We start from the raw sequence: 72,089 nt of genomic DNA on the forward strand, positions 1-72,089 counted from the left end.
TATGAATAATCATCAATTGGAAGGCCTCTTGCATCATTTACTGGGAGATACAATCTGCGGCGTATGGGCCTCCGATGAATTACCATTACTGCAGAGGACGTTTAGGCCTCCAGCCTATTTCACAGTAAACACGGACCCCCGTCATCGACCCGGACAGCACTGGCTCGCCCTGACTCTGGAGGAAGACGGAAAGGCTACTTTTTTTGACTCTTTTGGATTTCCCCCTGATTATTCCTATTACCCTAAAAGCATCTTACAATTTTTGGATTTCAATTCCATAAATTCAATTTTCTACCACGAGAGAAAGCTTCAACACCCGCTATCAGTTTTTGATTTGATTTTAGATTTGTGTGTCACAATTACATAATACGTAGTCATTGTGTTTTACTAAAAATGTAGTCGTACTTTACTAAAAATAAAATGTTCTTTATCCTTAAAAATATGTAGTCATTGTGGTGTTTTACTAAAAAATTAAATGTTCCTTAAAAATATGTAATTGAAAAATGGAAAAATGAAAACGCTGACATTTGTCTTTAAATAAAAACATGCTCTTTATTGAAGAAAAAAACAAAACAAAACTATTTGTTGAAACTTATTTATGAAATTTATTAAAGTTCAATATCCCTCTTTTCCTTCTTTTTCAGTCCGACGACGGATTCAGAACCGTCTAGGTCCGATTCTTCCGAGAGGTCTTTGAGCTTTAGAATATAGAGACGCGCTTGAGTATTAGTCACGGTTGAAAGAGGTATTTTCAGATCAGACAACGCCTTCAAAAACACATCCCAACCTATCGGCTTGGTTTTACGGGCGGACGTTTTATGGGTGGATGTTAAATGTTTCATTAAATCCAACATGTGCGATCCTCTGATGGGGATATCTCTGTAGATAAATTCACCGTCCTTGTTCCATCCGGTCGCTCCTTTTGACTCGAATATTTTACGCATAATATAGTCCGTATTCTTCTGAAAACGAGGATTAACGTTCCCCAGTACTTCGTTAAAGATGTCTTTGTGGGATTCAGTTTCAGTCAGATTTGATTCAGTCTCTTTAGGAAGGCTAAGAGTAATTTCTCTAGTTTCACCTTCCTTTTGTTTTTGGAGATTAAGATATCTTTGTAGGAGCATGTTGTATTTTTTAATTTTCTCATCGGGTAATAATCCTTTTTGATTAAGAATCTCTCTCATTTTCTCATCCAGCTCATTTTCGACCTTTTGTCTGATATTTTCAGAACTCTTTTGCGTTTCCTGTAGACGGTTTAGATGCTCGGGAGAGATCATATACATTTTCTGCATTTTCCTTTTAGGATCTAGGAATGAGCCCGCTGACGAGTTGACCCACAAACGGTAAAACAGAAGTGAGCAGAGGCATCAAAAATCCCCCTTTTTGAGTCAATAATCGTCGTTTCTTGCTTAGGCCGGTGTTTTTATTAGCCATCAGTCTGATGTGTTTCTTGTGTCGTTTTAGTTTTTTGTATTGACAGCCGGTGAGGGGGATGTTTCCTTTCAAAAGATTATGGCTGATTTCGCATAATGCCTGTATGACGTCGGTCGGGCATCCTTCTATAGCGGATTTGCGTCGGTTCGGAGAGCTGTTTGCCAGCATCGTCCAAAATAACCAGGTGTGATTTTACAGAAGGAAAAAGTTGTTCATCTTCAATCAGGTAGTCCGTGAACAAACGTTATCTTTTTATTCAGTTTTTGTAATTCAGCATACATGGGTTGAAACGATGTATAAATCCATACAATGTTTTCAGGTACTGAATCCATCACATCATCACAGTTTTCCAGTATCACAGTTTTTAAAAAAATCATCAGTTTTTTTTACAAAATAAGTTTTTCCATTACCGCTGGGTCCCACTATCAGATAGGAAAAAGGTAACCGCAGCCTATGATCATAATCAGTTTCTTGTATTACACCAAGGTGTGACATCTTTATTTACAGAATTGACCGGGGGTTAATAACCAAAAGTTAATAACCAAAGGGTACAGTTCGACCGTGGGATAAGAGTCGCCTCTTGTCATACACCACTCTGAACTTTTTGTGAACTGAGGAGTTTTTTAGATGAAACCCCTTTTTATTGTGCACAATGTTATGTTGCGGGGCCGTTATCACATCCTGTCTGGAGTGTTCAATGTAACCTTCTACCAACTCTTTAATGCTGTCAAAATTGACCCGTTCCCTACATTCGTGAGTCTGAGTGATGCCCTTTGCTCGCAGCACTACTTTGTTGTTTCTGGTTTGATAAGCGTAACTTTTGGGTCCTGCCGCCACAAATTCCTGTATGCTGTCACCTTCTAACTCGTCCGTCAGCTCCCCCAGATAATGACCCAGTTCAAGCTGCGTCTGCCCCTGTTTTGTGACATAGACCAGACCATCTGTATCGTAGTACAGAACCCTGTCTTGGAGCGGCTCCATAAAACTGTACAGCTTGAGACGCCCGTAAGTGGTGGTGAAAGCCGCAATTAATACGTTATTGGCCTTGTTCGGGGGCGCTACACTGCGTTCACTGTGACACCACTGAAGCAGAGCGGTTTTGTCGTTGAGGAAAGTGAAGTACTTGACCGTGTATGTTTCTGAAAACATAATCTGGAAAAACTCATGAGGCTCTTTGACTAGTTGGGTTTGGGGCAGATTACTTCTCTGTGCAAACTTTCCCCAAAAGCTGTTGAGACAGAGTTTAGACACTTGTCTTTTGGCAGGGTTTGATGCTATTTTAGAAGCGGCTAACCAAATGCCCTGATTTGTGTGATAGTCCCTTATGTATTTTTCTCTGCTTTCTTGATTTTCCAACGCTTCGAGGGGGTAGCCTGAAGCTTCCTGCTTTCCCTTAAGAAAAGTGTGAATGTATTCGACGAATATACAACTGCTACGCCTCTTGAAGTCCCACACCTCTGTGATTTTAGCGACCCTATACCCCATCTCTAAGGCCTTGTTAAATTCAGGAGTGACCCAGACCCCCGTCAACGCTCTGGCCTCATCGTTATGTGCACAAGGACCCTCTTGAAAATTCAATTCGGCGCACGTACGACAGAGAGTAAACACTAGTTTACCTTTTCCCGTTTTGTACGGTAACACGGGGAAAAATAATCCTCTAGGAGAGTAGACAACGGCCCTGATCAATCCGAAGTAAACCTGAGGCTCTTTTAAATCTTTGTAGATTATTTCGGGGTGTCCTAGAGGGTAAGGATACTTACAGTTTACATAGGGGTAGAGGGAAGTCATGTCTACGTACTGTACAGTTTAATCAGAAGCGGCTGTGTACCTGAGCTGTACGGCGCACATCCGACCTCCGTACAAAGCGTCTCGGGGTGAGAGAGGCTGAGGAGCGTCGTATTGTTTTAGAAAATCCTGCAATCCCCGATCAGATTTTTTAATCTCTGTCCAGACATGTCTCTCATCACTACCACTTTTACGCCGTGCACGGATTGTAGCGTTTGTAATTTATCCTCGCAGGCCTCGTGCAAATGTTCGTAGCTAGTATGTGTCAGAGGGCTAATGTCATGCAGGGTTGCCAGACAAAAGTAGCCAAACAGCAACTCAAAACCAGCCCAAAAACCAGCCCAATACCAGAACTCAAAATATGCCCATAAAAATCCATATATGTTCCTTTTAAAGTCCAACAGCATTGCTATAATTGCAAAATGTACTGTAATATCAATAAAATAACACCATAAACATTAAAGGCTTACTTACCACCAAGGCTTACCACTTACCGGGCGTCATTTTCTTCTTGGCTGCAGCGCTAGCTAGCGATTTTCGGTCTGCGCGGGTAGCACTGATGCTGTGATTGGTTATGTGCTGCGGTGGCATTGGCATATTATTTGTGTATCTGTGGGGCATGTGACATATATGGGTAGACTATAATGCTGATCTGGCCTGGAGTCAGTTTGACAGGATTTGGGTATAAACATTTGTCATTCAAAATGTTCATAAGCATTATTCATAATCTGTATGCAATAGGTCTGCCCAAGCCCAACCCGCGGACAAAAATGTTTACCCGCGGAAACACTTAAAAAGTAGCCCAATTCCGCGGGAAAACCGCGGACCTGGCAACCCTGATGTCATGAGACGGAAAACAGGTGGGACAGCCGTGGTAAAAACATCCCAGAAACTCCCAGACCCATTTTTCACCGTTAATTTCAGCGTATCCGTCTAAAAAAAACTTTCCTAGTTGTTTTTCTCCAATATTCAGCGCGTATGGAATAAAAATGTTCTCTGTGGACATGACCCACTCTAACCACTGGATGCCGGCGCTTGAATATGTTTTAAATTGTTGTCTGTAGTCGTCGTAGGGTGAGGGTATGGCGATGATATGAGGTTGTAAGAAATTGGTGACAAAAACTTTCATGCATGCTGAGGCGATTGTGACGCAGCTGAAGGGGTCCACTTTTGTCTCTTTAATGTACTCTTCCCTAAATATCATGCAAGCCTGCTTGAGGATGTCTGTGTCATTTTCGCAGTAAAATTTAGCTTCCTTCTGAAAATCAAAAGTCCCATGAAGAGCCGTGGTATCGTACCAGGCATCAAATTCCTGTTTTTGTTTTTCAGTCATTTGGTCTACTCCGGGGAGGGGGGTAGGGGCCCACGTAATTTAAATTGGCCTCTGAACTAAAGCGGTGAGGGAAAAACCCTTTGACCTTATTGCTAAAGCCTAAGGCCTTTGGCATAGCGGCTAGTGACATGAATAGAAACGACAGCGAGTCTATGTATTTTTGTCTGTAGTCGCTATCTTTGAAACAAATGACTTTGCTACCTTGCATGATTAAGGTGGGATGTACACCCAACTCAACCATGGCGTTAAGAATGAGATAGCTGTCAAATCCTTTAGAATTGTGTGCTATAAACAGTGATTTTGCATAGCTGGGACTTCTGAAATGCAGAACAAAGTCTTTGGCACATTGGAGCCCGCTAGAGTACCACTCCTCTCCCTCCAATGTTTTTGTAGTCACTAAAAATGGGACGTGAACACCGTTTTCGTCCGGAAACGTTTCAAAATCGTAAAATATCAAGTTCTGGTTATAATCTTCCTCGGGGCGCAGACACTGTACATAACACTTGTGCCTCTCGTCGGGGTCAGACTCAGGCGACCGTTGTTCTCTGCAGATTTAACACCCCGGCACCGGACACTCGTGTGGTTCGGCGTCCTTAGTCAGAGCCACGTGGTATAGCAGACCGCATTTTTTACATTTTTTATGCATTTTTTTGGCGTATACTTGGGCTTTTGGCCGCCATTTAGGCTTTTTGTGCGCTTCCAAACAGAAAAGGGAACGACACGTGCTGTTGCATTCGTTACACGCAGTAAGTTTCAACTCATGCTGTGTACAATCAGAGTCTAAGCAAACTTTACAGTATTTGTCACAGCTGTGATTCAAAACATTGTTGTATCCCGCGTAACAATGCTCACACACGTAACTAAAGGCGCTGAGATTTTTAATAATAAAAGAGAAATAAAAACAGTGTAGACCTATTAGTCGGCTTTGGGAAAGACGTCTGGTATTTAGAGAGTGCTTTTGAATCATCGGTGCTGTAAAACACTACAATTTTACGGTTCAGAATTTGTTCAAATTTACAGATGTCGTTAAAAGTCACAGCCGTATGTGCAGTCAACCCCGCCTTATGCTGAATTTGAGCACCGAGTATAGCGGCTTCCCTGTCACAGAGACTGGGACGCAGAAGATGAGCCAAATTGATGGCAAAACACAATTATCAGGGTTTTCTACCACGTACAGAAAGCGACCCTTCTTTTTAAGGATTTCACACTCCAATGTTTTTTCCAACATTCTTCTTTTACCGCCTCCTCGTGGATTGTGGATTACTTGGACGACTAATTCTAGAATATCGTCCGTTGCTACGGACTGGTTTGATTGTACGAGTCGATCCAAAAGGTTCTGAAAACCATTTCTATCGGTTTCATCGCCGACGGTTAAAATGCGGGATACGCTATTTTGTAACCTTTGACCTCTCAACTCCATCTGGATCACATCTCCGCGTGTGAAAACGCTCTTTCCGTCATGTTGTTTATTTGGCCCGCAACATTATTATAGAATGCAACGAAATCTACCTCGGCATCACCCTCGGAGCGAGGAAAAGTCGGAAGCTCTCTTATTTCTACGTAATTAAATGTAGTGCACGTTACCACTCTCGGTTCTGTACGAGGCTCTGCGGTAGGCTCTGTATGGGACTCTGTACGAGGCTCTGTGTGCTCAGGCGTCTGTTGTTGCGAGTTGTTTACATCGTTTACTTCGTTTACATTTTCACCCCCTTGCTGTAGCCAGTATTCTGAGAGAGCGTTGTTTATTTAACTCAAACAATCTGTTTCTGTTTCTGCAACGGTTTGTGAGTGGTCCGGTGCATTGAGGCTAGCGATAGCGTTGTTGAGTGGTCTAAGCGGGTCTAAAAGATCAGCATCTACTCCTTCCTGATTTAGTACACCTATTGCATCGAGTAACAGGGCAGGCAGTTCTTGTAATGGGTCATGCTCATCAAGCTGATTAATTCTAAAAGATTCGGATAAAGATTCTGATAAAGCCTTTAACTGTCTAAGGTCTAATTCTGTATTGTTTTCACCCATGATCAAATGATTAAAAATGTCACACCTAGGTTTACATCAATTTACGGTTCAGTTCAGGGAGAGGGGCGGAGAGAGAAAGAGAGTGAGAGTGAGTTTTCAATCGACGATTCAGTTATCACTTTTCCTGGCTAAAGAAACTTACCCCTTCTGTAAGATCTTCTAACGAAAGAAGAAGCTCTGGATCCTCAACGGCTTCCTGATCGGGTTGCGAGAGGTCCCAGGGTGTCAGACACGCTTCCAGAAAAGCCAGAGGTTCTATCGCGTGATAAAATATATAATTAATAGATGAATATACTATAATAATAACAGGATAATAATAATAAGATAATACTCACCATAATTGCCTTGAGAAAGTTGAGAGAATCCAGGAAACCCCGAGATAAAGGAATTTCTATCTGAAATAAGGATAATAATAATATATATTAATGATAAGACTTGAGAATTTAAAATAAGAGTACTTTTTGTAAAAATAATAATAATAATTAAATAATAACCTACCCTCTATACAGGTTTGTTGTTGATGTCGGAGATCCACCGCGTGTTCCAGGAACTGTAAGAAGAAAAACAAAAACTCAATATTTAAAAATAAAAAATAAAAAAATATATAAAAATAACTTTAACTAAAAGCAATATCTAAATAAGAATGTACCAGGAGCCATGGTTTTGTCTGTCTGTCTGTCTGTGTCTGTCTTCTTCTTACTACCGGCTCACACAATTTGAATTTATAGGCAAAAGTTCCCGCCAAAAGTTAACCGAAAGCCTGAGAATAAAAAAGAAAAATGATCTTACCTTTTTCTTTAGTCTTCTTTAGTCTTAGTTGTTCTAAATAATGCTTTGTCTTTCGTCCATATTGTGACTATTCAGCATACTGGACCCGTGCGATGATATTATATAGATCCGCCGATTTAAAGTTCTGGGAAAGCAAAGCTTTTCTTTCTTTAGTTTCTCACTCATCAGTTATCGATCAACAACTAAGCTAAATGCAATCAGCAGGACACATTCCAATGACATCATATCACATCTGGGGAGAAAGAGACAATGGGGGAGAAAGAGATGGTGGGGGGGGGGGGAGAGACGGCGGGGGGTAAAGGAGGACTGACATTCCAATGACATCATGTCACATCTGGGGAGGGGGGTTCCCACGGTAGAGGGGGGCGTGTCCCCTGACCTTTGACCTAGACCTGTCACATTAATATTCTGATGAAAGCTGTTCTTTATATCTCTCTTCCCTGTATCATTCCAATTTTTTGGTCAAATTGGAACAATACAGAGAAGATTACTAATGGGCTAACCCATAAAACAAATCTTCTGTGTATCATTCAAATTATTTAGTCAAATTGGAACGATACAGAGAAGATTGCTAATGGGCTAACCCATAAAACTAATCTTCCCTGTATCGTTCCAATTTTTTCATCAAATTGGAATGGTGTATCGTTCCATTTATTTCAGCAAATTGGAACAATCCAGAGAAGATTGCTGATCGGCCAAACCAAAAAGTCAGGGAAAGTGACCCAAATGGCAGTCCGAATGAATGGGCCGATATGGGGACACGGCAGAAAGTGACCGCGGTGGCAATGTGGTGGACATTTGCAGGACCTTCCATTGTAACTTAGGGATCCTTTTTGCCATATGGGGGGCGACCGTGCCGGATTGTCAATTCCAACGGGAGGCGCCTTCGTGCTGCTTGACGGATCGGAAACTTTTTGCCATTTGGGTTTCTTTGATGCCAGATGGGGCTCTCTGCGTCCAGATGGGAGCCCTTGCTCCGATCAAGGCCAAATCGGAATCCTTTTGCCATTTTGGTTTCTCTAATGCCAAATGGGTGGCTCTGCGTCCGGATGGCGGCCCTCGCTCCAAGCGCGGCCAAATCGGAATCATTTTGCCAATTGCGTTTCTTTGATGCCAAACGAGTCCAGACGGGTAGCCTTTCGTCCAGATGCGGCGCATTGCTCAAACTTAGCGCAGATGGATTGTTTTTGGGGGTCCAGATATGCTACATTGCTAGAGTACTCGTTTCCTCTGAAAATGGCCCAAACGGCTCGAAAGTTGCGCCAAACACCATGTCTCGGAACATATATTTGACATATAAAGCATGGGCTCTGTAGACCCTTTGCAGTCCTATATCCTTTCGGGGATGTCCCTCTGGGTTGGAACCAGAACAGGCTTGTAGAGCAGCATCTGTTATGCGACAAATTTCAATTTCATGTCAATATTCCAATAGGAAGTCCATTTTTGGGGCCTGTCCATTCGGGAACCCCGAGGTCCCCATATAAAGGGTTTCCAAATGGACATGTTTCCCTAAATCTACTTGTCCATTTGGAAACCCTTTATATGAGGACCTGGGGTTCCCATTTGGAATGGCAAAAAGTGTCCCAAATGTACGTATCAAATGTACGTATCAAAAAAATTCCCAAATGTCAGCCGTCCGCATGGGACGCTTTCTGACATTTGACGACTCTGTGTTTCCCAGCGGTTGTCGAAAAGAAGCTTTCTGGCCAGGCCAAGCTGCCACAAAGACTCCCCTCCCCCACCCCGGGCAAATGTCAAAAAGATTCTGGTTGTCAGTGGATGTCCAGATTATAGCCTGTCGGAACGTCTATTTTCAAATAACTCTGCTTGTCAATGGACGTTCAGATGTTGGCCAGGTCGAACGTCTTTTCTCAACGTTATCTACCAACTGATTCTGATTGAGAAACAAGAAACTTCAAATTGCTTTAGAAATCAAGTTAAACTATAAAATCTATAAAATAGTAGGCTAATAATACAAACCGCTCTCCCTCAAGTTATGTTTTTTTTTCTTTTTTTTATGTCAATTTTGTACTTTGTTCTTATTGAATGTCTTTCAATAGGCTGAAAAACAATCTTCCCTTTTTTGTATGTATTGTTTATTTTGTAATTTTGTTTATTTTATTTATTTGGATCTGTTTCTATTTGTGTTTTTTTGTATTATTTTTGTCTATTTTTGTACTGCATTGCTATTTTATTAAGGTTCTTGGAAAAAAATCTAAAATATATTTGAAAATAAAGTTTTCAGTTGTGGAGGATCGGTGCTTCAGTGTTTAATGCTTCATGACTTGACTATTAATTCATGTTTGCAGTAAGGTATAGTGACTGAAAATGCTGATTCTTACATCTAAAGCATTAAAATCATGAACAAACAAAAAAGAAATTGAAAGATCAGCAAAAAATAAATAAATGAGACATATGTACATACAAGGTATATATATTAAGAATAAGTGGAGCACAGAGCTCATTCTGGACTTTCAGTCAGAGGAGAATTATCTGGACAGGCAAGGCAGGGAACTGAACTGCTTGGGGCCCCAGCATGAGGGGGCCCCTGAGGGCTGACACTTCAGTCCACTGCAATGTCTCAAAATGTGGGAACCCCCCAAAAACACGGCAGGGAGTAGTTAAACTCCATAAAGGGGCCCCATCTCATCTGCATCTCTGCCCAGCTTGTTTTGATTCCTGACTGATTGATTTCACCAACAAAATAAGGAGAGAGAAAGAGGAGGAAGAGAAGAGAAAAGAAAGCAGGACAGTGGTAAGTGGAGCAGTTAATGACAGACGATGATAGGAAATGAAGTTAGTAAGCCAAAAAGTTACTCGGCAAAGGATGACGTCATGTAACATTAGCCTAGCTAACCTTTGTTTTAGGTGTTGGCAAGGCACTTGACTAAAGCTATCCAGCAAGCATAGTGTTGTTTTTTCCAAGCAGTTATTATTTTGGCTTCCAGTAGTGTGAGTAAAGGTATTTGTTTGGTTTATCCTGACAGAGAAAATCAAATCTAAACATATGAACCTTGAGCTCATATGAGAATAATTAAAATGTAATTGTTAGGATGGTGACCGGGTCAAAGAGGAAGGCACAGGCTGAGGCAGGTTTCAGAGCCACTGTGGGATTTATTGTGAAGAAAACCAGGAGTATTTCTAAGAAAAAATGAGTAAAATACTCAAATGTTTGAAAAAAAAATAAAAATGAAAGAAATAAATAACAAATCAAGAAAACGCATGAGTTGGGCAAAACAAAGACAAAATAATAACTAGTCTCCAATTATCCCAACAATGCATCAAGTGTTCGATTAAATACAATTGTTGTTACATTGACATAACCATTTCACCATCATAATAAATTACCCTATCTTCAGTTTTATACATTAAAAAAATCAACTTCCCCTTTTACCAATTCGCCCCCCCCACCTGGCACCTGGCACCTGGCACCTTCCACTGCCGCCCCTCTCTACAAATGCTGTTGGACTCCACCTCCGTTTGGTACGTCGGGCCTAAAACTGGAACTGCCGAGTGCAGGAGAAGACAACACACGAGGTGAGAGGAACTTCCAAACTGTCTCATTAAAAACGATAAATGATGAAATGTGTCTGCTTCTTTATTTAACTTTCAAATGAATTCTGTCATTTGTAGAGGTTGCTGAATGACGTCAATGCAGGCGGGAATATGAAATAAACGCCAACGCTGGTCTCTCCAAAAGCGTCTGGCTGCAGACCCCCACTGTCAGGCCAGCTCCACGCTCAGCTCTCTTCTTTTCATTTTAATCATGCAGTCCAACGTTCTTCTTCATCGTCATCAGTTATTGCTCTTTACCTCCACTCTCAGGACAGTGCCAGTAGGCTACTATCTTTTCTGTCAGCTCAACCTGACGTTGTAGATCGGTTACTTTCATCAATGTTTTTGTTTGCAGCGATGTATCTAATGGGCTGCTTTTGCGTTTTGTTTTTTTTTGTTTGTTTCCTTTTTGCATTTTGTTTTTGTACATGCAACGTGAACATTTAAGCGTAGCCTATGCATGAATGAAGCTTGCATTTGTAGGGTTAGGGTTAGTCGTACACTCAGAAGTTGAGTGAGTAAATTATTATTAATTAGGGAGATTTCACCACTCACAACTATGTTTCTTGTGGCAGTCTTGCGGGGCTTTTATTTTGAAAATGCACCGGAAATGAAAATGTGGCTAGTTTCATGGAACTTGAGCTTGGGAGCGTACTGGGAGTTCAAAATAACTGACTGTGAAGAGACCTGAGCGTGGAGCGGGCATGACAGCGGAGCTCTGCAGCCAGACCCCAGACCCTCTCATGCTGGTCGGCCTCCGAGAGGAGCGGCTGAGACACTGAGACAGACTACAATGAACATGTGATCATCCAAAACCAAATCACAACTAAAACACAGTGAGCACTGAACTAGCATCTCTTAGCGCGCCAAGTCATTTACTGGAAAGAAGTTAAAGTTAATGCACATAATGCGTTTGGCGGTGTGACAGTAATATAAATAAGTAGTTTAAGGTTTGTGAAACTGATTAAATCTTAATCAAATTGAATGTTAATTTGGGGAAAAAGATGGTAGCATAATATAAATAAATGAGGCCATTTTTCTGTAACTAATTGGGAGACTATTCAAATTGGAGGAAAAAATAGAAGGAAAGATTGATTTCAGGAATTCATGTATCTAATAGGCTAATTATGAATTTACTTTCTTAATATGCTGCTTAGTATCATAGAGTTGTTCTCTCTCCGCTGGAGCATTGCTGTGCGCCTTTGCTGTTAATATGTGTGAAATAAAAATGTAAAGATTCTGTAAAGGCTTGTTGACTGATAGATCAGATAATGGGTGTTCTGGGGAACATGATGGGAGCGAAAGTCGGTCAGCCGCCTCTGGTTCCAGTCTGAGAGAGAGTCCACATGTGGAAAAATGACAATATGTAGCCTATAATGTCTTTTTTTTTTAAAAAAGGTCCTGACGGAATGGAAACGGAATGGTACTGATTGATTATCTAGTTTTCCTCATGGCTACTCTGCTGCAGCCGACATGTGCCTGTTAATGTGAACAGCAGCTGTTAAATGAAAACCTGATACAGATCTGACTGAGTCCTCAGTTTCACTTTCATCAGCAATCCGAGTAGGATTTTCATTCTCAATTATTGAAGGCTTGGATTTGAGGAATTTTTGGACTTGCATAGTTTGGTAATACCCGACGAAGGTCACATGACCGAAATGATGCATCTTTACATAAAGCAATTATATATATAAAAAAATAAAAACAGATGAGGCATGGGTTATAATAAAGCAATGTAGTTTTAATGCTAATAGCTACAGCATCTCACAAAAATCTGCCCACACTGGCTGGTTACCAACATCTCACAAACTTAAAAAAAACACACAAAAAAAAACCCACGTGCTTCTTGTTTACATCGGAGTTAGCTGAGAGATCCTGGGTCCCGTTTCACTAAGTGGTTTAAACAATCCAGGATAATTGGACGCGTGCAGTATCGATTTATCTTATCAGTTGAGCTCAGGCTTAGTCCGTTTCACGAACGTCGATTTGGATTTGATTAGTCAATCCCGCATTAAATCATCTTGGAGAACTGCGCGCTCCCGCTCTGCTACAAAGGGGAGATGAATCGCACGCCAAAAACAGGATCACACTCCTTATATGGACACGAGGCGAGGATACCTTCGCAAGATGACATAACATATTGAAATTGACCAAAGCAACACCTTTTTTAATTCTCATACTGTAACCTGTATATTGCTGCGATTTTTTTGTGGTTTCAGTTTACCAAATTACACTTTTGTCACCGGAAGAAAAAACAATATTATCCAGAAAACCCAAAAGTGGCAGAGCGGCTGAACTGACGGAGGAAGCCTGGCAGAGAATATAAATATATAAGAAGACTTTTATTCACTAAAGAGTGTGGCTCATTTAATTCTGGTCAATTTTAAAGTGGTTGTAAGCCCATAATATTTGGACTCTTGTGCTATCTAATGTCACCAAACTGAAATATTAAATATTATTTTTAATGACTTCCCCGGGCGTCTGGCAGTGGCAAGAAAAGGAGCTGACAACAACTGAAAATCAAATATAAAAATAGATTTCAAACAGGTAGCCTCTTTATTGTAATTGTGTAATTGTAATGTGCCAGTATACTTTGCATCAGAGTTGTTCTCAATATTGTCTGAACGTTATGTGCTGTGGATATTAATTAATTAATTTATTAATTGCAAGGTAGGCAAAGGGTTAGGGCTTTCTATATTTGTCACATCTAATCCTATACTGTCCGGTCTGTAGCTGATAGCCTACATGTACCAAGCTGTAGGCCAAAGTTAATGTAGTCTACACTGTCCGTTTTGTCCACAAACCGTGGAGCCACTGAGGCCGGGCAGCAGCAGCTGAGTACCTGCCCGTCCGGTCCTGGATGGAGTTTTTCAACCCGGTCCTCAAACGCCTCCTGTCCTGCAGTCCAGCTCCAGGACTACTCCTGCACACCTGATTCAACGAAGAGCCAGGTGACTAATTGAAGGTGTGAAAGAGTACAGTCGCAGCTGAAAGTTGTAGGACAGTTGCAGGGAGCCTGCGCCTCTTCTTCTCTCTCTTCCGGCAGACTAACGCCCGGGCCACACCGCCTGCGTGAGCGGTGCGTGACGGCTACCTCGCTGAATTGCTGCGGCTCGCACGCCTGTGGCGTCCACACAGAGAGCGTTGCTGCTGCGGCGCTGCTGCGGCGTTGCTGCTGCGGCGCTGCCTATCTTTCTACACTGAGTTTGCCTTTGATAATGGCCATAGAATGTTTAATTTCATGTCATTATAAATGTCATTTATATGTTGATGAGTGGTCCAAAAAGTCAAGAGTTGTACCAAGGAAGCAGTCGCGTGGTTTTTGTTTACCCTCGTTCAGAGAGAGAGAGAGAGAGAGCAAGCGAACGAGCACTGGAAAAATACTGCCTATAGCCTACATGGGGTTTCTGCTATGACTACCGTATTTCCACAATTAAAAGCAGGTACTCCACTAATTTAGCCGTGCAAGTCACTGAATTTTCTACAACACAGTCCTGCAAATATTTAACAATAGACGCCTTGTGTTAACAAATGAAGGGATTCTGTCCACAGAAACGCTAGAAGGCTTTTAATTTGAAACGGAAACATTTTTTTTTTTTTGTTCATGTCTGTGACATATTCTACAGATATAGACATTGAAACTGTATTGAAAGGTGCAATGTTGCTGGTATGATGTCAATATGACTACCAACAGATCATTTTCCCTGTCTATTTGTGCTGACAACCGCGCACGTCACGCTGAAAAAATAGGCGAGACGCCGAATCTCTGGATGAGCCGCAGCCGAGCCGCGCCTAAGAAGCACCGCTCACGCAGGCTGTGTTGCTGCTCTAACCTGTTAACATGGGCGCCGAAATTAAAAGCAACAGGTTCCGCGACGCACACGCGCCGCTCACGCAGGCGGTGTGGCCCGGGCGTTAGCCTGTCTTTTCCTGCCTTATAGCGCTAATGAAGCCTCCATCTAGGAAGCAGAAATCCCTTAAAATAACCTTACATTTTCATTCATTTAGGCTACATTAATTCACCCCTTAATCCATGCAAAAATCCTCTTAAAAATAATCAAGGGCGTTATTAATTATTAATGGTTACTAATTTAAGCCCAGCTGGCCACCAACGTCGTTAGACGTTGATATTTGGTTGAATGAAGGTTGTGACGTCGGGTGACCAAAACTCAATGTCAGGACAACGTCTAATGCCAACGTCTAATGCCAACGACAGCTGACGTTGATATTTTGTTGGTTTTAAGTTGTGTTGGTAAGTAACCGAAATCCAACGTCTTCCAAACATCTCATGCCAACGCCATCTTGACGTAGAATACCGACATTTAGTCGTGAGGTATGGCGACCAAAACCCAACGTCTGCTAAACGTCATAATGTTAACGTCCACACAATGTGAAATTCTAACATCGTTAGACGTTGATATTTTGTTGGTTTTAAGTTATGGTGTTAAGTAACCAAAATCCAACATCTTCCAAACGTCTCATGCCAACGCCATCTTGACACAGAATACCGACATTTAGTCGTGAGGTATGGCGACCAAAACCCAACGTCTGCTAAACGTCATAATGTTAACGTCCACACAATGTGAAATTCTAACATCGTTAGACATTGATATTTTGTTGGTTTTAAGTTATGGTGTTAAGTAACCAAAATCCAACATCTTCCAAACGTCTCATGCCAACATCATCTTGACGTAGAATACCGACATAAAGTTGTGAGGTATGGAGACCAAAACCCAACATCTGGTAAACGTCATAATGTTAACGTCCACACTACGTGAAATTCTAACATCGTTAGACGTTGATATTTTGTTGGTTTTAAGTTGTGGTGTTACGTAACCAAAATTCAACGTCTTCCAAACGTCTCATGCCAACGCCATATTGATGTAGAATACCGACATTTAGTCGTGAGGTATGGTGACCAAAACCCAACGTCTGCTAAACGTCAGAGTGCTAACGTCCATCTAACGTGGGATACAGACAACATTAGACGTTGGTATTTTGTGGGATTTCAGTTGTGGTGTTGGGTAACCAAAATCCAGTGTCTGTCAAAACGTCTCATACCAACTTCATACTGATGTAGAATACATCAGTATTGTAGTGTGACCTATATCCTACGTTTACTAAACGTCAAACGTAACTTAAAATGTGTATTGTGTATTCAGTGTTCCGTTCCTGGCCATAAGGGGTTAAGTGGCATTGGCCCATGTTTATTATACAGCATCCAGAACCTGGTTTCAACATGCCATCCCTTAATCACCAATAATTTTCCTTTAATTTTTCCTTCAGGATAAAATTCTCTAAAATTCCTGCCTCTGGGGTATACCTTAAGGGATTTTAGTCACAATCTTTACTGCTACTAACATTATTATTATTATTATCATTATTATTATTATTAATACTAATAATTTGTGTTATTATTATTGTTATTATCATTATTATTATTGTTATATTAATAATGATAATAATAATAATAATAACAATAGCTATGTATTGAAAAGCTACAAAGCCCCTAAAATCCCGAAAGGTGATATTTTTTTTATCTTGTGCGCTCTGTAAAAAGCTACTTGCAAATGATAAAAATGTTCACAAAGTTGTAGATTTTTAAATGACTTGGATGTTGCAGGTCTAACTTCAAACAAATTTGAAACCAATTTCTAACCAATCACAGTTGTGTTACCAGGCAGCTCAACTAATTCCTCCGCAGTGTTGTCTTGCGGCGGAGAGATATAGGAGTAAATTGCCTGTCCGACACCTCACCAGTACGTCGTCGGCTTTTTTCCTTTCTGGACTTAATTACAGGGTACTTGGTCGTGGACGGTGACCGTGAGCTGAGGTAAGGAAAATATATAAATAAATTTTGGCCATGATAATGTTAGTTTATTAGTTTTATTTTTTCTGTGGGACATAGCGGGCTAGGTTTTCAAGTATCGTTCTTTAGTTGTCAGCAATGGATTTTTGTGAACTGGCGCCATTTTCCACCTAGCTTAAAATACTTTAAGACTTAACTGCATTGCAAGACTGAATGATGTTAGAGTTCGGTCTACACAGATAAAATTGAGTGAAGTATAGCTAGTAAAACCAGTGATAGGAATAAAATCGCCGCAGCGCACCGAGTTTTCCGACTCTCGACTGCCCGGAGCAGACAGCAAAAGCCCGGTGTACGTGGCTCCGTGTAGGCTGCAGCCGGCAGTCCGGGGTAGGTCCGGAGTCGGGGAGAAACCGGATTACTAGGACTAGCACGTGCAAATTGAGGGTTTTGAGTAACCTTAATATTATATGGTTGTCAAATTAAGGCATTAATTTAGATTAATTATAAAAAATAATAACAATAGGAGAACTGCTGTAATGTGTGCCTTCAGGTCAGGTCGGCAAAACCGACATGTGCCGGTCTGGTTTTGGAGCACACCCAATACAGGAAGAAGCATAATCCGACATGCATCTAAAATACAGCTAAATTGCTAAATTCACCAAATGCACAGGTGTTCAGTTATCTGTTCAGTTAGTTGTTTATGCCTCTGCTCATTTCACTTTCTGCATCAAAGCTCCGGTGACTGCCGGTGCGCATATCTGGAGGTGCGTTGCCTCACCGTGATTAACAGAGAGGCTGCATTTTATCTTGCTTTTCAGTTTTGCTTTATGCAAAAATACTGATTCATTAATTAATCAATGATAATTTTCCATAGGTGAACATTTTATGGAAAGAATTAAAAATTATTTTAGGGTACTCTAAAGGTACGCTAAAATGCCCAGATTTAGTGGTGGTTGGTCATGTCAGAGTGGTCGGTGCACTGGTAGGGGAAACACTGGCTTAAGTGATAAACTTATATTAAATAATAATGATAATAAAAAAAAAACGTTTTAGGCTAAGCTTATGTTCAGTAAAAAAAAAGATGTATTTGGAAAAATGTCTGAAGATTTGGAAATAAAACAATTTATTGATTTCTAATGCCACCTTTGATATTTTTATTCAATGCTTTACTCGTGTCACAATAATTTAATGTTACTGAGTTGAAATATTTTTATTTTCAGGCTTTTCCAAGCAAATATTGATAAATGTGATTGTTTGTGATTAATTTGATTAATTAATCAGTATATCATGTAATTAATTTGATTAAATTTTTCAATAGATTGACAGCCCCTTAGTTAATCTGTTTCTGCTGTAACCTGATCACTCACAGCGGTTTTTCTTGTGTGCATTTTTGTTAGCCTACTTTGAATAGATTTGGACTTTTGAATGCAGTTGCTAGCTAGCAGATAAGGGACGTTTTTCTCATGAATTTAAATTACATGAAATTAATATTTAAAGTAACCTCTGAACCTCTGATGTTTCTGGTGGTAGAAAACAATGTTTATTAATTATTGCTTTGTTGTAGACCTAACTGCTGGGTTTGTCATTTTTGTAGAACATGGCATGTGCCTGAGGCGCTGGAGAAGAATTTGCTCCGAAGCTGCAGCAATTGCACAGGAATGTTCTAGTGAAGATAGTTGCCCTGAAAATTTGGTTCCAAATCAGTGTGATGAAGGAGATGGAGTTGAAGATTTAGCAGCGGAGGGAAACGGTACTTTACATGAAGAGGATGAACTTAGTGATACGGATTCAGATTTTGGATATAGATAATATGTATCAACTGATTCTGAAGAAGGCATAGAACCTGCAAAAGAAGATGAGGTAACCTTTCAAGAAAAGCTTGCTTCCTGGGCTACAAGAAGTAAATGTGGAAGAAGCCAAATTGATGAATTGCTTGGTATTTTGAAGGATGAAGGTTTAGAAGTACCAAAGGATTCTAGGACATTATTGAAAACACCTCGTCAAATCCAGACAGAGGACAAGTGTGGTGGACAGTATGTTTACTTTGGGATTGAAGGCTCTGTTGTGAAAATTCTAGCCCGGAACAGCAAGTTTTTGGAAAGTTCAAACTCTGTGGACCTATTAGTGAACATTGATGGAGTTCCTCTTTTCAAGTCATCTAATGCCCAGTTATGGCCAATCATCTGTCGTTTCAGTGACTTTGAACCATTTACAGTTGCAGTTTTTTATGGTGGATCTAAGTTTGTTATGTGACATCATATCACAAAAAAGCCTGGAAAGCTTTTTTACTGTGCCTTGTGACTCCAAGCTTATTAATGTTGTGTTCGTCAGAAACTTGGAGAGAGTCCGGAAACATTGCAGGCTTCTTGAAGTTGAAGAAATAAACCGTAAAGTGGCTTGTCTACCCTATCAAACAGGATATGTGCTTATGCCTTTATTGCACAGCATGGAGCGAAAAGACTAAAAAAGGGTAATTACTAATTAGTCTGTAGTACTACAGGCTAAAATGCATTTTGAGTTCACATTAGTTTTTTCTCATTCAAGAACTTCATTGTGAAATATTTCATTTTTGCTTCACCTGTGATTAACAACATAAGGGTATATGCAACTTAATGGCTCTACATTGATGTTTTTATCTGGAACCATATGTACCACTTGGTTAAGGTTTTTAGGGCCACAGTCAGAAATTTAGGGGCACAGGGGCATGTAATTTAAGCATAGTATTCAACAATGTTTCCTCTGTCATTTTATGCTGTGGTGCTTTAGGTGAAAATTTCAGTTTTCCCCCTAGTTCCTTTTTGGGGCTATGTTATGGCAGGGGGGAGAGTACACACATAAAATGAAAATGATTTGATATAAATGAAAATTACTAGTATTTTTGCCTCGCTGGGAAGCAGGAGCCTATACATCACTGGTCGGTCAATTTTAGTGACCCCATGACCTTTACTCCAGCGCCACAATAGACTCAGTGGGGCATCTGCATCTGAAATAACGTGCCTGTTAGTACATACACAACAGTGAAATTGTGATGTTATGTTGTTGCCGCCATATTTTGTAATCTATTGTTACAGCCTATTGGTATTGTTTTTTGCCAGTGTTTCCACTGTGCTCACACAAACCCTGAATGCTGGCTAGTTTTATATATCTCTGGTATTTTAAATGTATAAAGTTACTGTTTTGATTTTTATTTTATGGCAGCTGTCTTGATATTATAATGATGTGCCACAGATGAGCCTGTTCATGGGAAACTGTAATGGCAATATTTTTTCCTCAGCAACGGGGTGTAGAATCTTTTTATGAATTTGATGCATTTATAGCAACCGTCACGGACCAGTTAATGTCGGATGAAACATGTAGTTAACTTGGAGTTATCTATATATTTATTTCTATTTATTTATTTTTAAATTCATGGTTTAATTTATGTCAGTATGTTTTGTTTCAGGATGGCTTGGGTTAGGGCAGTGTGGCAAGAGAAGAAAAGGCAAGAAGAAGGGACGGTGCCAGACAGCTGGGTAGACACAGAAAACATGTTAGTGTTCTGGCCAAATGTTGCAAATGCAACAAGACATTTGAATGAACGCCGCAAACCATCTGAAGGTTGGAGAAAGTTTCCTCTTCTGAAAGAGAAGATGAGATCTGGTAGGTACAGTTACATGTTACATCTATTATGTGCACTTTGTCTTAAGATAATTAACCTGCCATATCAATGTTATGCATTGACAACCTTTTTGCTTTGCCACTGTTTCTTGTTATTTATGATTTATAGATGACTTCAAAGAATGTTACAACTGTGACTTCACGAGTTGTACGGAAGCTGAAGAAGGTGCACTGGAAGCAAAAAGAAGAAGAAAAACTAAGACATTTGAAGATTGTTTGACAGGTATTCTTTTTACTTTGCAGTTGTCAATCATTCACTGACTTATACTTGTGCATTCATTTATTAATCAACCAATTCTTATCTCTTTCAAAAGTAGTTATTCATGCATATCTTGCAGATGTACAGTACTGTGCAAAAATCTTAGGCACCCTAGATTTTTTATATAAATTTCTTAGAAGTCTTAGATGTTTATTTGTTTTCTGCATTAGTGTGTCAGTAGACTGATGTTTATTGTAAATTTTTGATATTCAGAAAATTTTCATTTCATTAGTTTTGAAAGCATCTTCGCTTTATGGATATCTTTGACATATGCCTAAGACTTTTGCACAGTACTGTATTGCGATGGAACACTACTGTTAATGGATTTTCATGAACTCCTCCCTTTTTGCCCTGTTGACAGTGCAACACTTTACTCAAAAGCAACATATCTTAAAATCCATTTAGCATATTTTCATGAATTTTTATGAGTGCACTATGCTATCAAGAGCAAGCTATGTCAATTTTGGTGTCACCATGACAACAAGGCCACAATAAGGCACCAATGTCAGTTTGATATTTTAAAGTCTATTGGGTAGATTGCCATTAAATTTGATAAGCATTCACACTCCTGTAGTATTAAACTTGTAAACTTTGGTCATTGGATTGCCATGCAGTTTGCAGAGTGAAGTTCTGCTTCCCATAGAATGAACCCTGTTGATGTCAGAGAGCCCATGTCACAGTCCATTACAGCATGTAATTAAAATACTAATGTGAAACTCTCTAAAATCTAAAATACTGCTCCCACAAAGAGGAATCCTAACACATTCCTCTTTTTACTCACCCTGTCAGTTTTGTTATCTTAATAACATTTCCCCCAGCACCATCCACATCAAAGTGTGTGTCCTGCTACCTTCAAAATGCCACCTGCTTTTCCCTCACTACCTCCTGTACTTTGTAACCGAGAAACTGGTTGGGACTTTGATTATGAAAAAATATGCTCAGACCGGATAGTGTGGGGTAGTGGGTGTAGACTTTGATGAATATTTAAGGCCGCAACTGTTTTGATTTCTGTTTTCTTCTCTTTCTCTCATTCACTTTTCTGCTTTTCCTTTCCCTGCTTCCTCCAACGTACTTCCTGGTAGGAGAGTGAGGGAGGATGGGAAAGTAGCAGTAGAAAGGATGCATGCATAATTGTACATACCCACTTCTCTTCTCCCACAACTTGCCTTCCTTTCATGTACCACACCAGCAGGGAGCAATCAGTGAAAACTGCACTTTTTCTTTTTCTTTCTGGAACAGAATTAATTTTTTGTTAATATTTGTCTCTTGGATTAGGTGATAGTGGTGACAGTGAGGTAGAATTTGATGAAGAAGATGTCCAAGGAAATTGTCAACATCCCAATAGTAATGAAGGTTAGTTCCTTTTTTTTTTTTTTTTTTCTCCCCCGTAATGGGGAGACTACTTGTCATGAGGGCATAGGATATAAAAACAACAATAAAAAAAAGTGACAAATAACCTATGTATTGTCTTTGCTTTAAAAAATGATCATATTACATCGATTAAGGAATAAGACATTTTGTTAACAGAGCTAGAACTTCCTACTGCTCCAAGGAAGCTGCATCGTCTTCAAGAGAGAGATGTATGCTCCGAAAATCCAAGCTCGCCATCATCTTCTACTTCATCCAGGCGATCAAGCTCTGGCTCTCCATTTCCACTCATTAGGCGGAAGCAGATTTCAAGAGCAAAGGGTTGGCAATCCCCTTCCTCATCACCTCAGACTACCCTTCGACCAAAAAAGGCTTCTTCAGGTCCTTATGAAGTCTTAAATTCAATTTTATAAATATTTGGCCTTAAAGTGATAGTTTGGGTTCATACCCACATAGTGGTATATGCTACTCCATACAAATGTAATAGATCCGCCAAGTTTGACCCGTCAGCTCCTTCCCTTTGACGAGAACGAGCGCTTCACCAGGAGTGTGTTCCTCCAAAATGAATGAAGTGGATCTGGACCAGCAAACAACACAATTTGCGGCTGAAAAAATGTTTGATGCGCAAAAAAAATGCGCAACACATGTTTGTTCGGGGTTCAATGATCGATTCCAGCCCCCTACTTGCTAACTGGTGGAACAACTTTGTTTTTGTGTCATTATGCAGTAGCTCCCCTCAGCGCTGTGTGTTTGTTTACGCATCTAGTAGGTGAAGTTTTTGCTTAGTGATACCGAAAAAAACGGAGCTGATGGGTCAGACTTGGAGGATCTATTAAACTCGTACTTACCTGCAATGGTAATTTGTATTAGAGAAATGATTTGTCCAATAATCAGTCCTAAATCTAGCTTAAGCATTTGTCTTAAGCATTAAATTTACTCTCTGATTCTTGTAGCCCCCCTGCAAATTCAGGAGCCCACCTCAGAAAAGCAGACCAGGGCTCACCGAGTAGGGCGCGTACCATTTGGCTCAGGCCTTCCCGCAGCGACCCGGGTTCGAATCCGACCCGTGGTCCTTTGCTGCATGTCCTCCCCTTGCTCTCTCTCCCATACCTTCCTGTCTCTCTCTCACTATATCTCACAAATAAAGCATAAAATGCCAAAATAAATCTTTAAGAAAAGCACACCAGACCACCTTTTCATGGAGAACAAAGTAGAAGTTCAAGATCACCTGTTCGTCAGCAATCTACGCCAGGGACCAGCTCCAGACAACAAACTCCATCAACAAAGGGAAAACGCTCCCCGTACCCAATGCCAGAAGCAAGTAAGTATATAGTATAAAATATATATATATACATACATATAAAAGTAAGGAATTGCTTATTGATACGTAAAAAAGGTGATGTAAGGTGATGTAAAAAAACTGATGTAGTTTTATGTAATATCAGAATGGGTTAGTGTTACATAACTTAAGGGATTCCGTTTTTATTTTCAGTAATCACATTACAGATACTCTATTTCTAGTTTTGTTGTATCAAATAAAAATAAAAATAATAGATTAATAGATGACAGTTATCAGCTGCAGCCCTAATCATAATTATTAGAATTATAGTACATGATTTTTAGTTGCCTTTGGGTTGGGATAAAGGCTTTGGGATAAAGTCAATTTTACAGATTCTAAAGCAAAAGTGAACAAATACTAATTTTGGTGGGGGGTGTTATGTTAGTGGTAAGGATGTTCTTGATAATATTTCTAATTATGATAATCATTTGTTTCAATGCATTAGAATTTCAGCGAAAAGTCATGCAAATGCTGGTGGAAATCCGTGAGGAAGTCCGCGGCATGAAAAAACGTTCTGCAGAAAGGTGCAACCACTCAGTGATTTCTGCACAGGCTACAACAGTTGAGGCACTAAACCTCCTGGACAAGTCCCTCGACTCCCTGGAGGACAAGCAGAAACTGGTAAGATCATACCTGTAGTCATACCAACATAATGCAATTTTTCTCTAATGTGCAGTGTTTCAATCCCAGTGTGACTTGCAACAGTCATGGGGATATACTGAAGACTGTTAACGTTTTTTGTTTTTTTGTTAAACTGAAATATTATTACTCTAATTTCAGATTAATGGCTTGTCCAAGGTTGGAGGAGTCCACTTGAAGGACAACGTGAAGAGGGTCATGGAGAAGTAAGTTTTTATATCTCAGTGTCAATTAGATGTCAGTTACAGTTATTAAGGAAGCATCGATAGAATGGGAATTGAGTAGAATTGACATTGTATACGGGACTCAACGGTTGCCACTGGGCCAACTGCCAGCCTTCTTCAGTGAACTGATGGAGTAACTTCATTGACATTTCCACTGTGACAAAACAAGCATCTTGCTGGGGATCTCAATCACAATGTGCATAGCATATGTCATAAAACCATGATTATCTTTTTTTTTCATTAATTAGACTTAAAGGGTTAGTTTGTTTTTTTTGACATGGGGTTGTATGAGTAACTTCTGGATAGACGTTAGATTACCTGGCGTAGATGACAAGCGCCCTGTTCAGAGAGCTGAGCAGCAGTACCCGGCAGCGGAGCTAAGCAGCAGCACAAGCGAACGGGGGCAGCAAACAAAACGTATTTAAACCACAAACCCATACGCCCCTTCAAAATTTCCATATCCACTAAAGTGTACGCCAAATGCCTCTTATTTTCATGGCATTACTGTGCTCTCAGACCACTCATTCCGTTGGTACTATTTTGTTTTACTGGAGTACTTACATGCACTTACATCCGCAGCATATCACGCTGCGGATCAGCTGCCCTGTGCCAACGGAATCTGTGGTCTGAGAGCACTGTAAAACCACGAAAATGAGGGACATTTGGTGTACACTTTAGTTGATATTGAAATTTTGAAGGGGCCTATGGTTTGTGGTTTAAATATGTTTTGTTTGCTGCCAATCGTAACAGCGCATAATGGTTTTCTGACTATTCTTTTTCTTATTTTCCTTTTTATTCTGCCCAAATTTCTGCGCTTAACTCTATCGACACCAAACCAGCTTGAAAATGTCCAGCTCGTTTTGGTGAGGGTTGCTTGTATTCAACGTTTGCTTGCACTCTTGCTTGTACTCTTCCCTCCCGCTTAACACTCTTTGCTAAAGCACGCGCATGCACATGCACATGCACATGCGTAGTACCTACCGGGCAGATTGGGTAGCGACAAGTGGAACTTATTCTCAAACAAGCAGGCAGGGACACAGATACACACGCGGCTCTCCTAATGCCCTCTGTGACCACTGATACTGCTATTACTACTATTGCTGATAGTAGTACTAGCACCGCTAGTGCTACTACTGCAACTACACACCTAGAACACCATAGCAACTGCCTAGCAACAATATAATGGCTCCTTTGGTGACTCCATGACCTTCCTTCTACACGATATGGGAACCATAAGCATTTAGAAAAAACTCCTAAGTGAAACAAATGTAATCGATGCACAAAAACTACAACATAAAAACCTGAAACCTACAATCATGGCCATGAAAGAGGAAATCAAATAACTACTAAAGCATCTTTGAAATTAAATAATCATGTCTTGTCACACCTGTCACTTGATGCAGTGTCACAGGCAACTTGATGAAGTCGTCTATCTTTAACCGGCTGGAACTGAGGAGGTTTGCAAATATGTGCTGATGTTGCCAACTCATCGCAAAATTATCGATATCATTGAATTCATAGTGTGAAATATCCCAAAACATTGCTTTTGGCACCATCTAAAGGTCATATATTGCAACTGCACTCACTTGTTGTTTGTTTTTGTTTTAGTCTGTTTTTTTTGCCTTTTTGTGTACACGCCCACAACAGCCCCAAGTAAATGTTTAGAGATTTTTCTACACGTTCACATCCTTACTGCCTTAGCACAGGCCAAAATGTTGAAACAGTGGTGGTGGTGGTTTTAACTTTTTAAATCGTGTGATATCATTTGTGGTGCCAGACGATGAAACCTGGCAGTTTGGGTGAGCCCATGACCTTCCATCTAGCGCCACCAGTAGAACCAGTGTGACATCTGCGTTAGATATAATGCGCTTGTTTTTAACACAAATTATTACAGCCAGTTCATAATATCATAAGTGAATTATTTGGACATTTTCTCTTTTGTATCCACAGGTTGATGACAAATGAGGTCATGGCGAATTTCAACATGAAGGGGGGGAAGGGCAAGCTTGCCTTCACAAAGCTCCGTCTCTTCACTGTTGTCACAGGTAAAAAGCATATATCCTCAGTGTTGTCTAGTGTCTGTTTTGGTGGTTTAGTGAAAACCAGTAACCACATAGCACAGTGGCCACCTGTGAACAATCTGGCCGCTACCCGCAAGAAATGTCAGATTTTCAGTGCACTGTTTTTAATTGTTTTCTAGTGTAAACATTCTGGATAGATGTATTTTACATTCTTTGACATCTTTAAAACAGCTGGCATTCATGTTTTCAGGCCTGGAATTAAGTCATTTTTAGGGCAAGGCCACTTTGGCCTTTGATAAATACAAATTTATTGGGGCATCGCGGCCAAAATGTAGGGTACCAAGGCCAAAACCAATGGTTATTAAAATCCTTTTTTCAGTCCTTTTTCCTCAACAAAATAAATATCCTAATAGAAAAATTAAGTGCTGCAGTGTGATACAGCACATATGTAAGATGGCTCAGACTGCAAAGTTAGTTACATGTCCAGAAACACACGGTAACGTTAGTGTTACCCCAGGTTATTTTCTGTAGCTACAAATTACAGATGTACCCTGAATGCCTCACATGCAGACTATCGGTAGACGCTACAATTTACCGATGTTCCCTAAACGCCTCATATGCAGGCTGCTGCTACTGATGTGTTTTTGCTGATCTCAACCCGGTTAATTTTGCTATATTCTTCATTATAGCGGCTAATTACCCGCTGTACATTTAAACTGACACTAGTTCTGCTCAAGCACTCATAGCTCTCTCCTTCTGTTAGCGACTTTCTTGCTAATCCCACAGTTGTTTACATGCTTTTCAGATCTGCTAGTTACTTAGCTTAGCAGTTAGAGATAGCTTAGCAGTTAGCGATGGCTTCTCTCTCGCCCTCTCAGTTTAATTAATAATTAGCTGTTAATGTTTACATTAACGTTACACATATATTTGCGGGAGTGGGAGAAATCTTTTGCTACTGTTGATGTCCAGCGTGAAGACGGAGACACTGGGAAACGTGAGTTTGTGAGTTTGCTGCGTTGCATGTAGTTTTAAATGAGGAAATCCGCAACTTTCTTTTAAGGGCACAACGGCCAGTTCAAAACAGGACCACCAAACTGGCCGTGTTGATAGTTAATTTTAGAAGGGGCATTACGGCCACACTCCGGGGCATCCACGGGACTGGCCCTTTGGCCGTGGAATAATTCCTGCCCTGCGTTTTTCTGCCAGAATGTAGCCAGCTGCTCGCTGTTTGTGAACAGCATCCAAAGTTGAACATCTGTCCAACGTTGGAGGTTGATGTCAAGCCAACGTTGGGTTTTGACGTCAACCTGATTTTCATTTCCAACCAAAATTCAATGTCTGTCCAACGTTGGAGGTTGATGTCAAGCCAACGTTGGGTTTTGACGTCAACCCGATTTTCATTTCCAAACAAAATTCAACGTCTGTCCAACGTTAGAGTCCAACGTCTTTCTGATGTTAAATTGACGTCCGGTGCCAGCTGGGAGGTTAAATTCAGGGAGACAGGAACTTTCCGTTAATGACTCATTAATAACCTGTAAACCTTCACAAAAGGTGCTAACTTTACTTTTTTAAAGCTTTGTTGTTTTTATTGGATAAGTAATGTTTTTGTAACAGAGAAATGAAGGGGTTTGTTTTCATAGTAATTTGTCTCCACACCTGACTGTGATGATTGCGCGACCTAACCAAATCAGCGCTGTACTGGCGGGGCCAAGGCTCCACATGTTAGCCTGCATTCAGCATGAGGAAAACAATTTCCCTTTCCTTGATTAAGTATGTGATGTTTTGTCTCCAATATTGGATGCGCAACTGTAAAAATCTGGCTGGAAGTTCTTGTTCAACATACAGAAAGTAGCCTACAATTGTTAGCAAAACTTTCCACACTGCAATCAAAAAATAGATTTGAGAGCAAAAGTATTGACACTGCAATCAAAAAATGTTTTATTGCAAGTAAAATAAATTTGTGATTAAAAATGTATTAATGTGAATCCAAAAGTTTTGTTTGTAAATACAAAAGTTTTGCTTGCGAATGCAAAAGTTTTGCTTGTAAATCCAAAAGTTTTGTTTGCAAACCCAAAAGCTTTGCTTGCGAATCCAAAAGTTTTGCTTGCTGTTGAGCTGAATCTCGTGGGCGGGACCTACGCTGAAAGACGTAAGACACGTCTCTATTGGCCAGTCTCGATCGGAGTGACAGCTTGGCAACATCCACTGTCAGGAAACAAGTGAGGGAGTTTGAAGTCCATGGAGAAGACAGAAAATCAATGCGCAGGTACATAACTTCCATCTTAGTAATAGCAAGAGTGTTATGTTTGAGCTGGTGCATGTAGATTGCTTATGTTTAACGATCTGGTATATTGTAATGGGTTAAAAAATAACGTTACATATTATTTTGTCAGCCTGTAGCTGCTAGCTTAGCTTAATTAGCTAGTCACTCACTCGTCATAGGTACGTTACGTGCCCAGGCTGCCTATCAGCCTGCATGACGTTGTGCAGGTAGCTACTAGTTAACAGGACTATTTGTGTTCAACGATCTAACGTTAGTTTATGTCATATTTGTGATGTGCGTATTATTTTATCAGCCTGTAGCCAGCTTAGCTTAGCTTTATAAGTATGAGAATGTGTAGTGACACAGTATTATTGATGTTACTGGTGGTGAAAATGCCTTAAATACATAGCTAACGTGAGGTATTATGGCCTTTTCCACTCAATGATAATACTTTCCCTTGACTTCATGGCAGAATGGAAAACCAACCAGGCAGATCACAGGCCCAGGTAGGCTATTGGCTTATTTCTTCAAATTCATATATACGTACATTTGGTCATGGTGTTGTCATTGTGGGAAATAAGAGATAAAATATTACTTGTTTTCCAGTATTGTTCTGCAGTTTTGTACAGCTTGTGCATGACCGGAAACAATTGTTAATAACATTTATACTTTGCTCTGTATGATCACATTACAATGTTATGCACCTTAATATAAGCACAATATGATTTTTTAATCACAAATTTATTTTACTTGCAATAAAACATTTTTTGATTGCAGTGTCAATACTTTTGCTCTCAAATCTATTTTTTGATTGCAGTGTGGAAAGTTTTGCTCTCAAACCTATTCTGTTTGATTGCAGGATAAAGAAACAATAGTACCTTCATATCTCTGCAGCTTCGATACGAGCCGACAGAGCCAATCCTCATGCTGAACTCCGGTCACAAACCTGCACAATATCCTAATACGGAGAGAATCATGCTGCATTCAGTGAAACTCGGATATCTGGGACACTTACGGAGATTTAGCCTGCAGTAGGCCTATCGTTACCTGCGTGGGAGATTTGTGCTGCATTCAGCACCACTCAGAAATTCGGCACTTGGGGCGCCATTTCCTCAACAACCCAAAACAACATGGAAAAACTTTAAAAAGTCATATCTCAACCATTTTTGAAGCTAAAAAGATGTTTTCAACGGCAAAATGAGGCATAAATAAGGAACGCTTCACGAATTTCCGTGTCATCCTTGCGCATGCTAATCTTCTATCTTTGCTCCTCAGTACAGCAGATCCGTTACTATTGTTGTTACAACTAGCCTACTACTACTGCTATTACTACTACTGCTACTGCTACTACTTTTCTTGCTAAAACTAGGCTACTTCAAGTTCTACTTCTAATACTGCTGCTGCTACTATTTGACAACTACCAGTTACCACCTAGTACCACCCAGGTATTCTGAGATTTATTGCTAGCCTGTCCATTTTCAGCAGTGAATGTTTCCTAGATCAGAGGCTTTTTATGTATTGTTCCAATTTTCTGTGTTGTTAAAATTTTTTGTATCGTTCCAATTATATGTATCATTCCCATTTTTTAATCAAATTGGAACGACACAGGGAAGATTTACTTTATGGGTAAGCCCATTAGCAATCTTCTCTGTATCGTTCCAGTTAAATGAAAAAAATGGAACGGTACCAAAAAATTGAACGATACAGGGAAGATTGGATTTATGGGTTAACCCATTAGCAATCTTCTCTGTATCGGTCCAATTTAATGAAAAAAATGGAACGATTGAAAAAATTGGAATGACACAGGAAAGATTTACTTTATGGGTTAGCCCATTAGCGATCTTCTCTGTATCGGTCCAATTTAATGAAAAAAATGGAACGATTCAAAAAATTGGAACGACACAGGAAAGATTTACTTTATGGGTTAGCCCATTAGCGATCTTCTCTGTATCGTTCCAATTTAATGAAAAAAATGGAACAATTCAAAAAATTGGAACGACACAGGGAAGATTTACTTCATGGGTTAGCCCATTAGCAATCTTCTCTGTATCGTTCCAAGGTGATGAAAAAAATGGAACGACACAGGGAAGATTTACTTCATGGGTTAGCCCATTTGCAATCTTCTCTGTATCGTTCCAAGGTGATGAAAAAAATGGAACGATTAAAAAAATTGGAAAGATACAAGGAAGATTAGATTAATGAGTTAGCCCATTACCAATTTTCTCTGTATCGTTCCAATGTGATGAAAAAAATGGAACGATTCAAAAAATTGGAACGACACAAGGAAGATTTACTTCATGGGTTAGCCCATTAGCAATCTTCTCTGTATCGTTCCAAGGTGAAGAAAAAAATGGAACGACACAGGGAAGATTTACTTTATGGGTTAGCCCATTAGCGATCTTCTCTGTATCGGTCCAATTTAATGAAAAAAATGGAACGATTGAAAAAATTGGAACCACACAGGGAAGATTTACTTCATGGGTTAGCCCATTAGCAATCTTCTCTGTATTGTTCTAATTTAATCAAAAAAATTGAACTTTACAAAAAATTGGAACGATACAAAAAATTGGAACGGCACAGGGAAGATTTGCTTCATGGGTTGGCCCATTAGCAATCTTCTCTGTATCGTTCCAAGGTGATGAAAAAAATGGAACGATTCAAAAAAATTTGAATGACACAGGGAAGATTTACTTTATGGGTTAGCCCATTAGCAATCTTCTCTGTATTGTTCTAATTTAATCAAAAAAATGGAACAGTATAAAAAAATTGGAACGATACAAAAAATTGGAAAGACACATGGAAGATGAGATTAATGGGTTAGCTTATTGCCAAACTTCTCTGTATCGTTCCAATGTGATGAAAAAAATGGAACGATTCGAAAAAATTGGAACGACACAAGAAAGATTTACTTCATGGGTTAGCCCATTAGCGATCTTCTCTGTATCGGTCCAATTTAATGAAAAAAATGGAACGATTCAAAAAATTGGAACGACACAGGGAAGATTTACTTCATGGGTTAGCCAATTAGCGATCTTCTCTGTATCGTTCCAAGGTGATGAAAAAAATGGAACGACACAGGGAAGATTTACTTCATGGGTTAGCCCATTTGCAATCTTCTCTGTATCGTTCCAAGGTGATGAAAAAAATGGAACGATTAAAAAAATTGGAAAGATACAAGGAAGATTAGATTAATGAGTTAGCCCATTACCAATTTTCTCTGTATCGTTCCAATGTGATGAAAAAAATGGAACGATTCAAAAAATTGGAACGACACAAGGAAGATTTACTTTATGGGTTAGCCCATTAGCAATCTTCTCTGTATCGTTCCAAGGTGAAGAAAAAAATGGAACGACACAGGGAAGATTTACTTTATGGGTTAGCCCATTAGCGATCTTCTCTGTATCGGTCCAATTTAATGAAAAAAATGGAACGATTGAAAAAATTGGAACCACACAGGGAAGATTTACTTCATGGGTTAGCCCATTAGCAATCTTCTCTGTATTGTTCTAATTTAATCAAAAAAATTGAACTTTACAAAAAATTGGAACGATACAAAAAATTGGAACGGCACAGGGAAGATTTGCTTCATGGGTTGGCCCATTAGCAATCTTCTCTGTATCGTTCCAAGGTGATGAAAAAAATGGAACGATTCAAAAAAATTTGAATGACACAGGGAAGATTTACTTTATGGGTTAGCCCATTAGCAATCTTCTCTGTATTGTTCTAATTTAATCAAAAAAATGGAACAGTATAAAAAAATTGGAACGATACAAAAAATTGGAAAGACACATGGAAGATGAGATTAATGGGTTAGCTTATTGCCAAACTTCTCTGTATCGTTCCAATGTGATGAAAAAAATGGAACGATTCGAAAAAATTGGAACGACACAAGAAAGATTTACTTCATGGGTTAGCCCATTAGCGATCTTCTCTGTATCGGTCCAATTTAATGAAAAAAATGGAACGATTCAAAAAATTGGAACGACACAGGGAAGATTTACTTTATGGGTTAGCCCATTAGCGATCTTCTCTGTATCGTTCCAAGGTGATGAAAAAAATGGAACGACACAGGGAAGATTTACTTTATGGGTTAGCCCATTAGCAATCTTCTTTGTATGGTTCCAATTTAATGAAAAAATAGAACGGTATAAAAAAATTGGAAAGATACAAGGAAGATTAGATTAATGAGTTAGCCCATTACCAATTTTCTCTGAATCGTTCCAATGTGATGAAAAAATTGGAATGATTCAAAAAATTGGAACGACACAGGGAAGATTTACTTTATGGGTTAGCCCATTAGCAATCTTCTCTGTATCGTTCCAATTTAATGAAAAAAATGGAACGATTGAAAAAATTGGAACGACACAGGAAAGATTTACATCATGGGTTAGCCCATTAGCAATCTTCTCTGTATCGGTCCACTTTAATGAAAAAAATGGAACGGTACAAAAAAATTGGAACAATACAAAAAATTGGAAAGAGAAACGGAAGATTAGATTAATGGGTTAGCCTATTGCCAATCTGCTCTGTATCGTTCAAGGTGATGAAAAAAATGGAACGATTAAAAAAAAATTGGAATGACACAGGGAAGATTTACTTTATGGGTTAGCCCATTAGCAATCTTCTCTGTATTGTTCCAATTTAATGAAAAAATGGAACTGTATAAAAAAATTGGAAAGATACAACGAAGATTAGGTTAATGAGTTAGCCCATTACCAATCTTCTCTATCGTTTCAAGGTGATGAAAAAAATGGAACTATACAAAAAATTGGAACGACACAGGGAAGATTTACTTTATAGGTTAGCCCATTAGCAATCTTCTCTGTATCATTCCAATTTAATGAAAAAATGGAACGGTCAAAAAAATTGGAACGATTCAGGGAAGATTAGATTCATAGGTTAGCCCATTACCAATCTTCTCTGTATCGTTCCAAGGTGATGAAAAAAATGGAACGATTCAAAAAAATTTGAATGACACAGGGAAGATTTACTTTATGGGTTAGCCCATTAGCAATCTTCTCTGTATCGTTCCAAGGTGAAGAAAAAAATGGAACGACACAGGGAAGATTTACTTTATGGGTTAACCCATTAGCAATCTTCTCTGTATTTTTCTAATTTAATCAAAAAAATGGAACTGTACAAAAAAATTGGAACGATACAAAAAATTGTAAAGACACATGGGAGATGAGATTAATGGGTTAGCTTATTGCCAAACTTCTCTGTATCGTTCCAATGTGATGAAAAAAATGGAACGATTCGAAAAAATTGGAACGACACAAGAAAGTTTTACTTCATGGGTTAGCCCATTAGCGATCTTCTCTGTATCGGTCCAATTTAATGAAAAAAATGGAACGATTCAAAAAATTGGAACGACACAGGAAAGATTTACTTTATGGGTTAGCCCATTAGCGATCTTCTCTGTATCGTTCCAAGGTGATGAAAAAAATGGAACGACACAGGGAAGATTTACTTTATGGGTTAGCCCATTAGCAATCTTCTTTGTATGGTTCCAATTTAATGAAAAAATAGAACGGTATAAAAAAATTGGAAAGATACAAGGAAGATTAGATTAATGAGTTAGCCCATTACCAATTTTCTCTGTATCGTTCCAATGTGATGAAAAAATTGGAATGATTCAAAAAATTGGAACGACACAGGGAAGATTTACTTTATAGGTTAGCCCATTAGCAATCTTCTCTGTATCATTCCAATTTAATGAAAAAATGGAACAGTCAAAAAAATTGGAACGATTCAGGGAAGATTAGATTCATAGGTTAGCCCATTACCAATCTTCTCTGTATCGTTCCAAGGTGATGAAAAAAATGGAACGATTCAAAAAAATTTGAATGACACAGGGAAGATTTACTTTATGGGTTAGCCCATTAGCAATCTTCTCTGTATCGTTCCAAGGTGATGAAAAAAATGGAACGATTCAAAAAAATTTGAACAACACAGGGAAGATTTACTTTATGGGTTAGCCCATTAGCAATCTTCTCTGTATTGTTCTAATTTAATCAAAAAAATGGAACTGTACAAAAAAATTGGAACGATACAAAAAATTGGAAAGACACATGGAAGATTAGATTAATGGGTTAGCCTATTGCCAATCTGCTCTGTATCGTTCCAATGTGATGAAAAAAATGGAACGATTAAAAAAATGGAACGACACAGGGAAGATTTACTTTATGGGTTAGCCCATTAGCAATCTTCTCTGTATCGTTCCAAGGTGATGAAAAAAATGGAACGACACAGGGAAGATTTACTTTATGGGTTAGCCCATTACCAATCTTCTCTGTATTGTTCTAATTTAATCAAAAAAATGGAACTGTACAAAAAAATTGGAAAGACACATGGAAGATGAGATTAATGGGTTAGCCTATTGCCAAACTTCTCTGTATCGTTCCAATGTGATGAAAAAAATGGAACGATTCAAAAAATTGGAACGACACAGGAAAGATTTACTTCATGGGTTAGCCTATTAGCGATCTTCTCTGTATCGGTCCAATTTAATGAAAAAAATGGAACGATTGAAAAAATTGGAACGACACAGGAAAGATTTACTTTATGGGTTAGCCCATTAGCGATCTTCTCTGTATCATTCCAATTTAATGAAAAAAATGGAACGATTGAAAAAATTGTAACGACACAGGAAAGATTTACTTCATGGGTTAGCCCATTAGCGATCTTCTCTGTATCGTTCCAATTTAATGAAAAAAATGGAACAATTCAAAAAATTGGAACGACACAGGGAAGATTTACTTCATGGGTTGGCCCATTAGCAATCTTCTCTGTATCGTTCCAAGGTGATGAAAAAAATGGAACGATTCAAAAAAATTTGAATGACACAGGGACGGTTTACTTTATGGGTTAGCCCATTAGCAATCTTCTCTGTATCGTTCCAAGGTGATGAAAAAAATGGAACGACACAGGGAAGATTTACTTTATGGGTTAGCCCATTAGCAATCTTCTCTGTATTGTTCTAATTTAATCAAAAAAATGGAACTGTACAAAAAAATTGGAACGATACAAAAAATTGGAAAGACACATGGAAGATTAGATTAATGGGTTAGCCTATTGCCAATCTTCTCTGTATTGTTCCAATTTAATGAATAAATGGAACGGTATAAAAAAATTGGAACGATACAGGGAAGATTAGTTTCATGGGTTAGCCAATTACCAATCTTCTCTGTATCGTTCCAAGGTGATGAAAAAAATGGAACTATTAAAAAAAAATTGGAACGATTCAGGGAAGATTAGATTGATGGATTAGCCAATTACCAATCTGCTCTGTATCATTCCAATGTGATGAAAAAAATGGAACGATTAAAAAAAAATTGACACAGGGAAGAATAATCTATATTGACGGAATAGTTTCAACAGGAACGCTTAACTCATTTTTACAATGAACAATATTTAACAAATATCACACAATCCTGCAAATCCTCAAGTCAAAGCCTGTTTCTCTGTATTCAGGTCCGCTCTCAGTAACGGTCTCTGCAGCTTCGATACGAGCCGACAGAACCAGTCCTCATGCTGAACTCCGGTCACAAACCTGCACAATATCCTAATACGGAGAGAATCATGCTGCATTCAGTGAAACTCGGATATTTGGCATTTTGGCGGAGATTCTTACAGCACTGCTGCATTCTCTCGGAAATTTGGGTTTTGTTGACATGAGAGACGTGTGCTGCATTCAGTGACACTCGGAAATTCGGCATTTTGGCGAAGATTCTTCCTGCATTCCCTTGAAAATAATAATAATAATGCTAATAAACAGTTTAATCCAGAGGGATGAGGCTTTCTGGAAGAGACATTTTCTGTCCTTAGCAGGTCTAATGAGGCCTGTAAGCCGCCGCTAGGGACGCCATTTCCTCAACAACCTAAAACAACATGGAAAAACTTTTAAAAAGTCATATCTCAACCATTTTTGAAGCTAAAAAGATGATTTTAGCGGCAAAATGAGGCATAAATAAGGAACACTTCACAAATTTGTGTGTCATCCTTGCGCATGCTAATCTTCTCTGTATCATTCCAATTTTTGTCTTAGTTTTTTTCACTTCTATTCTATTTCTGTATCTTTGCTCCTCAGTACAGCAGATCCGTTACTACTATTGTTGTTACTACTAGCCTACTACTACTGCTACTACTTTTACTGCTAAAACTACTTCAAGTTGTACTTCTAATGCTGCTGCTGCTACTATTTGACAACTACCAGTTACCACCTAGTACCACCCAGGTATTCTGATATTTACTGCTAGCCTGTACATTTTCAGCAGTGAATGTTTCCTAGATCAGAGGCTTTTTATGTATCGTTCCAATTTTCTGTATCATTCCCATTTTTTCATCAAATTGGAACAATACAGAGAAGATTAACTCTCATGGGCTAAACCATGCTAATCTTCTCTGTATCGTTCCAATTTTTGTCTTACTTTTGTTTTGTTACCAACATGATAGATTCATGCTGCATTCAGTGACACTCGCAAATTCGGGACTTTGGCGGAGATTCTTACAGTATTCCTGCATTCTCTTGAAAATCTCTTTGGTTTTGTTACCAACATGGTAGATTCATGCTGCATTCAGGGACACTCGCAAATTCGGGACTTTGGCGGAGATTCTTACAGTATTCCTGCATTCTCTTGAAAATCTCTTTGGTTTTGTTACCAACATGGTAGATTCATGCTGCATTCAGTGACACTCGCAAATTCGGGACTTTGGCGGAGATTCTTACAGTATTCCTGCATTCTCTTGAAAATCTCTTTGGTTTTGTTACCAACATGGTAGATTCATGCTGCATTCAGTGACACTCGCAAATTCGGGACTTTGGCGGAGATTCTTACAGTATTCCTGCATTCTCTTGAAAATCTCTTTGGTTTTGTTACCAACATGGTAGATTCATGCTGCATTCAGTGACACTCGCAAATTCGGGACTTTGGCGGAGATTCTTACAGCACTGCTGCATTCTCTTGGAAATTTGGGTTTTGTTGTCGCAGACATGGGAGATGTGTGCTGCGTTCAGTGACACTCGGAAATTCGGGACTTTGGCGGAGATTCTTACAGTATTCCTGCATTCTCTTGAAAATCTCTTTGGTTTTGTTACCAACATGGTAGATTCATGCTGCATTGACTGACACTCGGAAATTCGGGACTTTGGCGGAGATTCTTACAGTATTCCTGCATTCTCTTGAAAATGTCTTTGGTTTTGTTACCAGCATGGTAGATTCATGCTGCATTCAGTGACACTCGGAGATTCTTACAGCATTGCTGCATTCTCTTGGAAATGTGGGTTTTGTTGTTGCAGACATGGGAGATGTGTGCTGCATTCAGTGACACTCGGAAATTCGGGACTTTGGCGGAGATTCTTACAGTATTCCTGCATTCTCTTGAAAATGTATTTTATTTTGTTACCGAGGTGGGAGAGTCATGCTGCATTGACTGACACTCGGAAATTCGGCATTTTGGCGAAGATTCTTGCTGCGTTCCCTTGAAAATAATAATAATAATGCTAATAAACATTTTAATCCAGAGGAATGGGGCTTTCTGGAAGAGACATTTTCTGTCCTTAGCAGGTCTAATAAGGCCTGTAAGCCGCCACTAGGGGCGCCATTTCCTCAACAACCCAAAACAACATGGAAAAATGTTAAAAAGTCATATCTCAACCATTTTTGAAGCTAAAAAGATAATTTTAACGGCAAAATGAGGCATAAATAAGGAACGCTTCACGAATTTGCGTGTCATCCTTGCGCAGGGGCCATGCTAATCTTCTCTGTATCGTTCCAATTTTAGTATATGTGCTACCGGAGTAACACAATTGCACCAAGGAACTCGGGGGTATATATAGGGTGAGATCCAGGTACTCGTCACAAATATGGTTTCAGCTTCATGAAGCCCATTAGACTTTACAGACATAAAATAGAGTACTGCATCATAGGAAGGCTGGTTCTGATGAGAGAACTGCACCCAGTTTGACCCGGTTTAGGTCCAAACTGCTCTGGTAGGGGCTGAAAGGCATGATGGGACATCTGTGCAAAGCAGCCATTACGTCAGGCGCTGAGGATTGGTGGGCTGCAGGAGAGTCAACAAAAGGATCAAATTCCCACTTCCACCCCTCCCACATTCCTCCTGGAGGGACTCAAATCCCCCAACTACCCCCCACCGATCACCATTCATGCCTGCTGTCGCCTCTGTGAGGGCGAGATAACACACAAAGAGAGAGAGAGAGAGCGAGAGCGAGAGAGAGAGAGACAAAGAGAGAGGGAGAGACGAACATGTGGTCGCGTCGTTCCTTCCTGCTCTGTGTTCTCGAAGACGAGACAAGCTTGGTTCAAAGGACTAAACCACAATATAGCATCGCACAAGCTTGAAATTTACCATGAGCCGCCAGCTGAATACAATGGAAATGCTGCTTTTGGCTTTTAAACCTGTTTATCCTGTCCGCTGTCCTGTCCTGGTTTCTGTTGTAGAGTACAAACTGGTAATTCAGAACATTATCCACATTGTGTGTGTTGGTGGGGGTAAACTGGGCTAAATTACAGTGTTCTTTCATGTTCACATCTATTTTCAGCTGTGGTGGTTTGTAGGAGGAAGTAAAACCGTCTTCTTGGCTTGTTTTTATTCAAAAATCTCTTGCAATTCCACAAACCTGCCAGCAGAGGTGCTGTTGTAGCATCTGACTGCAGGAGGGAGAGAGAGAGAGAGAGAGAGAGAAAATAGTAATATGCAAACACTTGTTGTATTAAGTTTGCAAAAGTAGGTTTTTCAGAAAATTCTATATGGCGAAAAATCCAATCCAATAAGAATTTCAATTCTAAGTCAATTGTTTCAGACGTTACAGGCCAAAACGTAAAGTTGCTCGTTATAGCGCCACCATCTGGCTGAGCAGTGTAAAAGTTGTTGCCTCAGTAGTGACTGAGATTTCAAACCTATCTGCCAAGTTTGGTTGCTGCCGGCTTTACGGCTTCTGAGCTACATGTACTTTTAGCAGAGAGTAATAATGAATATAGCCGTTAGCGGCAATCAGCAGGGTGCAAGCAGAATGAGAACACACGTGTCAACTGTCATCACATTCTGTAGATATGGTTTAGACTTTGAACTTTGCAGATTTTCTCAGGACATTGGACCAAGACACAGCACACCAAATGTCAACTGCATAAAGAAAACCATTTGGGAGTTATGAGCATTTGATTACTGTAACGGCACCTACATTTCAAATTTCATAAAATTTGGTATGCTGAGGTGGAATGACGGCGCGACCACATAGGTAAACTTTTGTGAAGATTGCACTTTGTATTTATGGCTCATATCGTGTACAGAAACTGCTTCCTTTACCGGAAAAATTAATCCCACAATTTTACGGGTTTCATGTGTGAAAGGGACTACTGACATTCTTCCATATTCCATATTACTAATATAACCCGCCTGGTACAGTCACCGATCTGCTGGACTGAGGAACACAGATACAGGAAAAGGGGAGGGGAAAAGAATAATCTCCTCTGTATCGTTCCAATTTCATGAAAAAAAATCTGGAACGATACAGAAAATGAGAACGATACAAAAAATTGGAGCAATACAGAAAATGGGAACGATAAAAAAAATTGGAACAATACAAAAAATGGAACGATACACAAGGCCATGTCTACACGTTTTTCATCAAAGTCTGATGGTTCAGAACAGTTGCGCTTGAGTCTCACATATTGACCAGCAGGGATATTGTTTTTTATATGTGATGGGTGATGGCATGTAACAATGAATTTCACTCCATTTCTTTTCTGTACATTGATGACTGAATGGCTCCAGTGTCACCTTTGGTGATGGTTAGATCCAGAAATGTTAAATTCTTTGCACTTAAGTGATGAGTATATTTCAGAAAAGTTGCATTGATGAGAACATTGATTGATGAGATTGATGGGAACAAAGGTCTATTATCTATCTTGTACCAATTTTATATCATTCCAATTTTTGCTTACTATACCGCCTGGTATCCTCCTCTCTCTAACTAAGACAGATTGGAACGATGCAGAGAAGATTAGCATGGTTTAGCCGATGAATGCTAATCTTCTCTGTATCGTTCCAATTTTTTCATCAAATTGGAACGATACAGAGAAGATTGCTAATGGGCTAACCCATGAAGTAAATCTTTCCTGTGTCGTTCCATTTTTTTTGTAGCGTTCCATTTTTTTCATCACCTTGGAACGATACAGAGAAGATTGGTAATGGGCTAACTCATAAATCTAATCTTCCCTGTATCGTTCCAATTTTATTGTACCGTTCCATTTTTTCATTAAATTGGAACAATACAGAGAAGATTGCTAATGGGCCAACCCATGAAGTACATCTTCCCTGTGTCGTTCCAATTTTTTGAATCGTTCCATTTTTTTCATCACATATGAACGATACAGAGAAGATTGGTAATGGGCTAACTCATAAATCTAATCTTCCCTGTATCGTTCCAATTTTTTTATACCGTTCCATTTTTTCATTAAATTGGAACAATACAGAGAAGATTGCTAATGGGCCAACCCATGAAGTACATCTTCCCTGTGTCTTTCCAATTTTTTTGAATCGTTCCAATTCTTTACTGTTCCATTTTTTTGATTAAATTGGAATGATACAGAGCAGATTGGCAATGGGCTAACCCATGAAGTAAATCTTCCCTGAATCGTTCCAATTTTATTGTACCGTTCCTTTTTTTCATTAAATTGGAACGATACAGAGAAGATTGCTAATGGGCTGACCCATAAAGTAAAGCTTCCCTGTGTCGTTCCAATTTTTTGAATCGTTCCATTTTTTTCATCACATATGAACGATACAGAGAAGATTGCTAATGGGCTAACTCATAAATCTAATCTTCCCTGTATCGTTCCAATTTTTTTATACCGTTCCATTTTTTCATTAAATTGGAACAATACAGAGAAGATTGCTAATGGGCCAACCCATGAAGTACATCTTCCCTGTGTCTTTCCAATTTTTTTGAATCGTTCCAATTTTTTACTGTTCCATTTTTTTAATTAAATTGGAATGATACAGAGCAGATTGGCAATAGGCTAACCCATTAATCTAATCTTCCCTATATTGTTCCAATTTTTTTGTACTGTTCCATTTTTTTCATTAAATTGGAACGATACAGTGGAGATTGCTAATGGGCTAACCCATAAAGTAAATCTTCCCTGTGTTGTTCCAATTTTTTGAATCGTTCCATTTTTTTCATCAAACTGGAACGATACAGAGAAGGTTGCTGAATGGCTAACCCATAAAGTAAATCTTCCCTGTGTTGTTCCAATTTTTTGAATCGTTCCATTTTTTTCATCAAACTGGAACGATACAGAGAAGGTTGCTGAATGGCTAACCCATGAAGTAAATCTTCCCTGTGTTGTTCCAATTTTTTTACCGTTCCATTCTTTTTCATCACATTGGAATGATACAGAGCAGATTGGTAATAGGCTAACCCATTTATCTAATCTTCCCTGTGTCTTTCCAATTTTTTTATATCGTTCCAATTTTTTTTACCGTTCCATTTTTTTCATTAAATTGGAATGATACAGAGAAGATTGCTAATGGGCTAAACCATAAAGTAAATCTTCCCTTTGTCGTTCCAATTTTTTTGATACGTTTAATTTTTTTCATCCCTTTGGAAAGATACAGAGAAGATTAGTAATAGGCTAACCCAATAATCTAATCTTCCTTGTGTCTTTACAAATTTTTTGCATCGTTCCAATTTTTTTTTTTACCTTTCCATTTTTTTCATTAAATTGTAACGATACAGAGAAGATTGCTAATGGGCTTACCCATGAAGTAAATATTCCCTGTGTCGTTCCATTTTTTTTAATCGTTCCATTTTTTTCATCACATTGCAATGATACACAGCAGATTGGCAATAGGCTAACCCATTAATCTAATCTTCCCTGTGTCTTTCCAATTTTTTTGTTTCGTTCCAATTTCTTTGTACTGTTTCATTTTCTTCAATAAATTGGAACGATACATAGAAGATTGCTAATGGGCTAACCCATGAAGTGAATCTTCCCTGTGTCGTTCCAATTTTTTTTTATTGTTCCATTTTTTTCATTAAATTAGAACGACACAGAGCAGATTGGTAATGGGCTAACCCATAAATCTAATCTTTCCTGTATCGGTCCAATTTTTTGTACGTTCCATTTTTTTCATCAATCTTGAACGATACAGAGAAGATTGCTAATGGGCTAACCCATAAAGTAAATATTCTCTGTGTCGTTCCATTTTTTTTAATCGTTCCATTTTTTTCATCACATTGGAATGATACACAGCAGATTGGCAATAGGCTAACCCATTAATCTAATCTTCCCTGTGTCTTTCCAATTTTTTGTTTCGTTCCAATTTTTTTGTACTTTCATTTTCTTCAATAAATTGGAACGATACATAGAAGATTGCTATTGGGCTAACCCATGAAGTGAATCTTCCCTGTGTCGTTCCAATTTTTTTTTATTGTTCCATTTTTTTCATTAAATTAGAACGACACAGAGCAGATTGGTAATGGGCTAACCCATACATCTAATCTTTCCTGTATCGGTCCAATTTTTTGTACGTTCCATTTTTTTCATCAATCTGAAATGATACAGAGAAGATTGGTAACGGGTAAACCCAAAAAATTAATTGTCCCTGAATCGTTCCAATTTTTTTTGTTTCGTTCCATTTCTTTCATTAAATTAGAACGATACAGAGAAGATTGCTAATGGGCCAACCCATGAAGTAAATCTTACCTGTGTCGTTCCATTTTTTTTTAACTGTTCCATTTTTTTTAAATAAATTGGAACGATACAGAGAAGATTGCTAATGGGGTAACCCATAAAGTAAATCTTTCCTGTGTCCTTCCAATTTTTTGAATCGCTCCATTTTTTTCATTAAATTGGAACGATACAGAGAAGATTGCTAATGGGCTAACCCATGAATCTAATCTTCCCTGTATCGTTCTAATTTGTTTGACCGTTCCATTATTTCATTAAATTGGAACAATACAGAGAAGATTGCTAATGGGCTAACCCATAAATCTAATCTTTCCTGTATCGGCCAATTTTTTCAAATCATTCCATTTTTTTCATCAATCTAGAACGATACAGAGAAGATTGGTAACGGGTAAACCCAAAAAATTAATTGTCCCTTTATCGTTCCAATGTTTTTTGCTTCGTTCCATTTTTATCATTAAATTAGACCGATATAGAGAAGATTGCTAATGGGCTAACCCATAAATCTAATCTTTCCTGTATCGGTCCAATTTTTCTGTATCATTCCATTTTTTTCATCAATCTGGAACAATACAGAGAAGATAACTGACTAATTTCCCTGTATCGTTCCAATTTTTTCGGATCATTCCATTTTTTTCAACAAATTAGAACGATACAGAGAAGATAGGTAATGGGCTAACCCATGAATCTAATCTTCCTTGTATCTTTCCAATTTTTTCATCAAATTGGAACGAAACAGAGAAGATTGCCAACTAATTTTCCCAGTATCGTTCCAATATTTGGTTATTGTTCCATTTTTTTCAGCAAATTGTAACGATACAGAGAAGATTGCCAACTAATTTTCCCTGAATCGTTCCAATATTTTTAAATCGTTCCATTTTTTTCAGCAAATTGGAATGATACAGAGAAGATTGCCAACTAATTTTCACTGTATCATTCAATTTTTTTTTAAATCGTTCCATTTTTTTCAGCAAATTGGAAAGATACAGAAAAGATTACCAAATCATTTTCCCTGGATTGTTCCAATTTTTTTGTCTCATTCCATTTTTTTCAGCAAATTGGAACAATGCAGAGAAGATTGCTATTTTCCCTGTATCGTTCCAATTTTATTGAATCGTTACTTTTTTTCATCAAATTGGAACAATACAGAGAAGATTGCTAACTAATTTTACTGTATATCCTTCAAATTTGCTGAAAAAAGTGGAACGATTCAAAAAAATTGGAACAATTCCAGGAAAATTTGTTAGCAATCTTCTCTGTATCGTTCCTATACAGGGAAAATTACATTTATGAGTTCGCCCATTACCAATCTGCTCTGTATCGTTCCAAGGTGATGAAAAAAATGGAACGATTCAAAAAAATTGGAAGGACACAGGGAATATTAGATTTATGGGTTAGCCCATTAGCAATCTTCTCTGTATCGTTCCAATTCATTGAAAAACATGAAACAATACATAAAAATTGGAACGACACAAAAAATTTTGAAAGGCACGGGTTAGCCCATTACCAATCTTCTCTATCGTTCCAAGATGATGACAAAAATGGAACGATGCAAAAAAAATGGAAAGACACAGGAGAGATTTACTTTATGAGTTAGCCCATTAGCAATCTTCTCTGTATCGTTCTAATTTAATGATAAAAATGGAACGAAAAAAAAAAAATTGGAACGATAAAGGGATGATTAATTTTTTGGGTTTACCCATTACCAATCTGCTCTGTATCGTTCCAATTATACAGGGAAGATTAGATTCATGGGTTAGCCCATTACCAATCTTCTCTGTATCGATCCAATTTATTAAAAAAAATGGAATGGTAAAAAAATATGGCACACAGGGAAGATTTACTTAATGGGTTGGCCCATTAGCAATCTTCTCTGTATTGTTCTAATTTAATGAAAAAAATGGAACAATTCAAAAAATTGGAACGACAAAGGGAAGATTTACTTCATGGGTTGGCCCATTAGCAATCTTCTCTTAATGGTTCTAATTTAATGAAAAAAATGGAACGATACAGGGACGATTCGTTTTTTGGTTTAATCCATTACCAATCTTCTCTGTATCGTTCCAGATTGATGAAAAAAATGGAACGATACAAAAAAATTGGACCGATACAGGGAAGATTTACTTCATGGGTTAGCCATTCAGCAACCTTCTCTGTATTGTTCCAGTTTAATGAAAAAATGGAACGATTCAAAAAATTGGAACGACACAGGGACGTATAATTTTTTGGGTTTACCCATTACCAATATTCTCTGTATCATTCCAGATTGATGAAAAAAATGGAATGATACAAAAAAATTGGACTGATACAGGAAAGATTAGATTTATGGGTTAGCCCATTAGCAATCTTCTCTCTATCGTTCCAATTTAATAAAAAAATGGAACGGTAATAAAAAATTGGAACGATTCAGGGAAGATTAGATTTATGAGTTAGCCCATTACCAATCTTCTCTGTATCGTTCATATGTGATGAAAAAATTGGAACGATTCAAAAAATTGGAACGACACAGGGAAGATTTACATTATGGGTTAGCCCATTAGAAATCTTCTCTGTATCGTTCTAATTTAATCAAAAAAATGGAACAAAACAAAAAAAATTGGAACGATGAAGGGACGATTAAATCTTTTGGGTTTACCCATTACCAATCTTCTCTGTATCATTCCAGATTGATGAAAAAAATGGAATGATATAAAAAAATTGGACTGATACAGGAAAGTTTAGATTTATGGGTTAGCCCATTAGCAATCTTCTCTCTATCGTTCCAATTTAATGAAAAAATGGAACGGTAAAAAAAATTGGAACGACACAGGAAAGATTTACTTTATGGGTTAGCCCATTAGCAATCTTCTCTGTATCGTTCCAATTTAATGAAAAAAATGGAACGATTCAAAAAATTGGAACGACACAGGGAAGATTTACTTTATGGGTTAGCCCATTAGCAATCTTCTCTGAATTGTTCCAATTTAATGAAAAAATGGAACAGTACAAAAAAATTGGAACAATATAGGGAAGATTAGATTAATGGGTTAGCCTATTGCCAATCTGCTCTGTATCATTCCAATTTAAAAAAAAAAATGGAACAGTAAAAAAATTGGAACGATTCAAAAAAATTGGAAAGACACAGGGAAGATTTACTTCATGGGTTGGCCCATTAGCAATCTTCTCTGTATTGTTCCAATTTAATGAAAAAATGGAACGGTATAAAAAATTGGAACGATACAGGGAAGATTAGATTTATGAGTTAGCCCATTACCAATCTTCTCTGTATCGTTCATATGTGATGAAAAAAATGGAACGATTCAAAAAATTGGAACGACACAGGGAAGCTTTACTTTATGGGTTAGCCCATTAGCAATCTTCTCTGTATCGTTCCAATTTAATGAAAAAAAGGAACGGTACAATAAAATTGGAACGATTCAGGGAAGATTAGATTAATGTGTTAGCCCATTAGCAATCTTCTCTGTATCGGTCAAATTTAATGAAAAAAATGGAACGATTGAAAAAATTGGAACGACACAGGAAAGATTTACTTTATGGGTTAGCCCATTAGCGATCTTCTCTGTATCGGTCCAATTTAATTAAAAAAATGGAACGATTCAAAAAATTGGAACGACACAGGGAAGATTTACTTTATGGGTTAGCCCATTAGCAATCTTCTCTGTATCGTTCCAATTTAATCAAAAACATGGAACAAAACAAAAAAAATTGGAACGATGAAGGGACGATTAAATTTTTTGGGTTTACCCATTACCAATCTTCTCTGTATCGTTCCAGATTGATGAAAAAAATGGAATGATATAAAAAAATTGGACTGATACAGGAAAGATTAGATTTATGGGTTAGCCCATTAGCAATCTTCTCTGTATCGTTCCAATTTAATGAAAAAATGGAACGGTAAAAAAATTGGAACGACACAGGAAAGATTTACTTTATGGGTTAGCCCATTAGCAATCTTCTCTGTATCGTTCCAATTTAATGAAAAAAAGGAACGGTACAATAAAATTGGAACGATTCAGGGAAGATTAGATTCATGGGTTAGCCCATTACCAAGCTGCTCTGTATCGTTCCAAGGTGTTGAAAAAAATGGAACGATTCAAAGAAATAGGAACCACACAGGGAAGATGTACGTTATGGGTTAGCCCATTGCAATCTTCTCTGTATTTTTCCAATTTAATTAAAAAAATGGAACGGTAAAAAAAAATTGGAATGATTCAAAAAATTGGAAAGACACAGGGAAGATTAGATTAATGGGTTAGCCTATTGCCAATCTGCTCTGTATCATTCCAATGTGATGAAAAAAATGGAACGATTAAAAAAAAATGGAACGACACAGGGAAGATTTACTTTATGGGTTAGCCCATTAGCAATCTTCTCTGTGTGGTTCTAATTTAATGAAAAAAATGGAACGATACAGGGACGATTCGTTTTTTGGTTTAATCCATTACCAATCTTCTCTGTATCGTTCCAGATTGATGAAAAAAATGGAAAGATTCAAAAAATTTGGACCGATACAGGGAAGATTTACTTCATGGGTTAGCCATTCAGCAACCTTCTCTGTATCGTTCCAGTTTGATGAAAAAAATGGAACGATTCAAAAAATTGGAACGACACAGGGAAGATTTACTTCATTGGTTAGCCCATTAGCAATCTTCTCTGTATTGTTCCAATTTAATGAAAAAATGGACAGTACCAAAAAATTGAACGATACAGGGAAGATTGGATTTATGGGTTAGCCCATTAGCAATCTTTTCTGTATCGTTACAATTTAATGAAAAAAATGGAACAGTAAAAAATTGGAACGATTCAAAAAAATTGGAACGACACAGGGAAGATTAGATTAATGAGTTAGCCTATTGCCAATCTGCTCTGTATCATTCCAATGTGATGAAAAAAACAAAACGATAAAAAAAAAACTTGGAACGACACAGGGAAAATTACATTTATGAGTTAGCCCATTACCAATCTTCTTTGTATCGTTACAATTTAATGAAACAAATGGAACGATTAAAAAAAATTGGAAAGACACAGGGAAGATGTACTTCATGGGTTGGCCCATTAGCAATCTTCTCTATATTGTTCCAATTTAATGAAAAAATGGAACGGTATAAAAAAATTGGAACGATACAGGGAAGATTAGATTTATGAGTTAGCCCATTACCAATCTTCTCTGTATCGTTCCAAGGTGATGAAAAAAATGGAACGCTACAAAAAAAATGGAATGACACAGGAAAGATTTACTTCATGGGTTAGCCCATTAGCAATCTTCTCTGTATCGTTCCAATTTGATGAAAAAATTGGAACGATACAGAGAAGATTAGCATTCATCGGCTAAACCATGCTAATCTTCTCTGCATCGTTCCAATCTGTCTTAGTTAGAGAGAGGAGGATACCAGGCGGTATAGTAAGCAAAAATTGGAATGATATAAAATTGGTACAAGATAGATAATAGACCTTTGTTCCCATCAATCTCATCAATCAATGTTCTCATCAATGCAACTTTTCTGAAATATACTCATCACTTAAGTGCAAAGAATTTAACATTTCTGGATCTAACCATCACCAAAGGTGACACTGGAGCCATTCAGTCATCAATGTACAGAAAAGAAATGGAGTAAAATTCATTGTTACATGCCATCACCCATCACATATAAAAAACAATATCCCTGCTGGTCAATATGTGAGACTCAAGCGCAACTGTTCTGAACCATCAGACTTTGATGAAAAACGTGTAGACATGGCCTTGTGTATCGTTCCATTTTTTGTATTGTTCCAATTTTTTTTATCGTTCCCATTTTCTGTATTGCTCCAATTTTTTGTATCGTTCTCATTTTCTGTATCGTTCCAGATTTTTTTTCATGAAATTGGAACGATACAGAGGAGATTATTCTTTTCCCCTCCCCTTTTCCTGTATCTGTGTTCCTCAGTCCAGCAGATCGGTGACTGTACCAGGCGGGTTATATTAGTAATATGGAATATGGAAGAATGTCAGTAGTCCCTTTCACACATGAAACCCGTAAAATTGTGGGATTAATTTTTCCGGTAAAGGAAGCAGTTTCTGTACACGATATGAGCCATAAATACAAAGTGCAATCTTCACAAAAGTTTACCTATGTGGTCGCGCCGTCATTCCACCTCAGCATACCAAATTTTATGAAATTTGAAATGTAGGTGCCGTTACAGTAATCAAATGCTCATAACTCCCAAATGGTTTTCTTTATGCAGTTGACATTTGGTGTGCTGTGTCTTGGTCCAATGTCCTGAGAAAATCTGCAAAGTTCAAAGTCTAAACCATATCTACAGAATGTGATGACAGTTGACACGTGTGTTCTCATTCTGCTTGCACCCTGCTGATTGCCGCTAACGGCTATATTCATTATTACTCTCTGCTAAAAGTACATGTAGCTCAGAAGCCGTAAAGCCGGCAGCAACCAAACTTGGCAGATAGGTTTGAAATCTCAGTCACTACTGAGGCAACAACTTTTACACTGCTCAGCCAGATGGTGGCGCTATAACGAGCAACTTTACGTTTTGGCCTGTAACGTCTGAAACAATTGACTTAGAATTGAAATTCTTATTGGATTGGATTTTTCGCCATATAGAATTTTCTGAAAAACCTACTTTTGCAAACTTAATACAACAAGTGTTTGCATATTACTATTTTCTCTCTCTCTCTCTCTCTCTCTCCCTCCTGCAGTCAGATGCTACAACAGCACCTCTGCTGGCAGGTTTGTGGAATTGCAAGAGATTTTTGAATAAAAACAAGCCAAGAAGACGGTTTTACTTCCTCCTACAAACCACCACAGCTGAAAATAGATGTGAACATGAAAGAACACTGTAATTTAGCCCAGTTTACCCCCACCAACACACACAATGTGGATAATGTTCTGAATTACCAGTTTGTACTCTACAACAGAAACCAGGACAGGACAGCGGACAGGATAAACAGGTTTAAAAGCCAAAAGCAGCATTTCCATTGTATTCAGCTGGCGGCTCATGGTAAATTTCAAGCTTGTGCGATGCTATATTGTGGTTTAGTCCTTTGAACCAAGCTTGTCTCGTCTTCGAGAACACAGAGCAGGAAGGAACGACGCGACCACATGTTCGTCTCTCCCTCTCTCTTTGTCTCTCTCTCTCTCGCTCTCGCTCTCTCTCTCTCTCTTTGTGTGTTATCTCGCCCTCACAGAGGCGACAGCAGGCATGAATGGTGATCGGTGGGGGGTAGTTGGGGGATTTGAGTCCCTCCAGGAGGAATGTGGGAGGGGTGGAAGTGGGAATTTGATCCTTTTGTTGACTCTCCTGCAGCCCACCAATCCTCAGCGCCTGACGTAATGGCTGCTTTGCACAGATGTCCCATCATGCCTTTCAGCCCCTACCAGAGCAGTTTGGACCTAAACCGGGTCAAACTGGGTGCAGTTCTCTCATCAGAACCAGCCTTCCTATGATGCAGTACTCTATTTTATGTCTGTAAAGTCTAATGGGCTTCATGAAGCTGAAACCATATTTGTGACGAGTACCTGGATCTCACCCTATATACACCCCCGAGTTCCTTGGTGCAATTGTGTTACTCCGGTAGCACATATACTAAAATTGGAACGATACAGAGAAGATTAGCATGGCCCCTGCGCAAGGATGACACGCAAATTCGTGAAGCGTTCCTTATTTATGCCTCATTTTGCCGTTAAAATTATCTTTTTAGCTTCAAAAATGGTTGAGATATGACTTTTTAACATTTTTCCATGTTGTTTTGGGTTGTTGAGGAAATGGCGCCCCTAGTGGCGGCTTACAGGCCTTATTAGACCTGCTAAGGACAGAAAATGTCTCTTCCAGAAAGCCCCATTCCTCTGGATTAAAATGTTTATTAGCATTATTATTATTATTTTCAAGGGAACGCAGCAAGAATCTTCGCCAAAATGCCGAATTTCCGAGTGTCAGTCAATGCAGCATGACTCTCCCACCTCGGTAACAAAATAAAATACATTTTCAAGAGAATGCAGGAATACTGTAAGAATCTCCGCCAAAGTCCCGAATTTCCGAGTGTCACTGAATGCAGCACACATCTCCCATGTCTGCAACAACAAAACCCACATTTCCAAGAGAATGCAGCAATGCTGTAAGAATCTCCGAGTGTCACTGAATGCAGCATGAATCTACCATGCTGGTAACAAAACCAAAGACATTTTCAAGAGAATGCAGGAATACTGTAAGAATCTCCGCCAAAGTCCCGAATTTCCGAGTGTCAGTCAATGCAGCATGAATCTACCATGTTGGTAACAAAACCAAAGAGATTTTCAAGAGAATGCAGGAATACTGTAAGAATCTCCGCCAAAGTCCCGAATTTCCGAGTGTCACTGAACGCAGCACACATCTCCCATGTCTGCGACAACAAAACCCAAATTTCCAAGAGAATGCAGCAGTGCTGTAAGAATCTCCGCCAAAGTCCCGAATTTGCGAGTGTCACTGAATGCAGCATGAATCTACCATGTTGGTAACAAAACCAAAGAGATTTTCAAGAGAATGCAGGAATACTGTAAGAATCTCCGCCAAAGTCCCGAATTTGCGAGTGTCACTGAATGCAGCATGAATCTATCATGTTGGTAACAAAACAAAAGTAAGACAAAAATTGGAACGATACAGAGAAGATTAGCATGGTTTAGCCCATGAGAGTTAATCTTCTCTGTATTGTTCCAATTTGATGAAAAAATGGGAATGATACAGAAAATTGGAACGATACATAAAAAGCCTCTGATCTAGGAAACATTCACTGCTGAAAATGTACAGGCTAGCAGTAAATATCAGAATACCTGGGTGGTACTAGGTGGTAACTGGTAGTTGTCAAATAGTAGCAGCAGCAGCATTAGAAGTACAACTTGAAGTAGTTTTAGCAGTAAAAGTAGTAGCAGTAGTAGTAGGCTAGTAGTAACAACAATAGTAGTAACGGATCTGCTGTACTGAGGAGCAAAGATACAGAAATAGAATAGAAGTGAAAAAAACTAAGACAAAAATTGGAATGATACAGAGAAGATTAGCATGCGCAAGGATGACACACAAATTTGTGAAGTGTTCCTTATTTATGCCTCATTTTGCCGCTAAAATCATCTTTTTAGCTTCAAAAATGGTTGAGATATGACTTTTTAAAAGTTTTTCCATGTTGTTTTAGGTTGTTGAGGAAATGGCGTCCCTAGCGGCGGCTTACAGGCCTCATTAGACCTGCTAAGGACAGAAAATGTCTCTTCCAGAAAGCCTCATCCCTCTGGATTAAACTGTTTATTAGCATTATTATTATTATTTTCAAGGGAATGCAGGAAGAATCTTCGCCAAAATGCCGAATTTCCGAGTGTCACTGAATGCAGCACACGTCTCTCATGTCAACAAAACCCAAATTTCCGAGAGAATGCAGCAGTGCTGTAAGAATCTCCGCCAAAATGCCAAATATCCGAGTTTCACTGAATGCAGCATGATTCTCTCCGTATTAGGATATTGTGCAGGTTTGTGACCGGAGTTCAGCATGAGGACTGGTTCTGTCGGCTCGTATCGAAGCTGCAGAGACCGTTACTGAGAGCGGACCTGAATACAGAGAAACAGGCTTTGACTTGAGGATTTGCAGGATTGTGTGATATTTGTTAAATATTGTTCATTGTAAAAATGAGTTAAGCGTTCCTGTTGAAACTATTCCGTCAATATAGATTATTCTTCCCTGTGTCAATTTTTTTTTAATCGTTCCATTTTTTTCATCACATTGGAATGATACAGAGCAGATTGGTAATTGGCTAATCCATCAATCTAATCTTCCCTGAATCGTTCCAATTTTTTTTTAATAGTTCCATTTTTTTCATCACCTTGGAACGATACAGAGAAGATTGGTAATTGGCTAACCCATGAAACTAATCTTCCCTGTATCGTTCCAATTTTTTTATACCGTTCCATTTATTCATTAAATTGGAACGATACAGAGAAGATTGGCAATAGGCTAACCCATTAATCTAATCTTCCATGTGTCTTTCCAATTTTTTGTATCGTTCCAATTTTTTTGTACAGTTCCATTTTTTTGATTAAATTAGAACAATACAGAGAAGATTGCTAATGGGCTAACCCATAAAGTAAATCTTCCCTGTGTCGTTCCATTTTTTTCATCACCTTGGAACGATACAGAGAAGATTGCTAATGGGCTAACCCATAAAGTAAACCGTCCCTGTGTCATTCAAATTTTTTTGAATCGTTCCATTTTTTTCATCACCTTGGAACGATACAGAGAAGATTGCTAATGGGCCAACCCATGAAGTAAATCTTCCCTGTGTCGTTCCAATTTTTTGAATTGTTCCATTTTTTTCATTAAATTGGAACGATACAGAGAAGATCGCTAATGGGCTAACCCATGAAGTAAATCTTTCCTGTGTCGTTACAATTTTTTCAATCGTTCCATTTTTTTCATTAAATTGGAACGATACAGAGAAGATCGCTAATGGGCTAACCCATAAAGTAAATCTTTCCTGTGTCGTTCCAATTTTTTCAATCGTTCCATTTTTTTCATTAAATTGGACCGATACAGAGAAGATCGCTAATAGGCTAACCCATGAAGTAAATCTTTCCTGTGTCGTTCCAATTTTTTGAATCGTTCCATTTTTTTCATCACATTGGAACGATACAGAGAAGTTTGGCAATAGGCTAACCCATTAATCTCATCTTCCATGTGTCTTTCCAATTTTTTTGTACAGTTCCATTTTTTTGATTAAATTAGAACAATACAGAGAAGATTGGTAATGGGCTAACCCATAAAGTAAATCTTCCCTGTGTCGTTCCATTTTTTTCATCACCTTGGAACGATACAGAGAAGATTGCTAATGGGCTAACCCATAAAGTAAATCTTCCCTGTGTCGTTCCATTTTTTTTAATCGTTCCATTTTTTTCATCACATTGGAACGATACAGAGCAGATTGGCAATAGGCTAACCCATTAATCTAATCTTCCATGTGTCTTTCCAATTTTTTGTATCGTTCCAATTTTTTTGTACAGTTCCATTTTTTTGATTAAATTAGAACAATACAGAGAAGATTGCTAATGGGCTAACCCATAAAGTAAATCTTCCCTGTGTTGTTCAAATTTTTTTGAATCGTTCCATTTTTTTCATCACCTTGGAACGATACAGAGAAGATTGCTAATGGGCTAACCCATAAAGTAAATCTTCCCTGTGTCATTCAAATTTTTTTGAATCGTTCCATTTTTTTCATCACCTTGGAACGATACAGAGAAGATTGGTAATGGGCTAACCTATGAATCTAAACTTCCCTGAATCGTTCCAATTTTTTTGACTGTTCCATTTTTTCATTAAATTGGAATGATACAGAGAAGATTGCTAATGGGCTAACCTATAAAGTAAATCTTCCCTGTGTCGTTCCAATTTTTTGAATCATTCCAATTTTTTCATCACATTGGAACGATACAGAGAAAATTGGTAATGGGTTAACTCATTAATCTAATCTTCCTTGTATCTTTCCAATTTTTTTATACCGTTCTATTTTTTCATTAAATTGGAACCATACAAAGAAGATTGCTAATGGGCTAACCCATAAAGTAAATCTTCCCTGTGTCGTTCCATTTTTTTCATCACCTTGGAACGATACAGAGAAGATCGCTAATGGGCTAACCCATAAAGTAAATCTTTCCTGTGTCGTTCCAATTTTTTGAATCGTTCCATTTTTTTCATTAAATTGGACCGATACAGAGAAGATCGCTAATGGGCTAACCCATGAAGTAAATCTTTCTTGTGTCGTTCCAATTTTTTCGAATTGTTCCATTTTTTTCATCACATTGGAACGATACAGAGAAGTTTGGCAATAAGCTAACCCATTAATCTCATCTTCCATGTGTCTTTCCAATTTTTTGTATCGTTCCAATTTTTTATACCGTTCCATTTTTTTGATTAAATTAGAACAATACAGTGAAGATTGCTAATGGGCTAACCCATAAAGTAAATCTTTCCTGTGTCGTTCCAATTTTTTGAATCGTTCCATTTTTTTCATTAAATTGGACCGATACAGAGAAGATCGCTAATGGGCTAACCCATGAAGTAAATCTTTCTTGTGTCGTTCCAATTTTTTCGAATCGTTCCATTTTTTTCATCACATTGGAACGATACAGAGAAGTTTGGCAATAAGCTAACCCATTAATCTCATCTTCCATGTGTCTTTCCAATTTTTTGTATCGTTCCAATTTTTTATACCGTTCCATTTTTTTGATTAAATTAGAACAATACAGTGAAGATTGCTAATGGGCTAACCCATAAAGTAAATCTTCCCTGTGTCATTCAAATTTTTTTGAATCGTTCCATTTTTTTCATCACCTTGGAACGATACAGAGAAGATTGCTAATGGGCCAACCCATGAAGCAAATCTTCCCTGTGCCGTTCCAATTTTTTGAATTGTTCCATTTTTTTAATTAAATTGGACCGATACAGAGAAGATTGCTAATGGGCTAACCCATTAAGTAAATCTTCCTTGTGTCGTTCCAATTTTTTGAATCGTTCCATTTTTTTCATCACATTGGAACGATACAGAGAAAATTGGTAATGGGCTAACTCATTAATCTAATCTTCCTTGTATCTTTCCAATTTTTTTTAATCGTTCCATTTTTTTCATCACCTTGGAACGATACAGAGAAGATTGCAAATGGGCTAACCCATAAAGTAAATCTTCCCTGTGTCGTTCCATTTTTTTCATCACCTTGGAACGATACAGAGAAGATTGCTAATGGGCTAACCCATGAAGTAAATCTTCCCTGTGTCGTTCCAATTTTTTGAATTGTTCCATTTTTTTCATTAAATTGGAACGATACAGAGAAGATCGCTAATGGGCTAACCCATGAAGTAAATCTTTCCTGTGTCGTTCCAATTTTTTGAATCGTTCCATTTTTTTCATCACCTTGGAACGATACAGAGAAGATTGCTAATGGGCCAACCCATGAAGCAAATCTTCCCTGTGCCGTTCCAATTTTTTGAATTGTTCAATTTTTTTAATTAAATTGGACCGATACAGAGAAGATTGCTAATGGGCTAACCCATTAAGTAAATCTTCCTTGTGTCGTTCCAATTTTTTGAATCGTTCCATTTTTTTCATCACATTGGAACGATACAGAGAAAATTGGTAATGGGCTAACTCATTAATCTAATCTTCCTTGTATCTTTCCAATTTTTTTTAATCGTTCCATTTTTTTCATCACCTTGGAACGATACAGAGAAGATTGAAAATGGGCTAACCCATAAAGTAAATCTTCCCTGTGTCGTTCCATTTTTTTCATCACCTTGGAACGATACAGAGAAGATTGCTAATGGGCTAACCCATGAAGTAAATCTTCCCTGTGTCGTTCCAATTTTTTGAATTGTTCCATTTTTTTCATTAAATTGGAACGATACAGAGAAGATCGCTAATGGGCTAACCCATGAAGTAAATCTTTCCTGTGTCGTTCCAATTTTTTGAATCGTTCCATTTTTTTCATTAAATTGGACCGATACAGAGAAGATCGCTAATGGGCTAACCCATAAAGTAAATCTTTCCTGTGTCGTTCCAATTTTTTCAATCGTTCCATTTTTTTCATTAAATTGGACCGATACAGAGAAGATTGCTAATGGGCTAACCCATAAATCTAATCTTTCCTGTATCGGTCCAATTTTTTTGAATCGTTCCATTTTTTTCATCAATTTGAAACGATACAGAGAAGATTGCTAATAGGCTAACCCATTAATCTAATCTTCCATGTGTCTTTACAATTTTTTGTATCGTTCCAATTTTTTGTAAAGTTCCATTTTTTTGATTAAATTAGAACAATACAGAGAAGATTGCTAATGGGCTAACCCATGAAGTAAATCTTCCCTGTGTGGTTCCAATTTTTTGTATCGTTCCAATTGTTCATTAAATTGGAACAATACAGAGAAGATTGCTAATGGGCTAACCTATAAAGTAAATCTTCCCTGTGTCGTTCCAATTTTTTGTATAGTTCCATTTTTTTCATCACCTTGAAACGATACAGAGAAGATTGGTAGTGGGCTAACTCATTAACCTAATCTTTGTTGTATCTTTCCAATTTTTTTATACAGTTCCATTTTTTCATTAAATTGGAACAATACAGAGAAGATTGCTAATGGGCTAACCCATAAAGTAAATCTTCCCTGTGTCATTCCAATTTTTTTTTAATCGTTCCATTTTTTTCATCACCTTGAACGATACAGAGCAGATTGGCAATAGGCTAACCCATTAATCTAATCTTCCCTTTCTCTTTCCAATTTTTTGTATCGTTCCAATTTTTTTGACCGTTCCATTTTTTTCATTAAAGTGGACCGATACAGAGAAGATTGCTAATGGGCTAACCCATGAAGTAAATCTTTCCTGTGTCGTTCCAATTTTTTCAATCGTTCCATTTTTTTAATTAAATTGGAACGATACAGAGAAGATTGCTAATGGGCTAACCCATAAAGTAAATCTTCCCTGTGTCGTTCCAATTTTTTGAATCATTCCAATTTTTTCATCACATTGGAACGATACAGAGAAAATTGGTAATGGGCTAACTCATTAATCTAATCTTCCTTGTATCTTTCCAATTTTTTTATACCATTCTATTTTTTCATTAAATTGGAACCATACAAAGAAGATTGCTAATGGGCTAACCCATAAAGTAAATCTTCCCTGTGTCGTTCCATTTTTTTCATCACCTTGGAACGATACAGAGAAGATCGCTAATGGGCTAACCCATAAAGTAAATCTTCCCTGTGTCGTTCCATTTTTTTAATCGTTCCATTTTTTTTATCACATTGGAATGATACAGAGCAGATTGGCAATAGGCTAACCCATTAATCTAATCTTCCATGTGTCTTTCCAATTTTTTGTATCATTCCAATTTTTTTATACCGTTCCATTTTTTTGATTAAATTAGAACAACACAGAGAAGATTGCTAATGGGCTAACCCATAAAGTAAATCTTCCCTGTGTCGTTCCATTTTTTTCATCACCTTGGAACGATACAGAGAAGATTGCTAATGGGCTAACCCATAAAGTAAATCTTCCCTGTGTCGTTCAAATTTTTTTGAATAGTTCCATTTTTTTCATCACCTTGGAACGATACAGAAAAGATTGCTAATGGGCCAACCCATGAAGTAAATCTTCCCTGTGTCATTCAAATTTTTTTGAATCGTTCCATTTTTTTCATCACCTTGGAACGATACAGAGAAGATTGCTAATGGGCCAACCCATGAAGCAAATTTTCCCTGTGTCGTTCCAATTTTTTGAATTGTTCCATTTTTTTAAATTTAATTGGAACGATACAGAGAAGATTGCTAATGGGCTAACCCATAAAGTAAATCTTCCCTGTGTCGTTCCAATTTTTTGAATCGTTCCAATTTTTTCATCACATTGGAACGATACAGAGAAAATTGGTAATCGGCTAACTCATAAATCTAATCTTCCTTGTATCTTTCCAATTTTTTATTACCGTTCTATTTTTTCATTAAATTGGAACGATACAGAGAGGATCGCTAATGGGCTAACCCATGAAGTAAATCTTTCATATGTCGTTCCAATTTTTTGAATCGTTCCATTTTTTTCATTAAATTGGACCGATACAGAGAAGATCGCTAATGGGCTAACCCATGAAGTAAATCTTTCCAGTGTCGTTTCAATTTTTTGAATCGTTCCATTTTTTTCATTAAATTGGACCGATACAGAGAAGATCGCTAATGGGCTAACCCATGAAGTAAATCTTTCTTGTGTCGTTCCAATTTTTTCGAATCGTTCCATTTTTTTCATCACATTGGAACGATACAGAGAAGTTTGGCAATAAGCTAACCCATTAATCTCATCTCCCATGTGTCTTTACAATTTTTTGTATCGTTCCAATTTTTTTGTACAGTTCCATTTTTTTGATTAAATTAGAAAAATACAGAGAAGATTGCTAATGGGCTAACCCATAAAGTAAATCTTCCCTGTGTCGTTCCATTTTTTTCATCACCTTGGAACGATACAGAGAAGATTGGTAATGGGCTAACCTATGAATCTAATCTTCCCTGAATCGTTCCAATTTTTTTGACTGTTCCATTTTTTCATTAAATTGGAATGATACAGAGAAGATTGCTAATGGGCTAACCTATAAAGTAAATCTTCCCTGTGTCGTTCCAATTTTTTGAATCATTCCAATTTTTTCATCACATTGGAACGATACAGAGAAAATTGGTAATGGGCTAACTCATTAATCTAATCTTCCTTGTATCTTTCCAATTTTTTTATACCGTTCTATTTTTTCATTAAATTGGAACCATACAAAGAAGATTGCTAATGGGCTAACCCATAAAGTAAATCTTCCCTGTGTCGTTCCATTTTTTTCATCACCTTGGAACGATACAGAGAAGATCGCTAATGGGCTAACCCATAAAGTAAATCTTTCCTGTGTCGTTCCAATTTTTTGAATCGTTCCATTTTTTTCATTAAATTGGACCGATACAGAGAAGATCGCTAATGGGCTAACCCATGAAGTAAATCTTTCTTGTGTCGTTCCAATTTTTTCGAATCGTTCCATTTTTTTCATCACATTGGAACGATACAGAGAAGTTTGGCAATAAGCTAACCCATTAATCTCATCTCCCATGTGTCTTTACAATTTTTTGTATCGTTCCAATTTTTTTGTACAGTTCCATTTTTTTGATTAAATTAGAAAAATACAGAGAAGATTGCTAATGGGTTAACCCATAAAGTAAATCTTCCCTGTGTCGTTCCATTTTTTTCTTCACCTTGGAACGATACAGAGAAGATTGCTAATGGGCTAACCCATAAAGTAAATCTTCCCTGTGTCATTCAAATTTTTTTGAATCGTTCCATTTTTTTCATCACCTTGGAACGATACAGAGAAGATTGGTAATGGGCTAACCTATGAATCTAATCTTCCCTGAATCGTTCCAATTTTTTTGACCGTTCCATTTTTTCATTAAATTGGAATGATACAGAGAAGATTGCTAATGGGCTAACCTATAAAGTAAATCTTCCCTGTGTCGTTCCAATTTTTTGTATAGTTCCATTTTTTTCATCACCTTGAAACGATACAGAGAAGATTGGTAATGGGCTAACTCATTAACCTAATCTTCGTTGTATCTTTCCAATTTTTTTATACAGTTCCATTTTTTCATTAAATTGGAACAATACAGAGAAGATTGCTAATGGGCTAACCCATAAAGTAAATCTTCCCTGTGTCATTCCAATTTTTTTTTAATCGTTCCATTTTTTTCATCACCTTGAACGATACAGAGCAGATTGGCAATAGGCTAACCCATTAATCTAATCTTCCCTTTCTCTTTCCAATTTTTTGTATTGTTCCAATTTTTTTGTACCGTTCCATTTTTTTCATTAAAGTGGACCGATACAGAGAAGATTGCTAATGGGCTAACCCATGATGTAAATCTTTCCTGTGTCGTTCCAATTTTTTCAATCGTTCCATTTTTTTCATTAAATTGGAACGATACAGAGAAGATTGCTAATGGGCTAACCCATAAAGTAAATCTTCCCTGTGTCGTTCCAATTTTTTGAATCATTCCAATTTTTTCATCACATTGGAACGATTCAGAGAAAATTGGTAATGGGCTAACTCATTAATCTAATCTTCCTTGTATCTTTCCAATTTTTTTATACCGTTCTATTTTTTCATTAAATTGGAACCATACAAAGAAGATTGCTAATGGGCTAACCCATAAAGTAAATCTTCCCTGTGTCGTTCCATTTTTTTCATCACCTTGGAACGATACAGAGAAGATCGCTAATGGGCTAACCCATAAAGTAAATCTTCCCTGTGTCGTTCCAATTTTTTGAATCGTTCCATTTTTTTCATTAAATTGGACCGATACAGAGAAGATCGCTAATGGGCTAACCCATGAAGTAAATCTTTCTTGTGTCGTTCCAATTTTTTCGAATCGTTCCATTTTTTTCATCACATTGGAACGATACAGAGAAGTTTGGCAATAAGCTAACCCATTAATCTCATCTTCCATGTGTCTTTCCAATTTTTTGTATCGTTCCAATTTTTTTATACTGTTCCATTTTTTTGATTAAATTAGAACAATACAGAGAAGATTGCTAATGGGCTAACCCATAAAGTAAATCTTCCCTGTGTCATTCAAATTTTTTTGAATCGTTCCATTTTTTTCATCACCTTGGAACGATACAGAGAAGATTGCTAATGGGCCAACCCATGAAGCAAATCTTCCCTGTGCCGTTCCAATTTTTTGTATCGTTCCAATTTTTTGTAAAGTTCAATTTTTTTGATTAAATTAGAACAATACAGAGAAGATTGCTAATGGGCTAACCCATGAAGTAAATCTTCCCTGTGTGGTTCCAATTTTTTCAATCGTTCCATTTTTTTCATTAAATTGGACCGATACAGAGAAGATCGCTAATGGGCTAACCCATAAAGTAAATCTTCCCTGTGTCGTTCCATTTTTTTCTTCACCTTGGAACGATACAGAGAAGATTGCTAATGGGCTAACCCATAAAGTAAATCTTCCTTGTGTCGTTCCAATTTTTTGAATCGTTCCATTTTTTTCATCACATTGGAACGATACAGAGAAAATTGGTAATGGGCTAACTCATTAATCTAATCTTCCTTGTATCTTTCCAATTTTTTTAATCGTTCCATTTTTTTCATCACCTTGGAACGATACAGAGAAGATTGCAAATGGGCTAACCCATGAAGTAAATCTTCCCTGTGTCGTTCCATTTTTTTCATCACCTTGGAACGATACAGAGAAGATCGCTAATTGGCTAACCCATAAAGTAAATCTTCCCTGTGTCGTTCCAATTTTTTGAATCGTTCCATTTTTTTCATTAAATTGGACCGATACAGAGAAGATCGCTAATGGGCTAACCCATGAAGTAAATCTTTCTTGTGTCGTTCCAATTTTTTCGAATCGTTCCATTTTTTTCATCACATTGGAACGATACAGAGAAGTTTGGCAATAAGCTAACCCATTAATCTCATCTTCCATGTGTCTTTCCAATTTTTTGTATCGTTCCAATTTTTTTATACTGTTCCATTTTTTTGATTAAATTAGAACAATACAGAGAAGATTGCTAATGGGCTAACCCATAAAGTAAATCTTCCCTGTGTCATTCAAATTTTTTTGAATCGTTCCATTTTTTTCATCACCTTGGAACGATACAGAGAAGATTGCTAATGGGCCAACCCATGAAGCAAATCTTCCCTGTGCCGTTCCAATTTTTTGTATCGTTCCAATTTTTTGTAAAGTTCAATTTTTTTGATTAAATTAGAACAATACAGAGAAGATTGCTAATGGGCTAACCCATGAAGTAAATCTTCCCTGTGTGGTTCCAATTTTTTCAATCGTTCCATTTTTTTCATTAAATTGGACCGATACAGAGAAGATCGCTAATGGGCTAACCCATAAAGTAAATCTTCCCTGTGTCGTTCCATTTTTTTCTTCACCTTGGAACGATACAGAGAAGATTGCTAATGGGCTAACCCATGAAGTAAATCTTCCTTGTGTCGTTCCAATTTTTTGAATCGTTCCATTTTTTTCATCACATTGGAACGATACAGAGAAAATTGGTAATGGGCTAACTCATTAATCTAATCTTCCTTGTATCTTTCCAATTTTTTTAATCGTTCCATTTTTTTCATCACCTTGGAACGATACAGAGAAGATTGCAAATGGGCTAACCCATGAAGTAAATCTTCCCTGTGTCGTTCCATTTTTTTCATCACCTTGGAACGATACAGAGAAGATTGCTAATGGGCTAACCCATGAAGTAAATCTTCCCTGTGTCGTTCCAATTTTTTGAATTGTTCCATTTTTTTCATTAAATTGGAACGATACAGAGAAGATCGCTAATGGGCTAACCCATAAAGTAAATCTTTCCTGTGTCGTTCCAATTTTTTGAATCGTTCCATTTTTTTCATTAAATTGGACCGATACAGAGAAGATCGCTAATGGGCTAACCCATAAAGTAAATCTTTCCTGTGTCATTCCAATTTTTTCAATCGTTCCATTTTTTTCATTAAATTGGACCGATACAGAGAAGATTGCTAATGGGTTAACCCATAAATCCAATCTTCCCTGTATCGTTCAATTTTTTGGTACCGTTCCATTTTTTTCATTTAACTGGAACGATACAGAGAAGATTGCTAATGGGCTTACCCATAAAGTAAATCTTCCCTGTGTCGTTCCAATTTGATTAAAAAATGGGAATGATACATATAATTGGAACGATACAAAAAATTTTAACAACACAGAAAATTGGAACAATACATAAAAAGCCTCTGATCTAGGAAACATTCACTGCTGAAAATGGACAGGCTAGCAATAAATCTCAGAATACCTGGGTGGTACTAGGTGGTAACTGGTAGTTGTCAAATAGTAGCAGCAGCAGTATTAGAAGTAGAACTTGAAGTAGCCTAGTTTTAGCAAGAAAAGTAGTAGCAGTAGCAGTAGTAGTAATAGCAGTAGTAGTAGGCTAGTTGTAACAACAATAGTAACGGATCTGCTGTACTGAGGAGCAAAGATAGAAGATTAGCATGCGCAAGGATGACACGGAAATTCGTGAAGCGTTCCTTATTTATGCCTCATTTTGCCGTTGAAAACATCTTTTTAGCTTCAAAAATGGTTGAGATATGACTTTTTAAAGTTTTTCCATGTTGTTTTGGGTTGTTGAGGAAATGGCGCCCCAAGTGCCGAATTTCTGAGTGGTGCTGAATGCAGCACAAATCTCCCACGCAGGTAACGATAGGCCTACTGCAGGCTAAATCTCCGTAAGTGTCCCAGATATCCGAGTTTCACTGAATGCAGCATGATTCTCTCCGTATTAGGATATTGTGCAGGTTTGTGACCGGAGTTCAGCATGAGGATTGGCTCTGTCGGCTCGTATCGAAGCTGCAGAGATATGAAGGTACTATTGTTTCTTTATCCTGCAATCAAACAGAATAGGTTTGAGAGCAAAACTTTCCACACTGCAATCAAAAAATAGATTTGAGAGCAAAAGTATTGACACTGCAATCAAAAAATGTTTTATTGCAAGTAAAATAAATTTGTGATTAAAAAATCATATTGTGCTTATATTAAGGTGCATAACATTGTAATGTGATCATACAGAGCAAAGTATAAATGTTATTAACAATTGTTTCCGGTCATGCACAAGCTGTACAAAACTGCAGAACAATACTGGAAAACAAGTAATATTTTATCTCTTATTTCCCACAATGACAACACCATGACCAAATGTACGTATATATGAATTTGAAGAAATAAGCCAATAGCCTACCTGGGCCTGTGATCTGCCTGGTTGGTTTTCCATTCTGCCATGAAGTCAAGGGAAAGTATTATCATTGAGTGGAAAAGGCCATAATACCTCACGTTAGCTATGTATTTAAGGCATTTTCACCACCAGTAACATCAATAATACTGTGTCACTACACATTCTCATACTTATAAAGCTAAGCTAAGCTGGCTACAGGCTGATAAAATAATACGCACATCACAAATATGACATAAACTAACGTTAGATCGTTGAACACAAATAGTCCTGTTAACTAGTAGCTACCTGCACAACGTCATGCAGGCTGATAGGCAGCCTGGGCACGTAACGTACCTATGACGAGTGAGTGACTAGCTAATTAAGCTAAGCTAGCAGCTACAGGCTGACAAAATAATATGTAACGTTATTTTTTAACCCATTACAATATACCAGATCGTTAAACATAAGCAATCTACATGCACCAGCTCAAACATAACACTCTTGCTATTACTAAGATGGAAGTTATGTACCTGCGCATTGATTTTCTGTCTTCTCCATGGACTTCAAACTCCCTCACTTGTTTCCTGACAGTGGATGTTGCCAAGCTGTCACTCCGATCGAGACTGGCCAATAGAGACGTGTCTTACGTCTTTCAGCGTAGGTCCCGCCCACGAGATTCAGCTCAACAGCAAGCAAAACTTTTGGATTCGCAAGCAAAGCTTTTGGGTTTGCAAACAAAACTTTTGGATTTACAAGCAAAACTTTTGCATTCGCAAGCAAAACTTTTGTATTTACAAACAAAACTTTTGGATTCACATTAATACATTTTTAATCACAAATTTATTTTACTTGCAATAAAACATTTTTTGATTGCAGTGTCAATACTTTTGCTCTCAAATCTATTTTTTGATTGCAGTGTGGAAAGTTTTGCTAACAATTGTAGGCTACTTTCTGTATGTTGAACAAGAACTTCCAGCCAGATTTTTACAGTTGCGCATCCAATATTGGAGACAAAACATCACATACTTAATCAAGGAAAGGGAAATTGTTTTCCTCATGCTGAATGCAGGCTAACATGTGGAGCCTTGGCCCCGCCAGTACAGCGCTGATTTGGTTAGGTCGCGCAATCATCACAGTCAGGTGTGGAGACAAATTACTATGAAAACAAACCCCTTCATTTCTCTGTTACAAAAACATTACTTATCCAATAAAAACAACAAAGCTTTAAAAAAGTAAAGTTAGCACCTTTTGTGAAGGTTTACAGGTTATTAATGAGTCATTAACGGAAAGTTCCTGTCTCCCTGAATTTAACCTCCCAGCTGGCACCGGACGTCAATTTAACATCAGAAAGACGTTGGACTCTAACGTTGGACAGACGTTGAATTTTGTTTGGAAATGAAAATCGGGTTGACGTCAAAACCCAACGTTGGCTTGACATCAACCTCCAACGTTGGACAGACATTGAATTTTGGTTGGAAATGAAAATCAGGTTGACGTCAAAACCCAACGTTGGCTTGACATCAACCTCCAACGTTGGACAGATGTTCAACTTTGGATGCTGTTCACAAACAGCGAGCAGCTGGCTACATTCTGGCAGAAAAACGCAGGGCAGGAATTATTCCACGGCCAAAGGGCCAGTCCCGTGGATGCCCCGGAGTGTGGCCGTAATGCCCCTTCTAAAATTAACTATCAACACGGCCAGTTTGGTGGTCCTGTTTTGAACTGGCCGTTGTGCCCTTAAAAGAAAGTTGCGGATTTCCTCATTTAAAACTACATGCAACGCAGCAAACTCACAAACTCACGTTTCCCAGTGTCTCCGTCTTCACGCTGGACATCAACAGTAGCAAAAGATTTCTCCCACTCCCGCAAATATATGTGTAACGTTAATGTAAACATTAACAGCTAATTATTAATTAAACTGAGAGGGCGAGAGAGAAGCCATCGCTAACTGCTAAGCTATCTCTAACTGCTAAGCTAAGTAACTAGCAGATCTGAAAAGCATGTAAACAACTGTGGGATTAGCAAGAAAGTCGCTAACAGAAGGAGAGAGCTATGAGTGCTTGAGCAGAACTAGTGTCAGTTTAAATGTACAGCGGGTAATTAGCCGCTATAATGAAGAATATAGCAAAATTAACCGGGTTGAGATCAGCAAAAACACATCAGTAGCAGCAGCCTGCATATGAGGCGTTTAGGGAACATCGGTAAATTGTAGCGTCTACCGATAGTCTGCATGTGAGGCATTCAGGGTACATCTGTAATTTGTAGCTACAGAAAATAACCTGGGGTAACACTAACGTTACCGTGTGTTTCTGGACATGTAACTAACTTTGCAGTCTGAGCCATCTTACATATGTGCTGTATCACACTGCAGCACTTAATTTTTCTATTAGGATATTTATTTTGTTGAGGAAAAAGGACTGAAAAAAGGATTTTAATAACCATTGGTTTTGGCCTTGGTACCCTACATTTTGGCCGCGATGCCCCAATAAATTTGTATTTATCAAAGGCCAAAGTGGCCTTGCCCTAAAAATGACTTAATTCCAGGCCTGAAAACATGAATGCCAGCTGTTTTAAAGATGTCAAAGAATGTAAAATACATCTATCCAGAATGTTTACACTAGAAAACAATTAAAAACAGTGCACTGAAAATCTGACATTTCTTGCGGGTAGCGGCCAGATTGTTCACAGGTGGCCACTGTGCTATGTGGTTACTGGTTTTCACTAAACCACCAAAACAGACACTAGACAACACTGAGGATATATGCTTTTTACCTGTGACAACAGTGAAGAGACGGAGCTTTGTGAAGGCAAGCTTGCCCTTCCCCCCCTTCATGTTGAAATTCGCCATGACCTCATTTGTCATCAACCTGTGGATACAAAAGAGAAAATGTCCAAATAATTCACTTATGATATTATGAACTGGCTGTAATAATTTGTGTTAAAAACAAGCGCATTATATCTAACGCAGATGTCACACTGGTTCTACTGGTGGCGCTAGATGGAAGGTCATGGGCTCACCCAAACTGCCAGGTTTCATCGTCTGGCACCACAAATGATATCACACGATTTAAAAAGTTAAAACCACCACCACCACTGTTTCAACATTTTGGCCTGTGCTAAGGCAGTAAGGATGTGAACGTGTAGAAAAATCTCTAAACATTTACTTGGGGCTGTTGTGGGCGTGTACACAAAAAGGCAAAAAAAACAGACTAAAACAAAAACAAACAACAAGTGAGTGCAGTTGCAATATATGACCTTTAGATGGTGCCAAAAGCAATGTTTTGGGATATTTCACACTATGAATTCAATGATATCGATAATTTTGCGATGAGTTGGCAACATCAGCACATATTTGCAAACCTCCTCAGTTCCAGCCGGTTAAAGATAGACGACTTCATCAAGTTGCCTGTGACACTGCATCAAGTGACAGGTGTGACAAGACATGATTATTTAATTTCAAAGATGCTTTAGTAGTTATTTGATTTCCTCTTTCATGGCCATGATTGTAGGTTTCAGGTTTTTATGTTGTAGTTTTTGTGCATCGATTACATTTGTTTCACTTAGGAGTTTTTTCTAAATGCTTATGGTTCCCATATCGTGTAGAAGGAAGGTCATGGAGTCACCAAAGGAGCCATTATATTGTTGCTAGGCAGTTGCTATGGTGTTCTAGGTGTGTAGTTGCAGTAGTAGCACTAGCGGTGCTAGTACTACTATCAGCAATAGTAGTAATAGCAGTATCAGTGGTCACAGAGGGCATTAGGAGAGCCGCGTGTGTATCTGTGTCCCTGCCTGCTTGTTTGAGAATAAGTTCCACTTGTCGCTACCCAATCTGCCCGGTAGGTACTACGCATGTGCATGTGCATGTGCATGCGCGTGCTTTAGCAAAGAGTGTTAAGCGGGAGGGAAGAGTACAAGCAAGAGTGCAAGCAAACGTTGAATACAAGCAACCCTCACCAAAACGAGCTGGACATTTTCAAGCTGGTTTGGTGTCGATAGAGTTAAGCGCAGAAATTTGGGCAGAATAAAAAGGAAAATAAGAAAAAGAATAGTCAGAAAACCATTATGCGCTGTTACGATTGGCAGCAAACAAAACATATTTAAACCACAAACCATAGGCCCCTTCAAAATTTCAATATCAACTAAAGTGTACACCAAATGTCCCTCATTTTCGTGGTTTTACAGTGCTCTCAGACCACAGATTCCGTTGGCACAGGGCAGCTGATCCGCAGCGTGATATGCTGCGGATGTAAGTGCATGTAAGTACTCCAGTAAAACAAAATAGTACCAACGGAATGAGTGGTCTGAGAGCACAGTAATGCCATGAAAATAAGAGGCATTTGGCGTACACTTTAGTGGATATGGAAATTTTGAAGGGGCGTATGGGTTTGTGGTTTAAATACGTTTTGTTTGCTGCCCCCGTTCGCTTGTGCTGCTGCTTAGCTCCGCTGCCGGGTACTGCTGCTCAGCTCTCTGAACAGGGCGCTTGTCATCTACGCCAGGTAATCTAACGTCTATCCAGAAGTTACTCATACAACCCCATGTCAAAAAAAACAAACTAACCCTTTAAGTCTAATTAATGAAAAAAAAAGATAATCATGGTTTTATGACATATGCTATGCACATTGTGATTGAGATCCCCAGCAAGATGCTTGTTTTGTCACAGTGGAAATGTCAATGAAGTTACTCCATCAGTTCACTGAAGAAGGCTGGCAGTTGGCCCAGTGGCAACCGTTGAGTCCCGTATACAATGTCAATTCTACTCAATTCCCATTCTATCGATGCTTCCTTAATAACTGTAACTGACATCTAATTGACACTGAGATATAAAAACTTACTTCTCCATGACCCTCTTCACGTTGTCCTTCAAGTGGACTCCTCCAACCTTGGACAAGCCATTAATCTGAAATTAGAGTAATAATATTTCAGTTTAACAAAAAAACAAAAAACGTTAACAGTCTTCAGTATATCCCCATGACTGTTGCAAGTCACACTGGGATTGAAACACTGCACATTAGATAAAAATTGCATTATGTTGGTATGACTACAGGTATGATCTTACCAGTTTCTGCTTGTCCTCCAGGGAGTCGAGGGACTTGTCCAGGAGGTTTAGTGCCTCAACTGTTGTAGCCTGTGCAGAAATCACTGAGTGGTTGCACCTTTCTGCAGAACGTTTTTTCATGCCGCGGACTTCCTCACGGATTTCCACCAGCATTTGCATGACTTTTCGCTGAAATTCTAATGCATTGAAACAAATGATTATCATAATTAGAAATATTATCAAGAACATCCTTACCACTAACATAACACCCCCCACCAAAATTAGTATTTGTTCACTTTTGCTTTAGAATCTGTAAAATTGACTTTATCCCAAAGCCTTTATCCCAACCCAAAGGCAACTAAAAATCATGTACTATAATTCTAATAATTATGATTAGGGCTGCAGCTGATAACTGTCATCTATTAATCTATTATTTTTATTTTTATTTGATACAACAAAACTAGAAATAGAGTATCTGTAATGTGATTACTGAAAATAAAAACGGAATCCCTTAAGTTATGTAACACTAACCCATTCTGATATTACATAAAACTACATCAGTTTTTTTACATCACCTTACATCACCTTTTTTACGTATCAATAAGCAATTCCTTACTTTTATATGTATGTATATATATATATTTTATACTATATACTTACTTGCTTCTGGCATTGGGTACGGGGAGCGTTTTCCCTTTGTTGATGGAGTTTGTTGTCTGGAGCTGGTCCCTGGCGTAGATTGCTGACGAACAGGTGATCTTGAACTTCTACTTTGTTCTCCATGAAAAGGTGGTCTGGTGTGCTTTTCTTAAAGATTTATTTTGGCATTTTATGCTTTATTTGTGAGATATAGTGAGAGAGAGACAGGAAGGTATGGGAGAGAGAGCAAGGGGAGGACATGCAGCAAAGGACCACGGGTCGGATTCGAACCCGGGTCGCTGCGGGAAGGCCTGAGCCAAATGGTACGCGCCCTACTCGGTGAGCCCTGGTCTGCTTTTCTGAGGTGGGCTCCTGAATTTGCAGGGGGGCTACAAGAATCAGAGAGTAAATTTAATGCTTAAGACAAATGCTTAAGCTAGATTTAGGACTGATTATTGGACAAATCATTTCTCTAATACAAATTACCATTGCAGGTAAGTACGAGTTTAATAGATCCTCCAAGTCTGACCCATCAGCTCCGTTTTTTTCGGTATCACTAAGCAAAAACTTCACCTACTAGATGCGTAAACAAACACACAGCGCTGAGGGGAGCTACTGCATAATGACACAAAAACAAAGTTGTTCCACCAGTTAGCAAGTAGGGGGCTGGAATCGATCATTGAACCCCGAACAAACATGTGTTGCGCATTTTTTTTGCGCATCAAACATTTTTTCAGCCGCAAATTGTGTTGTTTGCTGGTCCAGATCCACTTCATTCATTTTGGAGGAACACACTCCCGGTGAAGCGCTCGTTCTCGTCAAAGGGAAGGAGCTGACGGGTCAAACTTGGCGGATCTATTACATTTGTATGGAGTAGCATATACCACTATGTGGGTATGAACCCAAACTATCACTTTAAGGCCAAATATTTATAAAATTGAATTTAAGACTTCATAAGGACCTGAAGAAGCCTTTTTTGGTCGAAGGGTAGTCTGAGGTGATGAGGAAGGGGATTGCCAACCCTTTGCTCTTGAAATCTGATTCCGCCTAATGAGTGGAAATGGAGAGCCAGAGCTTGATCGCCTGGATGAAGTAGAAGATGATGGCGAGCTTGGATTTTCGGAGCATACATCTCTCTCTTGAAGACGATGCAGCTTCCTTGGAGCAGTAGGAAGTTCTAGCTCTGTTAACAAAATGTCTTATTCCTTAATCGATGTAATATGATCATTTTTTAAAGCAAAGACAATACATAGGTTATTTGTCACTTTTTTTTATTGTTGTTTTTATATCCTATGCCCTCATGACAAGTAGTCTCCCCATTACGGGGGAGAAAAAAAAAAAAAAAAAAAGGAACTAACCTTCATTACTATTGGGATGTTGACAATTTCCTTGGACATCTTCTTCATCAAATTCTACCTCACTGTCACCACTATCACCTAATCCAAGAGACAAATATTAACAAAAAATTAATTCTGTTCCAGAAAGAAAAAGAAAAAGTGCAGTTTTCACTGATTGCTCCCTGCTGGTGTGGTACATGAAAGGAAGGCAAGTTGTGGGAGAAGAGAAGTGGGTATGTACAATTATGCATGCATCCTTTCTACTGCTACTTTCCCATCCTCCCTCACTCTCCTACCAGGAAGTACGTTGGAGGAAGCAGGGAAAGGAAAAGCAGAAAAGTGAATGAGAGAAAGAGAAGAAAACAGAAATCAAAACAGTTGCGGCCTTAAATATTCATCAAAGTCTACACCCACTACCCCACACTATCCGGTCTGAGCATATTTTTTCATAATCAAAGTCCCAACCAGTTTCTCGGTTACAAAGTACAGGAGGTAGTGAGGGAAAAGCAGGTGGCATTTTGAAGGTAGCAGGACACACACTTTGATGTGGATGGTGCTGGGGGAAATGTTATTAAGATAACAAAACTGACAGGGTGAGTAA

The 72,089-nt window shown here is 38.3% G+C and overlaps 2 non-coding genes and 2 pseudogenes across 2 annotated transcripts; 2 read left to right on the forward strand and 2 right to left on the reverse strand.

The window, feature by feature from the left end:
- Window positions 1-36,459: 36,459 nt before the first annotated feature.
- On the reverse strand, window positions 36,460-36,551 carry LOC139660687 (U6 spliceosomal RNA; annotated as a pseudogene).
- A 1,643-nt stretch (window positions 36,552-38,194) lies between these two features.
- On the reverse strand, window positions 38,195-38,300 carry LOC139660685 (U6 spliceosomal RNA). Its single transcript, XR_011696567.1, has one exon. It is a non-coding gene; the product is annotated as a U6 spliceosomal RNA (small nuclear RNA).
- A 12,463-nt stretch (window positions 38,301-50,763) lies between these two features.
- On the forward strand, window positions 50,764-50,869 carry LOC139660686 (U6 spliceosomal RNA). The gene has a single exon (XR_011696568.1). It is a non-coding gene; the product is annotated as a U6 spliceosomal RNA (small nuclear RNA).
- Window positions 50,870-52,185: 1,316 nt separating this feature from the next.
- LOC139660688 (U6 spliceosomal RNA) lies at window positions 52,186-52,277 on the forward strand (annotated as a pseudogene).
- Window positions 52,278-72,089: the final 19,812 nt, after the last annotated feature.

This window comes from Centroberyx affinis, unplaced genomic scaffold (assembly GCF_046629955.1).
Source record: "Centroberyx affinis isolate AG114_WGS23_722 - 3 ecotype Tasmania unplaced genomic scaffold, CSIRO-AGI_Caff_v1 ptg003362l_1, whole genome shotgun sequence".
Classification (NCBI taxonomy): Eukaryota; Metazoa; Chordata; class Actinopteri; order Beryciformes; family Berycidae; genus Centroberyx; species Centroberyx affinis.